The sequence below is a fragment of the Triticum urartu genome, chromosome 2 (assembly GCF_003073215.2).
Source record: "Triticum urartu cultivar G1812 chromosome 2, Tu2.1, whole genome shotgun sequence".
NCBI lineage: Eukaryota > Viridiplantae > Streptophyta > Magnoliopsida > Poales > Poaceae > Triticum > Triticum urartu.
In genome coordinates, this window is record NC_053023.1 from 587,273,587 (window position 1) to 587,345,675 (window position 72,089).

Below are 72,089 nucleotides of genomic sequence, written 5' to 3' on the forward strand. Positions count from 1 at the left end.
TTTTTTTTGTCCTAGTTTTTTTGTTTCTTATTGCTTCATTATATATTTGTGAGAGGTTAGATGTGACATCCTTAAAAAACATCTAGATGTGAATTAGACAAACTGAATTTGGATAGACTTTGAATCGTGTGCACTTAATTGCCATCCCACTTAATCTGTATGTTGTGCTGGTTAATATGCAGGAACCAGTTGGAACATGGTTGATACTTGGCTTTATATGCTAGTACTCCCTCCGTTTTGAATTACTTGTCTTGGATTTGTCTAGATGCGGATGTATCTAGACTCATTTTAGTGCTAGATACCTCCGTATCTAGACAAATCTAAGACAAGTAATTCGGAACGGAGGAAGTACTTCCTATAAATACCATTGCAATAGTACAGATAATCATACATTGAATCTTGCAACTGTGTATTTACTATTTTGCATGTCATAAACATTTTGAAGGAGCGAACGTACCTTGCAACTTCTGAGAGCCAGCCGCTCAAGGGCAGGAGTGTTGTGTAGAAAACGCCAGAGAGTTTGCAGTCCGTCGCCAAGGTTACAATCGTCCAGAACCAAGCTTTTGAGGTTGGGGAACACGCAACAAGGTTCATCCAGCACTGCCTGCAGCAGCACGGCGTGCGTACGTGCCATTTCCTGGAAACCAGAGAGGTGCAAGCTGGTGACATTGCACAGAAAGCCGAGGAGGGTGCACAGATTGCTTATCACCGGACGTGTAGTGTCTGGTTCGTCGTCGTCGTCATCATCGTCATCGTCCCAGCTCCACGGCTGAGGAGTCTCGTGGAGTAGGCGGATGGATGCTTGTGCAAGGCAAGGTAGCTCCTCTACGGTGAAGTCCAAGTTGGCGAGACGGGCGAGCGGCAACTCGAACCGCAGCGACGCCAAGCGAGGAGCGGCGATGTGGCCAAACATCTCGTATGTTTGTGTACTCGCCGGGGAGTCGTAGACGACTGTGAGGTTCGTCAGCGTGTCGGACACAATGTACCCGAGGGCACTGTTCCTGACCTCCAGGTCTTGCAGGACGGGGAGGAGTATGTCGGTGCCGAAGAGATCACCGATGCCCCCGATGAGGAGAACGCCGTCGAGGCGGATCTTGGTGAGGCGCCCAAGGTTGGCGCCGGTGTTGGAGAAATAGGAGGGTTGGTCCATCGGGATACCGTCGACTATGTTGTCGATTCCCGCCGGTGACAGCCTCAGGCCGCGGCGAATCCACCTGCTGATCATATCCGTGCTACCGTATGGACGTCTGTCTCGACGATAGATGCGCAGCCGCAGGGTGTCCAGCGCCTCGCCGGAGAGACCATGGTGGAACTAAGAGATTGTCGGCGAAATCCTCCAGCTTGGCTATCGCATCCCTCTCTGCCTCAACCAAGCGACGATCTCGGTCACACGAATCAATCTTTGAGTTCCGATCATCATCTTGGTCCGAGGATAAGTCGGAATCCTCGTCGATCTGGATGGGGAAGTCGATCGGCGCTGTCGATGTGGATGCATGGGACGGAGCGCCAGAGGTGGCGCCACCGCCGCGACAGGGCGCTCGTGTGCACCACCTGTCGGGAGCGGAGCTGCGAGAGGATGGCGTGGAGGAGGCAGTCCGGCAGGTTGCTCAGACGGTCCCTGGCGGCGGCGGCGCGCTTTCTTCTGCCACGGGTCTCCATTCGCATACCTAAGCAACTTAGATTCGTTTGTATCCCTATATAATACCTCACGCGCGTACATCTTCCATCTATATATCCCTTTTTATGGTGTCCTAGTATTATATTTAGGGACGTGTTTCCAATTTTAAGCTGATATATCCATCCAATTCGGTATTGCCTACCAAAGGAAATGATCCCTATCCCTCAAAAAAAAAGAGGAAATGATCCCTAAAGATATTAATCTGAAATTATATATCTAGATATTCCTTCCATCCTACTAAAATTGAGATACTTATTTTGGGACGTAGGGAGTATTAAATTAATCAACACAATGCCGAAACAAACAAAAAACTTAAGTGACTTTGGATTTGCAAAACCATATAATAAGTTCTGTCCTAGGTCAATCATTGAAATCTTGACCGGGTTTAAAAAATAATAGTATCGATAGGTACTAAGGCAAATAAACATATTGTAGTTCACATTTCACAATAGACACTTTATGATGGATACATGGATATTTACTTGTTATTATAGATACTGATTATCGATAGGTACTAAGGCAAAGAAAGCTTGGTTTAGAAACAATTTATATGCCCTTGCAATTATAAAGGGCCCCACGGGCCGTCCGGGAGGCGAACCAACGAAACTCTCGCCCCTTACTTAATATTCGCCAAGGGATGGCCCATCAGAATCATTTCGTTCGCCAGGGTAAACCCCCAATGGCCCAGAGGCCCAGTAATTCTTAACAAAAATGTCATGAACAAAAAATGCATTTCTTGTAAAAACATGAAAATGCAATGTTGCTCTGTAAAATGTGCCATGGACCAAAATACAAAATGCCATGATGTAATTTTTTTGCTTGAGTTGGTCCACTATGCAAAAACTCATATAAAAACTATGATCCTCCTAATAATAAAGATGGCATGTCAACAATAATGAAACTGCCACACTCCATATAATAAAATTGTCATCCTATTTATAATTATATAGACATCCTCCTAATAATAAAAATGTAATGTCAATAAAAATGAAAATTTCATGCTCTATATAATAAAATTGCCATCATCCTAATAATAAAAATGTCATGTCAACAAATAATGTAAATGCCATGGCCCAATAATAAAACAACCAACCCGTTAATAATAAATCTGCCATCTTTCTAATAATAAAGATTCCATGTTATTAATAATAAAATGTCATGCTCTTAATAATGCCAATCTCTTAATAAAACACTTCCATCCTCATAATGATAGAAAAAATCATGTATTACTTATTAAAATGTCAGTCTCTTAATAAAAATACTTCCATGTAACCTAAAATAAAATTTGCCTTGTACATGTGCCAATATCCATGTAACACTAGAGCGAGCATTAGCCAGGGTTGGCCCCTGGTGAACTTCGTCAGATAGCTTTTCTGATAATAAAAATTAATTTATTAATTTTGGATTGGCTAAATACCTGTCAAGTTTTTGGATTGCTTGATTTGTTAAATACCGGTGACTTGATTCACTTCCTCACTCCAACATTAGGCAATCATCGGACTGATTTCCGAGACCTCCTTCTATGTTCCTACTTTCGTTTAAAGTCTTCACTTAAGTCTCAAAATTGTTCTAAATTTCGTTTATTTTTAGTTTTTTCATATAGACCCAATACTACGAGCTCAAAATCAATTGGTACCACCGAGGCCTCGTTCATGGCTAGCTTCCGAAGTGCACAAGTCATTTGTGGAACTACTGAAGAACATTCGACAGGAACTACCCGATGAGAACTTCAGCCACTAGAGCCAGCGCAAATTACATTTGCTAAGTAATACCAGATGGAAAAAAAAAGTAATACCAGATGGAAATTTCTAGAATTACCTGATTCTGTTTACAACCTATGAATGCAACTGGCAGTGGCGCGAGGAAGTTCCACGGCCCGACCATCAATTGTGTATGCTCAACGCCGCTTTTTTGGCAAAATAACTATTTATTACTGAAAATTAGGGATTACAAGCTCATAGAGCAATATTAAGGACTTTCTCTGGGCTGGACCCCAGGCAAACTATAGTTCGACCATTAACCCTATCAAAATTTGCCATAAAATGACTAGCAATATTGCCGCTATGGTGTATATGAGTAATAAAAAAGTCACGTTCCTCTATAGTTACATTGCTTGATCTCTCTGATAATAATAGAATACTTTGATAAATTGCTTTCACTACTCTTCACCATGGCCACAGCCTTTAAATAGTCTGATTCAACATTAATGGATAAACTCCTCCACTGCAAATCCATTGAAATCCCTTCCCGAAGCGCAATAATTTCCGTTTCCAAAGTATCTTCACATTCTCCCAGAAATCTGCATGAGCTGAAAATAATAGCGCCAATGTGATCCCGAAAAACCATACCAGTCCCTGTAATTCCATTCAGGACCGAACCATCCGTGTTAAGTTTAACACTCTCAAGGATTGGAGGGAACCAGGATGTGTTAGCCACAGGTACATTATTATTGCATGTGTTAGCCACCATCTTTCCTTTCATCAAATCTGCATTAGGATTCATCTTGAATGAAGTAAATGATGTTGGTGCCGGTGCCGTCCTCTTCCTGTCTCTCGCTACACCTCCCTCGTGCTCACTGTCTAACACAACAAAAAAAAAGGAAAGAGAAGACAGTGGACACGGGAGGATTTTTTTTCCGGCGCTCGAACACCACTTCCACGAGCACGAACTCGTAAACCTTCCAGCCACACAACGATCAGTACATGGGGCTATTTATACCCAGGCTAAGCACATGCGCACGCACACACCACTGCCCACCTGGCTCACGATCCGTCCGCCCAGGCCGCTGCGCACGACGCGCTCATGCACGCACGACGCAGCTGGCGTCCAACGGCCACGACTACTACTCCCACTACCTACGCGTCTACACCAACGACTTGACACACACTACTCGGACGTGGCCACACACCGGCGTCCGATCAACAACTGAAACACACGCGCAAACACCCACTATGGACTCGACCGTGCACTGACACCGGTCGCCACCATCACGGGGCATGGCTTGCTGCTAACATTCACGCCCCAAGCCATTGACCTTGCACATGTCAGGCTCGTCGTCGACATCACGCCATGGCCGTCGCACCGCGCCGCTGTGGCCTCCGCCGCGCAGCACCCCACGTCCCTCGCTCCCAGGCTCGTGTACATGACGCGCACGCACGCAGTCGCCACGGCCTGAGTCCAGCGCACCGACGCGGTCAGTCCTCCGCTGCCTTCGCCACGCCGTCGTCGTCGTAGCCGCACTCCGCACGTCCCCGCGCTTCTGGCCCGCGCTCCCGCCGCGCACGTACGCGATCTGCGCAACCAGGTCCAGCACCTCGACGCGGTCCACGCCCGCGGTCCCGACGCGCCCGACGCGTCCGGTGCACACCCATAACACGCACCGGTCGCGCCCGGCTCACCGCCGCGCTTATTGCCCTGCACCGCTGCGCCGTCAACCGCAGCGCCGCACTTCTAGGGTCGCCGCGCCGAGCCGCCGCGGCCTCTGCGCCACCATGCAGGTCCTCCGCGACCTCCTAGTCTCCGCGACGGCCGCTGCTCGTTGCGCGCACGGCATCACCGTGCATTGTCGCGCACCGCAGCCGACGCGTCCATGTCCGTCGCGCTCGCCGCGCGCGCCGCGGACGCCGCCACACGCCACGGCCGCCCCTCGAATCTTGAGGCTCTGATACCAATTGTTGGTGCCGGTGCCGTCCTCTTCCTGTCTCTCGCTACACCTCCCTCGCGCTCGCTGTCTAACACAACAAAGAAGAAGGAAGGAGAAGACAGTGGACATGGGAGGATTTTTTTTCCGGCGCTCGAACGCCACTTCCATGAGCACGAACTCGTAAACCTCCCAGCCACACAACGATCAGTACATGGGGCTATTTATACCCAGGCTAAGCACATGCGCACGCACACACCATTGCCCACCTGGCTCACGATCCGTCCGCCCAGGCCGCTGCGCACGACGCGCTCATGCACGCACGACGCGGCAGGCGTCCAACGACCACGACTACTGCTCCCACTACCTACGCGTCTATGCCAACGACTTGACACACACTACTCGGACACGGCCACACACCAGCGTCCGATCAACAACTGAAACACACGCGCAAACACCTACCATGGACTCGACCGTGCACTGACACCGGTCGCCACCATCACGGGGCATGGCTTGCTGCTAACAAATGAATCAAGATAACTTGATAAAATCTGACCGAAACATCAATAGGTGGTGCCGGTTTGTCATGCACTAACTCGTTTCTGATATGCCATAATCTCCAGAAAAGCAATAGTACGCGAAATCGCATAGCCTCATCTACATCACAAATAACCTGAAGCAACCACTCATCATGGCGCATAATTGTGGTAACATTAAGCGCCCAAAGCTGAGACATAGCTCACCACAGCCGACGCGCATTATCACAAGCACATAAGACATAAAAAATGTCTTCATCCTCTCTCCCACAGACTAGGAACTACTCCGAATCTCCAAAGTCCTCTGCTGTTTATGTTTCCATGTTGGCAAAGAAATTGTAGCAGCACGCCAAGCAAAAGGGAGAACTTTAGGCGGGGCTGGGCACGCCCAAAATAGGTTCCAAACCTCCCAGTGTCCATCACGGACGCTGCTTGTGGAAGCTAAAGAAGGAGCATAGAGCTCTCCCGCAGCTAGCCAATAAGCACTTTGAACCATGAATTGGCCATTCTTTTCTGGTTCCCAAGCAATGAAATCATCCACAAAACATGGACATAGCCATATACGACAAATAGTTTGGACATCCGCAAGCAAGAAGAACAGATTCAAACGGGGCAAGTCCACAGGTTGCCTTGGACCGGTTTGCGATGGAAGTCTCAAAAGGACCCGTTGGCAAATCTCAGCTTCTTGGATGAGATGTAGAGCTCCAAAATTAGAAAACGAGAGTCGGCTCACACGAACACTATGAAAACCGGCGTTTGTGCTCACGAGGGAAAGCACTGAACACACGGGCAGAGAGACCGTGTAAAATGATTGAGCCTTTTCTCCTTGTACTGCTCATTCAAGGTACAAGTAGTGGTAAAAAAAAACGCAATGACAGGCTTCATGTCATGATTCTAATAAGTAACAGCTTGAACATGACCCGAATAGAGTCAGCGTCGGACAGTCTACGGACATGGCACACACGGCAAGGCACAAACGTTGCTCCGTGTTGTTTATTCGCATATGGTTGTAGCAACATCTTAGATAAGTCGGATGGACTAACATACAAATACAATCGTGCATTTTGGTATCTTTATATCGGCCGCAAACGCTCACTGCTCAGTAACAAATAACTAAATTACTCTTGACCGGCATATTTGTATTCCCATTCATGGCATAGATCGCCTCGAGCCTACTTTGGAGGATAGCGCGGGAGCGGCCCCGGCCGCACCTGGTAGGAAGGGGACGCCCAGGTTCCCCTCACACCGTCTCGCTTCACGCTGCTTAAATCGCCTGCAGCATTAGACATGCGGGACATCAGCTCAGACATGCGAAAAAATGTCGATATTCCAACAAAAAAGAGAGGGAATCGGGAGTTGATACATACCTCTGGCGGCGAGCACGGCCTGTGCGACGAACACGAGGGAGGCCAGCATCACGCACAAGAACGCAGCCAGGCTTCTGAGGAGAGCCATGGTTGAAACCTGAAGGAAGCAAGGAAGGATGCGTGTGTTACTTCTGTGTGCTTGGAGGAGCTACAGCCTGCACAGCTGCGCTGCACCGATGCCGTATTTATACCCGCCGTCCTGGTAGTGGTAGCTGTGCCGAGTGCGACGTGTGTGCATAAATCTCAATCGGCATGCGTAGACGAGTCAAAAAAAGATCGATCGGACTTTGCAGACTCCGGCCGCTACATTTGACCGGCAGTTTTTCTTTGAAAAATCATAAGTCAGCGTTTGCGTCGACGACCATGTCTATCCTTTTGTTGACCGGCTATCGATTCCTGTTAGGTGTGTGCAGGTTGCATGCATCGAGAGCCTTTGGCCATCTTTGACTTTTCTTTCCCTTTTATGACTGAATGAGTATTTTGTCTGACTGAGCATTTCGTTGCATGACTGAATGAGTAAGTGGTGGTCACGGATATTCAATTTCTACCAGGTACGTGGACAGTAAAAAGGTCAAATAGAAAAAGACTGAGTCTTTTACTCATGTCTTCTATACCTATTTATAAGCATCTCCAACGCCGACCCCTCAAACCATCCGCATCCGTCCGGACTCAGCAGCCCAGACCCGGAAGCCATCCAACACGGTTCTGTATCGGTCCACAGCGCAAAGAACTAATTTATCAAATCTTCAACCTTTTTCAGCAAAGGTTGACCGGAGTTAGTCCGAATGGAGGTGGAAACCCATCTCCAGGTACCAAATGAATCTTTGTCCAAAGAATATTTGGGGATGTTGGTGATTCAAAGAATGATGCATTTAAGTATTTGAAGGATAGCGTGTGGAACCAGTTCAGGGGATGGAAGGAAAAACTTCTCTCCATTGGAGGAAAGGACATTATGATAAAGTCTTTTTTTTTTGCAAACTAAAGTCTGTGGCTCATGCAATTCATGTTTACTCAGTGTCCTGCTTTAAACTTCCAAGGGGCCTAAGTTAACATGTTAATTTGTTAATTCAGAAGTTCTGTTGTGGGAGCAAGAATGGAGAGTGCAAAACTAGCTAGGTACTAGTAGAGTGCCCGTGCGTTGCCACGGGCCTAAAAAAATTAAGAACATTCTTTTGTTGATATTGGGTTATTAATAGCATTAGTATGTCTTCCTATTCATTGTGGGTTGGTTGTTACTGATTGCATATCAAATTTCGCACGTATAAAAAAGTTAGCCAATAACATACAAAAAACAATTGAAATCCTCTTCACTTGTAATCTATTTCAATAAAAATGTAATTCACTAACATATACTGTCAGATCTAATGTAGAAAATAAAGAAAGTGGTACAAAAACATAGAACTCGATATTGTGCATTACAAACGATAGGTGGCACATGGATGGCTTTTTATGCTTAAGACCAATCATCCCATGAAAAAAAACAGGTTGCGACACATACCTAACCATTTAGAACCATGGCATCATAAAATATTTTAACATTCCCCCATCTACTATTCAAAGCTTGGACAGGCCCCATCTACTTTTCTTGGCTCAGAAGGACTAAGGCCCCTCCAACTGCACTCAACTTCTAGTATATCTCTTCTTTGAAGGCCATGAGAACAGTCATTCAGTAAGATCATTCGTGATCATAAATGGCAATTATAATAACTTTGCATATAATTTTTCACAGTAGGCTTTTAACCTAGTGTTTTCCTAAAAAAGATACTTAAGTGAATAAAGCATTGCTCGAGATAACATTGTGAGTTGGTTCGTGCTAAGATCATGCGAACTTTCACAAGGATGTCGACAACGACCACCTCATCTAGTAGATTCTCAAGGAAAAATATCCTATTCTACACATATACCAAACCTATATTATTTTTTAGTATTAATTAAGGCTTGAGATTCAACTTTGGCTTATATTTTGTTCAATCTGTAATTCCGTATACATGGAAGAATATTGCATTTACAAATCAGAACTTTCTCATTATTAGCAGCAAATATTTTCCGTACAAAATTAAACAGGTCAAACTCTCGGCATGAAATTATGTGTTGGGTCTTGCTTTATTCAGCAAGCTACCATCGACCATATTGAAGTCAATAACAAAAAGACACAAACTATCATGTTCAGCTGAAAAACAACAAAGTGAAGTTTATGGATATACGATATTTCTCATTGCAATTAATGCCACTAAATTTATTGATCCATCAAAATCATGCATAATTACAAAATAAAATTAATCTGAGTTGAGAGGAATAAGGAAGGATCAAACGAAAGAATGAATGGATCACGCATATACCGTTCATAAGCTCTCTCTGGTTGGAAATGGAACCCAGTACGTGTCGGTGTCGCTGCAGCATCCTTCTCTTCGGTGCCGAGGAACCCCATTTGTCCATTACCTCCGGTGCCACCCTCAACATCTTCTATAACATGTCCGCTTCCACCACTGACATCTTCTTCGCCAGCTCAGTCACGAAGCCCTGTCCACCATGTTTCATTTTGTATTACATTACTCTCACATATGACACATAGTACTATTCAACCATGCATATCAGTGAAAATATCGGAATGGATCTCTAGTACAACAATAACTACACACTTTTTCCAGAGTGACTTATATGCTTGCTACAACTATCTTCTACACACCACCCTTGCAGCAGAATCGGTTGCGGTCTCAGGTTCCTTCTCCCACTAACCACCTGTGTCAGAATTTTGTTGTGGTTATTCTGAATAGTTGTCGATGTCTGCCTCTCTTGAGACTTGTGCGTGAGAAGAGGCTACCCCATTGAACACGCATTGTTATACGCCAGGCAAGAAATCTCTGCACTGCACCATGCACCGCCGACCACAATGTCAAGTCCATGATCAAAATTAAGAAGTGTTCTTGGCTTCCAGCCTTGGCCAAAAACTGCCACCAGAACTCCATGTGGTCTCTCAAGAGGCGGGAAAGATTCTGGGGAAGCACCAGGACATACCTTGTACAACTCGGTGGTCGTGGTGGGTGGCGTTGATCTCGTCGCCCCCTAGCAATGGCTCCATGGAGGGTTAGGGATTTTTTGGAGCGTGCTTTTCTATTGGATGAGATGTGTGCCTCCCTCCGGTGAGCTTGCGACAATGCGCTCGTGACCGTCATCCTCCACGCGTTATTGCCACATGAAACTGAATGAAGAAACAGTAAGCATATTGCTTCATGAAAAATCAAATACTATTGCAACTAAATATATAACGCATTAATGAGAGTTTCAAGGTTCTTGTGTGTATAGTCAGCCGGCAATAAGGTACAAATATGTTCTTCTTTCATCAGTTTTATGTTTGTAGCACCGACAATACTTTTAAGCCACTGACTATTATAATCTATGAGAGAAACCTCCTGAGCAAACAAACTCGAGCCATGTGAGTCTTTTTTTTGCAAGAAACCATGTAAAGTCCATTGATATTTGATAGATGAAAAATTGGAAACTAAACATTAACATATTCGAGGGGACCAACACAAGTGAGATATGTGGCCAGTGGTAAAGAATATTTACCACACTCACAACATAAACAAAATTGTTCAACCTGATGTAACAGGAAATTATCGGCGTGGACGAGGTCTGTTCAAATTTTCCTAAAGCACAAATTCAAAGTCCTAGTATACTGCTTACTGGAGAAATCATAATATTAGATTATTCTATAGTTAAGGCATGTAAAGGTTGGAACACGCTGAATAAATGTCACTTTAAACAAATAGCCTTGGAGCTCAACACCTATTTTTTATAGACTTACAGTGCAAGTATGCATTGGTAGATAGAAACGTATTACTGTTGTATGTTATTTGTGGACAGTATAATTATGCAGTGCACAAGCAAGACGTGAAGACAAAATATTATTTTTCTAGAGCATTTTTAAGTGCCACATACACCATCCCGACCAAAACCCTTAAAACAAATAACTATGAACTAATCAGCCTGTGTGTTGCACCTGGGGTATAAGTATGCTAACGCTTGAATGTTAATTGTCTGAAACATACATCTTTGTTAGCTAGATCAGGAAGGCTAAGGTTTTCAACAATTCCAATCTGCAAGCACAATCAGACCTCATAGCCTACAAAAAGAAATAAAAGTCAATCTAACCATTGGCAAGAACTCGTGATTGCAGAGATCTAGTCCATTTGTAATTTGGCTAGAAATAAAATCAATCAAACAGGAAAACATCACTTCAGGCTGGGAATGCACTACATCTTGGTATAAACATGCTTTTTGTTTGTATTCCAGGCTCTAAGTTTGTATTGAGAAAATAAATTTAGAAATATGAACCTCAATATTTACATGAGGATTATGCTCTTTTGCTGGACATGTCTCTTTTTCAGGAAAAAAACATGTGTGCATTATTTCAGTAATATACATGAAAGGCAAAATTGCAAAATGATACAAGTAATCCCAACGAACTGGTGTAGTCTGGACCAAGCATCCATTTCTAATGTTTTTGTAGACCTTGAACTGATCATTCTTTCAGAAGTACTCAAGACCTCTTCCCAAAGCTGCACTCTCTCCTCCATGAAACATATTTCCTTCTTTAACTACGCACATAAGCAAACAATACCAACTATAACATATAATTGCAAAAACATATCTACCAATGTAACATATCTACTAACGTAAAATGTAACACTGATTATTGGTAAAATACAATTACCTGGACCTAACTTTGCCACACTTAGACCTAGTGACTCCAGAGTAGGTATTGTCCCCCACCCTCCAATCTCATCCACCATGAAAAATAGGGGGCGACCTGACCGAAGGCGACAACTTGCTTCAGCTCCGAACGGAGGACTTGGACTCGACTGCGTGGCGGAAACACTTTATGAACAATAGCCACCAATATTACAATTTACCGACCAATCAAAATGAATGGAGCTCCTAACTTTCTAAACAGTGTGTATACCTCTATCAAGTTGCTCACAGGGAATGGAGATCATCAAAATGGTACATTGTTGGTCCCCATATGAGATGGAGCTTTGGGCTAGAATGTTTATTCTGGTTAGAAGATCCTCCTCGAGGAAAACCTAACTTCTCAAAGCCTCTCCGCATGAGGTGCTCGACGAGAAAGTTCTTGAAGTTCGGGTCTCTGGGATGAGTCGGCATATGCACTTCTCATGGTGCAGGTGTGCACCTCGTCCTGCAACCTATGTGGCAACAAAGAAAGAAAGAACAAAACACATCAGCCTATCCACCCATACAAGAGGGACCAAAAGGCACCCTAAACCCTAACACTGACGGCGAGCACCATGCATGGAGGGAGATGAAGACAAGAGGGTGGTGGTACTAACCATATGTTTGGATGTTGCGCATCCTTGAAGAGGGAGATCTCACAGATGGCGATGGAATTGATGCATAGTCCTCCTGCTCGGAGCAAATCGAGCATGATCATAGTGGTCCTTTCCATGCACACACCCATACGTGCCCTCCTGGTCGCCTCTACTTCTGTAGAAACCAGGAGCACACTGACCGGCGTCGACATATGGGAAGAGGGGCGGACCAACCCTGGAGGCAATAACAGGGACGGTGGCTGCCACCCATACAGCCAGGCATCCCAAATAATTTACTGGTTGCATATATAAGACCTAAGATATGACAGGTCAGTGGATATGAGATACACATATGTGGATTGGATATGAGAAACACGGATGTGGACGGCGATTTTTGACGACTGGCCGGACAGTGCTCGTAGACACATCCGCAGGGCGTTTGAGTCACCCGGATTTGCCACTCCAGCTGTAGGTGCTTTAAGGCACGTCAAATTTCCAGCTTGGCATACAAAGTGATCATAGTCTAAAATTTTCAAGCCTTGCAGTATCATTATCCTTGTTGAATCAAATTAGGCATTGTATAATAACATGAAGAAAAAATTGCTTAGTTATTATGATAATCTTGCTTGTACAGATATGATAGCCAGGATAATCACCTAGGTGTTTTCATTTTTGAAAGCAAAATTATATCAAGTACTTGTCATATGATCTTTAGGATGAGGATATGAATAAGTTAACATCCAATATCTCTGCAAAATCACTGTTATACAGAACACTGAATTAGCTAAAACGAGGAAGATCTCAAGATTTCACAAAGCTTATACAGTTGGAAAATATGGCCAGATAACCAATCATCTGGAGATGTCTCGTAATCAGTAAAACCAGGCACAAGCATAGTTGCAAAAGTCCAAATATATCCGCACCTTGGAGAAGAATGACCAAACCATCACCTACTGGATGAACACATTTTGTGGTACATACCAAATAAAAATATTCCTTATTCAATTTTTAAGGCAATACTAATGTGTATAGTCACAAAAACATATAATGCTTTCAACTTTTAGCTTCCTTTCTCTGTTTCTTACATTGCATGTGTATCTCATTCCTACATTTGTGTCATTGGCAGAAGATCACTATGAACGAGCTCTGCTCAATTAAGCATACAAAAACAATGAATTTCTAAAAACATAGAAGGTGGAATCAACTAAAATAAAAGTTTGGTTGAAGTTGCCAAGGACAATACTGGTAAGCAGATGCATAGGTTGCAGCATATTTTCAATAAATGATGGTCACACCAGCTTAATTACTCATAGTGCATTGCTATCAGTAAAAATATGCTACATTTGTGTCTGCTGAAGCACTTAATAACACCAGAATGAAGTGTTGAGTGATATCTCCGAAGCTCGCATTAAACCAAACACCAAACATGTTTGCTCTAGTTGAATGAACATGGCAGGAAACATAATAACTGGGATCATGCGTTGTATTCTTACTGACCATTGACTGTAGCACTTGATGCACATGTCATGGCTGCAGTTGGGCAAGCATTCTTCATCTATTTCAGCATTGATCTTGGAGGCCGGCCTCTTGCTCTCTTCTTGTACTTCTTCGAGCAAATAACCCTCTACCTCCGGTCGTCGGAGTTGCTGGTGCCCTGTTCCAGTTACACGAGGGAAGGAAATATCACAGTTGTAGTAGATAAACAGTGGGAATTTTTCAGTATCGCATATCCAAACCACAAATGCTTTTTTGTCATGTTTTTCTACATTCTGCAGGACGTTTGTTTAGTTACCATAGAACTCCCTAATGTTGTCTTCCCTTTTTTGGGTGGACATGGTAGTGGTTCCTTCCAGCTAAACATGCCGAAACAATGTAATCAGAGGATGGATTTCACGAGAACACAAGTAGTCACCAGAATATGCCTGTCAGGGAGTCTCGCCAGTGCCCCAGCGCACACACCGGCCGTCTCGCCGCACTGAACTGTTGCCGCCACCGACAGCGCGTTGTTACAAAAAAAATGTATGGCCAGATAACTAAACCAAATAAAATATTTTAGATGTGTCATTATCAGTACAAACGCATATGCCCTGCTCCCTTTTATCTTCCACGCACAACAACAGCAACAAGTACATATGCACACATTAGACAATGCTGAAAATTCTGAAGATAAGTACTTAGTATATAATTATGTGTGTTCTAGCATCAATCATAACATGGCTACCCGTACATACATTTTATAATTTATCTATTGCTGAGAATGGCAGGAGAAGAATGAAATACAGCTTACTTATAAAAACAAACCTCCATTTCCAGACCTTATCCTTAACCAAATATGCCAGCAATTTCTCAGTGCTAGCGTCTCCACAAAAGATGTAATTTCACACCGCTAATACTACTTCTATAACTGACTAAGATAGTTACCAATTTACACAAAGTCCCCAAGAGAGAGGGCATCCTGAAGGGAGAGGTCGAAGCCTTCCTTGGGGCTTTGGCAACGTGGGCAGCACGAGATTTAGAGCTTAGATAATGTGGGCAGTAGGGATTGTATCTCTTTACCCCCATCCCCTCCTTTAATATTGTACGCACACTCGTGTGTATTCAAGAAAAAAAATTAACAACCATGTGTGCATTTGTAGTATCACTCAGAGTTAGTGCATGCCTGAATCAGTATGTACATTTGCTAAAGCTCTATAGGTGCAGAGACAAACAACATAAGAAACAGAGCACCATTTGTTAAAGCTCTATAGATGAAGAGACAAACAACATAAGGAACAGAGCACCATCAGTGATCTAGCAGTACTCACGGCTGGCAAATCCAATATATTAATTTCACACATCCACCCATCCTACATTACTTTTCAATTCAGCAATTTCAAGCATGCCAGACACAAGACAAAAAGTTTTTGTGAACACACCTCTTTGTCCACCATGGCGCTTGTGGGTTCATCTTGCCGGTGGACAGCTCAGGCAGCTAGAGCTAGGTCTCCCATCTTCCATCCATGTCTACATGTTGCTTCCCCACAGATCTGCGCGTCTGTGCTCACGGATCACACCCACGGTTCTTCCGCTGCCCCTAGAGACGCCACGACTGAGTGAATTGTAATAGCTTGAGTTAACTGAACTGCAACAAAAGAATGGTTGGTTTCAGACTGACAGTTAAGCCAACTGATTGTTCCTAAATCTTGAACTGAAGATATTTTCTAACAACTGAACTGAAGTTGGTGCTGTTAGAAGAAACTTCAATTATTTTTTTAATAACTTCAACTTGTTACAACAGAAATTATAACAACAGTTTAGCTTATTGTATTGTCAAGTCACTACTGCCTGTTATGTTCTTGGCACTTTCTGGTTCTAGGTGTGCTACCGAATCTGTATGTTCTCATGTAGATAAAAAATCTGCCGTTGTGTCATTTAGTCGTGAGAAAAATCATAACAATCCTTTTACTCTCTTATTAAGATTGATTACCCATCAAAATTCTTAGCACATAAGTACCTACTGTGTATGCTCTCAAAAACTGAAGCCGGTCATCGAAAAATCATCAGAGATACACACTAAAAGGGACAACAAAAACAAGCACCAATTGGCATAGATATTTGACGCACCTCTGCCTTTGAACTGCATGTCTGTGGCGCCCACGACGCCCATCGGAAGTTTGGCGAAGTTCCTATAGGCAGAGGGGAAGCAAATAGTAAGCCCAATTTGAGCGATTTCAAGAGGAAATTCATCGTCTCTTTCTTTTTCTGATGGAGCGAGACTCAAAAGAACAAAATTTTGCACTCACTGTGTCACGAGGTCGTGCGTGGATGCCATCTGCGGCGACCAACGCATCCACCTCCCGAAGCGCCGCGCCCGGAGCGTGCCCATGTAGGCGGCCGCGTCGAAGCCCGCGTCCCCGCTAGCGTCGAGCGCGAGGGAGACGGCGAGCTCGCCCCCGCCCTCCCCCGCCCTCCATCCAGATCCGCCAGAGAGATCGGGCCCTGACCACAACACCACGACTTCAGCAAGAGGTAGACCAGAAGATGGGGCGCGGATCTGGATCGGGGAGAGGGCGGCGGCGCTCGACGGGGATGGAGGAACGAGAGGTAGGGAGGGTTCGACATAGGGTCTCCCTCCGCCAGATCTGATAAGGGGAATTCCTTGTGAGGTCCGCGGCGGCGAGATCGCCCCTCCGCTGTCAGGTCCGCGGCGGCGAGAGGAGCGTGCGTCGAGGGGATCGAGAGGAGCGTACGTTTTTTTAGTGCGTGGGTAAGGGAAGGACGGCGGAAAAAAACCAGCAAAAAAAAAACCGGACGAAAATGGTGGGACGAAAATTAAATCCGGAACGCGACCTACCAACTGAGACATTAGGACTAGAGATCTTGTGATGTTATGACAGAAAAAAAAGAGGCCTAGGGTTAAAAGATATTGAGATCTTTAACCTTGCATTATTGGCTTAGCAGGTTTGGCGTATTCTTCAGGATCCCAACTCCCTCAGTGCACATTTGCTTAAAGCTACGTGTTTTTCTAGTACTGGTCTGTTTCAAGCGGAATTGCGTAATGCACCATCATACTGATCAATTTCGAGCGGAAATGGATAAACATATTCATGCCTTCTATATGCATCTGGATAAACCTCTTATTATGGGCTTCTGTTCTATACAAAAACCCAATTTTTTCATTTCTTTTGTATGTACATCTCATTTTAAATATATTTTCATATGCCATAGAGCAATTACAGTTCTTGGCCAAACAATCTCTTCTAGATGCACGTAAATCTTCATGAAATAAAATACATGGGCCATATGCAGGCGAAAAAATAAACTACACATCAGCCATAATAGCTTTTAGAAGTACCGGGTACATTATATAATCGGATATACAAGCATCCATACCACTGTAAGTGACCAATCTAGAGGGTGGACAGTAGCCCACCCCGGGATTTTAAAATACCTTCATATCATTAAAAAAACATTAATCCTATTCGCCACTCAATGTGTCGTAATGTTGAAGCTCGCAGCGAGCGAGCGATCTAGCTGAGCCGACCTGTTAAAGCGTTCAACTGATCCCAGTTGGGGAACCTTCTAGGAGGTCCTTGACCTGTTTTTGGGAACCATCTAGAATGTTCCTGGACAGTATTTATTTTTGGGTTGTTTATTTACATGTTTTTCTGGTATTAAGACGCATTGAGTTGCGATTAGGATTAAAAAATACAAAATATCAAAAAATGTTCAGTACATTCGAAAATTGTTCATTTTTCCAAAAAAATACGAATTTTCCAATTATTCTTGTTTTCATAACAACATTCACAATTTCAAAATGTGTTCAAAATTTTCAAAAAATGTCCGTGTTTCAAAAACATTTCTGATTTCTAAAATTTGCCCACAATTATCAAAACAAGTTCAAAAAACTTGAAATTATGAAAGTTGTTCGCTTTTTTAAAAAAGGATCAAAGTTTCAAATATTTTTTGCTTTTTAAAAAAGTTTACGTTTTCATAGAATGTTGGCCTTTCAAAATATCTTTCCTTAATAATAAATCACGGACTGCTTCTGGTCGTCCGTCATTTAAATTGCCCCCAAAACTGACGTAAATTATCCACCATGCCACCCATCAGTGAAGAAAACGATTCGGTTTTTTTTTCCTGTCAAAGTCGCAGCTTGGTTCGGTTCTTAAAGGGCGAGACCCTAAAGGAATCACGAGGACGTGCGAGATGTAGTGGCTGGAGCGCCCAACCCAGGTTCAATCCTTGGTTGCTGCACTTTATATTCCCTCTTTTCTCTCTTTATGCAGAAAAGCTCTCCTCCTCCCCAGCACGGGTTCTTGGGCCGGCCCATATTTTATTATTTTAATTTGCTTTTTTCTTTCTTTAAATTAATTCGGGATTTTTCAAAATTCAAAATTTAAAAATTTCTGAGTTTTGAAAAAAATGTTCATCAAATCATAAAATCATTGGAAATTCACAAAAGGTTCAGAAAATCATAAAATGTTCACGGATTTCAAAAACTGTTTGAGTATTATAAAAAATTCACGTTTTTAAAAAATATATTCAGAAAATATAAAACGTTCATGATTTCTAAAATGATAATTTATTCAAAACATGTTCGTGAATTGGAAGAAAATGTCTATGAAATTTTAAAAAATGTTTGCAAAAACTCAAAAAAATCACGAATTTCAAAATTTCTTCCCCAACTTAAGAAAAGTTCATCGACTCAAAAAATGTCGCTGAGTAAAAAGCTGTCCATGCATTTCACAAAAAAGATAAGTGGACATCAATCAATAAAATTTGATCACATGGACACCACAGCCATCATTAACGAGGATGGGAAAAAAAGATAAATGGCAACATGATGAGCCACCGTGTTAAAAAAAATAGAGGACACTCATACGTCGGGGTATTAAGTCATACTTGTTTGGCTAGGGTGTAATACTTTTGTTTCCCGTTGCAACGCACAGGCATATTTGCTATTTTTGAAAAATAAAGAAAAATGCAGTAAAAAAACGAACCCTGCAGTTCAGAGTCAGTAGAGTAAAAAAAACACTACAGCACCATGCTGCTACAGTAAGATGATCGGGGCTATATACTTTTTTTAGAACGAAGACGCATGATGCGTCCGGCTTTAAATTAATAAAGCCCACCACAGGCAGCATCCAACAAAGTTAACATAGAGCTACAACGGAATAGAAGTGGCCGAAGCCCATAGTACGGAACATGCAACCGGCCTCAGCCTGATAGGAAAAGAAAGCAACAGAAGAACCCAAGCAGCCAGTCCAAAAGCGCCACGAGCAAAATCTTAGTGTCGAGCTTCGAACTGAATCGTGCGGATCCGCTCCATGGCCTCCATCATCCGATCTGCATCACGCCGTTTCCCCAACGGTGTCCAAGTCTGGAGAAACAAGTGGCATTTGAAAATAATGTCAGCAGGATGAGCAGGGAACTTGTGTTCGATAGTCATCTTATTACGGGTGGTCCATAGTGACCAGCACAGCGCCCCTACGCATCGCCACAGCACGCGCCCGAAGCTACCTCTATGAGCGAGAAGGATCCCACGTAGGTCCGAAACCATATGGGGATTCCAGTTCTGCGCAAACGCCTCTCGGACGGCACTCCAAGCAAAACGAGCTAGGTGACATTGGAAGAAGATGTGGTTCGCATCTTCATGCGCTCCACATAACGCGCAAGACCCATCCGAAGGGCCGTATCTAATGGCAATGTTGTTAGAAGAGGGGAGGCGGTCACGGAATAATTGCGAAAGAAAAACTTTGATCTTCGGAGGAATAGACGCTTTCCATAGCCCCCTAGCTATGTCAAGAGTCGGTCCCTCAGTCAGCTTATTGTAAAGCGATTGAACCGTGAACTTTCCGGAACTCGAGAGGGACCACGATATCGTGTCGGCCTCAGGACAGAGAGAGACACCCTGCAAGGCAGTTAGGAGCCCATCCCAACTAGCCCGTTCATGAGCGAGGAGTGGTCTTTTGAGAGATATGGCTGGAGGGTTAGTTCTGAGCGCGTCGGCTACCAAAATGTCGACGTGAGTGGCTAGTTGGTAAATGACAAAGTGGCTACACCAAAGAGGTTCCGACCCAAGCCAATGGTCGAGCCAGAACCTCGTGGAGTTCCCGTTCTTAACGCAGAATTTGGCCCCTAATGTGTAGGCAGGCTTAACAGCCTGAATTCCGTTCCAGAAAGGCGATCCCTTCGCCTTTGAGGTGAGAAAATTCCCATCGGGGAAATATTTGGCGCGAAGAATATCGGCCCAAAGCCCCTGTTCATTCTGGGAAAGTTTCCATATCCACTTGACAAGGAGCGCTACGTTCATGAGTTTGGAGTTGAGGATCCCAAGGCCATCGGATTTCTTGGGGCGGCAAAGCGCCGCCCACTTAATCAGGTTGTATTTCTTTTTTGTCCCAGTCCCTTCCCAAAAGAACTTAGACCTAGGGGTGTCAAGCTTGGCGTGAACTCCATCAGCCAGCAGGAACATGCCCATAGTAAACAAGGGCAGGGAGGACAAACTAGAGTTTGTCAGGATCAGCCTTGCCGCGGACGATAGAAACCTGCCGCGCCAGGGGCTGACCCGGTTCGCCACCTTACCGTAGAAGGGTTCCCATTCGAGAATCGAGATGTGTTTGTCCGAAATGGGAAGGCCTAGGTACTTAATTGGAAAACTCCCTAGTTTGCAATTAAGTAGGTTGGCAATGCGGGAGGCACGGGGATTGTCCATCCCAATGGCAATCACCTCACTCTTTAAAAAGTTTATCTTCAAGCCGGAAATGATCTCAAAAGCGAGGAGGATGAGCTTAATCGAGGCTATACTATGTTCATCGTGCTCGAAGAGCAGCAAAGTGTCGTCCGCATATTGTAAGTGGGTGATCCCTCCTGGGCAAAGGTGAGGCACCACACCTCGAATATGGCCGGCGTTCTTCGCCTTGTTCACCATGGCCGAGAGGGCATCAGCAACAAAGTTGAAAATCAAAGGCGAGGAGGGATCTCCTTGTCTGAGACCTCGTTTGTTGCGGAAGAAGTTCCCCACTTCTCCGTTGATCACAACCACAGTCTGTCCCCCCGAGACAAGTTGCATGATGCGATGAATGAAACCCGACTCGAATCCCTTCAGAGTCAGCACCTCGCGAATGAACTCCCAGTTCACTCGGTCGTAGGCTTTCTCGAAGTCGAGCTTGAAGAGCACGGCCGACTGACGCATGCGCTTAAGCTCGTGAACGATCTCTTGCAAAACTACCGGACCTTCTAGGATGTTACGGCCTTTGAGAAAACCCGACTGGCTACGATCGATCACACGCTGTGCAGCCGGGGCAAGTCTTGTAGTGTAAGCCTTGGAGCATAATTCGAAAGGCACGTTAATAAGGGTGATGGGGCGCTATTGCTTAATCGAGTCCGCCCCCTTAACTTTAGGGATGAGGCTGATGACGCCGAAGTTGAGGCGCGAGATGTCTACTGTGCCTAGCGCAAACCCGTTGATAATATCGTACAAAATGTCCTTGAGCGCCGGCCAAAACCGCCGAAAGAAAGACACCGGCCAGCCATCCGCCCTAGAGCGGTATCGATCTTCATCGAGCCAAGCGCATCATCGATCTCCCCCGTGGAGAAGGATAAGGCCAGGCCATCATTCTCGACTTGCGACACATGTGATTCTTCCCCCCAAAAGTCCGCACGGAGGCGAAGGGGCTTTTCTTCCGCTGTTCCCAACAGGTTAAGGAAGAAATCGTAGATGTGCCGCGAGATTTCGGCTTGACTGATCAGTAACCCATGATCCGATTGCAATCTTAGGATCGAACATTTCCTTTTGCGGCAGTTGGCGAAGGCATGGAAATAGCCCGTATTAGCGTCCCCCTTGGTAATCCACTTGACGCCACCCCTCCAGCGCCAATATTCCTCCTCTTCCCTGAGGATGGCCAGCACTTGATTTTCGAGGGCATAACGGTTAGCCCACTCCGCTTCCGAAAAGGATCTAGAGTCGGCTTGGACGTCAAGGGCCTTGATTTCCTCGATAAGAGCTTCCCTAGCTCGTTTAGTGTCACTACCGTGATTTGCACCCCACCCTCGGAGGAAACCACGCAGGGTCCCGGCCGCCGACACCCAAGTGTCAAGAGGGCCTCTGGAGTGCCCAGCCGCAGCCCTAGCTTGTTCCCAACGCGCGAGCAGCAGAGGAATGAACCCCTCTACCTCGAACCACCCTGTTTCGAAGTAGAAACGTGGGCTACGCTTGATCCTATCCTCCCCAGAGGCCAGGATCAATGGGACATGGTCAGAACCAATGCGTGTTTCAGCAACCAGCGTGCACATGGGGAAGATCATCTCCCAGTCAGCCGTAACGAAAACACGGTCCAGGACGCTCCGAACCGGGTTGAGTTGTTTTTTAGTCCACGTGTATCTAGCCCCTGTCCTAGCAATTTCCCGTAATGCACAAGCCGCAATGGCATTGTTAAAAAGGGAGACCCTAGGCCAGTCAATGTTGCGATTATTTTTTTTCGCGCCCGATCGGATAAGGTTAAAATCGCCCCCAAGAACAATGGGAATGTTCGCGGCTTGCTTGGCCCCGACCAAGACTTGGATTTCACCTAGGAAATCAGCCGCGCGCGAGTGATCGGCCGGGCCGTAAACGCAAACAATCGCCCAGGAAGCGAGAGAGACTCTATGCTTAATCGTGACAGAAATGTAAAACGAACCCCAGCAGCTCCTATGACTCGAATACACATCAATTTTCGAGCTCCACTATTATCTGCTACATTTAAAAGGGTCTGAGGTTGAATCATATTATTTTGATTTCAATTTGTTATTTCAATGCAAAAGGATGAAAGAAATATTGTCTTTCCAGAAAGAAAAACCGAGCATTTTTGAGGGCGTCCTTGGGGTGATCTCGTAGTTCCTACGGGGTGGAGACAATGGGGTCGGTCCATGGATTTTCCTTCCTTTTGCTACATTTCGCTCAAAGGGTTGAAGGGAGATAGTGCATCAAGTTATTCGCAAGGGCCAACTTGATCCTCTTCCCCAGGGATCCCAGATGAGGGAAGCCTAGGAGAGCCGCCGACTCCAACTATCGTCCATGTACGATCCATACTAGATCTGACCAACTGCCCATCCTACCTCCTCTACCTTTTTGACAGCCCATCTTTTTGTCTCAGTAGATTGAGACCAGGATTCCTTGTGTAATTTCATCCATCTCTTAGTTTTTTTTTTTGAATCATTGAGTTCATCACTCAACGTAGTCTAGCAGTTCAGTTCGACTCTATTTGAGAGACCTCGCTTGCTTATTGCAATTCAGAATTGAATTGATTCTATCCTTGATGTATTTGCAATTCAATCCGAATCAATATATCCAAAAGTTTTTATCTCCCCCACCTCCCGTCTTACTTTTTTATAGTATTCAAATCACGTCCCAAGTTACAACATCACATACATCAGAATTACATCCCAGAAGAAGACCGCCCGAATGGCCAATGGAAGGGACCCAGCCCCACACGAAGCGGTGGAGAGGATCATAGGCCGTAAGATCACGATACGAAAAGTCCGCTTTGATCGTTTCTTGGAGAGCCACAACGTCGATCCTTTCGCGCACGATATACTCCCTAAGTTGCGTGCGACGACCCAAGTGCCCGCAACCCCGAATATTCCAAAAGATGTAACGCATCAGATGACACGGTTGTGAAGGCGAACCCCTCTTGAGGTCACCGGTTTTGCCACTCGCTTCTTAGCCTGGGTGCGGCTCGTCGACGGCGCTGCGTCAACCTCCTTGGTTGTGGCAGCCCCCTCTGACAGGACTAGCGTGGTGGGAATACCCGAAGCCTCTGGGTTAGCAGAGACCGCCAACGCTGTGGAATCGGCCTCCCTGGCCTTGGCCGCAGCAGCGGCCTCTGCCAAATCCGCTTGGGCCTCCTCGCGAGCATGGATAAGGGACACAAGCTCCCCACGGTCCGTACCTAAATCGAAACCACTGTCGTCTAGGATAGAAACTAGTTGCGGGTCTGTAAACGCGTTCAGAATCTTAAAGGAGGGGGTGGGTTACCTGAGATCTCCAAGTTCTTGTCCGCCAGACGAAGCCGAGCACTCTCCAAGGAAGACAGATCACCTAGCGCCGCCTTGGCCCGAGCACTTGGAGCCCGTTGAGGGCCCGGAGATGCCTGAGAGCGCCGCGCCTTGGTTGCCGTGCCCGCGGAGCCCAACGCAGCCTGAAGATCCACACACGCCGGCGCCACAGGCGAAGGGAGCGCCAGCGTAGCTTGCTTGACATGAGGCTTCCATCCGGCCGTCTTCTTGGGGGCACGCCCAGAACCCCCCGAGCTGCGACGGCCCGACACCGGGGTGCGCATGGAAGGCTCATTGAGCACCACGCCCGAGTCCGAGCCGAGCAAACTGGGGGAGGCTGGGGCGACAGCCGCAGCGACGCGACCGACAGCATCAGAGCGGCCTGCCACAGGCAGCGACGCCAAGCCCACCAGATTGAAAGCCCCCACCAGAGCGCGGGACGGAGGCGGACTGCTCCCAGCCGTGTCCGAGATCGCCAGCGCCCCAGGCTCCGCGTTCTCCTTCCCTTCGTCGAGCGCCAGTTCTTTGATACCCAATTAGTACCAGGTCTCCGTGTAAATTGACGTGTCTGGCATGCTATCCTCAGGTTCATCCTCACGGCCGGCCATGTCCACATCCATAAAGCAGCCCTCGTTACCAGTGTGTTGCCCGCCCTGGGTCCCTGGATCTTTCTGCTACTGCCCAGCTGACCCTCCGGTCCCCGGACCAGGCGGTCCATCACTCTTGTCACCCGGGCGAGAGGGTGGATTGTTAGGACCAGGCGCCGCCGGCCCGTCTCCAGGACACTTTGGGAGCCGCTCCACCTCGACTCGAATGTCGTAACCCTCTTGATTAAACCAAACTTGCACAAAACCATTCATCTTGTCAGGGGCTCTGCAACCAAACTTCATCCTCACCGGTCCCACCCGGATGAGGGATAGCTCATCCACCACAATAGGTCTACCCAGCATCTTGAGCCCCTCCATCAGGCGGTCGACACGACAATGTTTCTTGGGTATGCCATGAAGGCGGAGCCACACCTCCGGCATGGAGAGGGGCACAATCGTCTCGTGGATCGAGTCTCGAACCAGCACCGTAATGTCATTGATGGAGAGGAAAAGCTTGCCGCTTGTCTTGGCTATATGCAATAGATCTGCAGAGGGGAAGACCACTGCAAAGTCGTTGTCGCCAACCTGCGCAATCTGCCAGTCCCAGTCTCCAACCACCATGTGCATCAGCTCCTGCTTGAGCGTACGCAGCGAAAGCCTCCCCAGCTCCGCTGACAAAATGGCACCATTGGCAGCTTTAAGGTCGTCGCCCTCTGCCATCTCTTCTTCTTCGAACTCCATGCAGAAAAATCCTTCGCCTAGAATGGCGCTGCCCATGATCTGGAGGTGCGGCTGCTTGCCCCGTGAAGGGCAATAGGCCGAGGCGTGTCCCTCCTGCTTGCAGATCACACAAAGGGGGGGAAAGGTGCATTTGGCCTGGTAATGCCCGGTCCGGCCGCACTTGAAATATTCCCCGCCCTCCTCTTCGACTGGAATGGGAGCATCCGTCGAGCCCCGCGGCGCATCGGGCGCGACCACCGCAAGCGGTGTAGCTGAAGCCCGTGGCTTTTTTGCCAGCGGGTCCCCATGACCTCCGCCGCAAAGGGGGTGCTCTTGCTTGCGCTCCAGCTCGCGGTGCCACAATCCATGCTTGCGCTTTTGCTTCTTCTCTTGCTGGCCCCACCAAGGTGGAGGGGGACCCCAATCCCCCTCGCGCCCGTGGTAACCAGATCCGGAGTCATGGCCCTAGTAGCCACCGTAGCCACGACCAGCACCGCCGTCTTGACCATGCTCAAAGCCACCTCCGCCGTTCGTACGCCCTGCCGCCTTGGCCCGCTGGCCACGCTTTGCCTGCGCCCGTAGAGCCTTCTCACGCCGCCATTCCTCCTCGAAGAGCGGAGGCTCCATCGGGCGCTTGTCTGCACGCCGGTCGCCCATGGCCATCGCCTCGACAAAGGACAGAGTGAGAGGGGGAGGAGGGGGGAGGGGAACGAGAGATCTAATGGGGAGACGGTGGCGCCGCACCTCACTGGAACGAGCCGGAAACCCTAGCGAGGGGTCGCGGAGGCCCCTGCGCAGCCATATATAGCGCTAGCAGGCGGGCCGACGGGCCCCTCCCAGGGCAGGTCGACCGTGTGGGCTGACAGGGCCAGGTCCAGCACCAGGACCCGAATAGCCCCCCCCCCCCCCCGCAGACGTCGAGGGCCCCACACCAGGAGGCCCGACGACCAGAGGATAGAGCTGGGCCGGCCCAGGCCCAGCGGCCCCCAGCAGGCCCAAGGAAGGGGCGGTCGGCGCCAACCCTAGCGCGTCAGCCACCTCAGCCACCCGTTCCGCCGCCGCCGCCATCGACGCCGTCAAGGGAGGACAGGGAGGGCAGGCCACTCCTCGGGCGTCACCGGAGCCACCGCGGGCCCAGAACACCGGGGAGACACCGGGGGAGGGGCCAGACGAGTCCCCCACGCGCCCAAATCCGCTTGCGCCTCTGGCCTCCAGCAGCGCACCGCCGTCGCCCGCGAACCGCCTCCGCCCGGCGCAAAACGATGTCGCCGGTCACCCCGACCAGCCCCGCCAAGAGTCGCCGCCAGCACAAAATCACCCAACATCGCCCCCGTCGGAGGAGGAGCCAGCCGCGGTGAGGTAAGCTCATCCTCCTCGTCGGACGCATCCTTCGCCAAAGCCTAGAACCGGCCACCGCAGCCTGCACGACCTGCCCCAGGGGAGCGCGCCGGGGCAGGGGACGCCGGGGCGCCACAGGGACCCCGCCGCACCAGCACCCACTCCGTCGCCGTGACAGCACCGCCGGGGGGAGCGGGATCGCCACCCGCGTCGCCCCGAGTCGCCTCCAACGGCTCGCGCGTTTCAAAACCCATCCATCCTTGGTGGTTGAAATTCACAGGTCGGGCTATATACTCGGGGCATACGGCTAGATGGGTCGGCCCAGTTGGGAGCTGCCTGTGGGTTCTGAGCAAGTGGCAAATAGGAGCTCCCGTAAAAATAATTAAAAATATATGAACGATCCTCCATTGAGGTCTATTGGCACGAAAAATAGCATCTCATTATTTCTTTACCTCTAAAAGATCCAGCTGGATATGTGTGTGTGTGTCACTCATCATATCAATCCATCCAATCTGTATTTAACGAGTGCGAGGAAAATTGTGTTATAGCAAAAACACCTTGCTACTCTGCTCCATATCTTTATCTCTACTAATACGTAGTACTAATCTCTTCTCTATCTCTAGTTAATATTTAAATAAAATAAGCAGCGTTCTTTTTCCTGTCAAGCAAAACTTTTCGTCAACCGGCCTCCCCTCCCATCACATCCCTTCATAGTTTTTTTATTCGGTCATTTTTTTCATTACATCATATCTGACCGCACCTTCCCAATATGCCGCTCAATCACATTAATTTACTTATCTTATGCAGCACTACATCAACTCCACCTTAATTAACTTACTTTTCGCAAAATGTGAAATTAGGCCACTCAATTCCACACCATATTTGACCGCACATTCCTGTACGCAATTCATTTAATTTACTTATCATGCATGATCCAAGCTACCAAATTACAATGGTGCCAAAATCAAAATACTAATCCATGGTGATTCCCGTCTGCCGCATGCCGCATACCATATAAGGTGGAATTACATCCACTTCTACCTTAATCAATGAAAAATAGCTGCTATTAGCGAGACATTGCACACACAATTATTTAGCAAGACATTGCTCAGAACGCTATAGCTTGCTATTAACGACATTATAACGAGTAGGGCGTTTTGGAGCTCGGCCTTCATGGAGGCCGAATTTTTTGAAAAATTCAAAATTCACACTTTTCAGTTTCAAAAAAATCTAAAAAAATCATACAAGTAAACAAGGATGTTATGAGTATGTATGTAAAATTTGAGGATGAAATACCCTAAAATGCGATCTATGCAAAAAAGACAAATTCATGGACTTTGAGAATGAATAGTGCATCTACTAAAAAGGCTCAGATTTGTTCTTTTTGTGTAGCACTCATTTTAAAGTGTTTCGTCCTGAAAAATTACACACATATGCTTTATGTCTCTAAGTATGTGTGTATTTTTTTTCAAAATATTTTGAAACGTGAAAATTTGAATTTTGATCAAGTCAAACTCGGGCTCCATGGAGCCCGAGCTCTAAAGAGCATTTTCACATTATAACACGCTATTTTTTTCACTGACCTTAGCACATACCTAGCATTTATACATTAAAAAAATACAGCTCCCGTGACAACACATGGGCACATACCTAGTTTCCATAAAACTCCTCAGCCTAATGACCAGGCCAATCCCTCCCCACGTCATCAAAACAAATAGGAGGGATAAACATTGCGTGACCCTAACATATTTTTGGTGATATTTTTGCAAAAAAAAAACATATTTTGGGTGATATATACCAAAACTAGGATGATTTTTTTTTTATAAACTTCAACTAGGATGATTTTCTAGTTTGTGTACATGTATCAGCCTACTTTTTATCCGTTGGAACAAACAGTCACTTTGCTATTAGAAGAAGAAAATTAAAATAAATCTGTTTTGACAACAGAAAAAGGATGTTTGATCCATCTTAATAGGCTGAAGAGACAATCAGTCAATTGGCCATAACAACTAACAATTGTTCTTCTATATAGAGAGTGAAGTACTGATTAGTGTTCCAGCGCAAAAAGAAACACTAATTAATGTTATTGTTAGTTCATCAGGATGAACCAAAAACAGAGAAAAAACAGCTGAACATATACCCCTGTTGTCAGAAGAAGAATAAGAAACTCTCTCTGAAGACATTTCAGAATGAATGCAAACGCTGGAAAAAAAAATCAGTGTAGAGGCTTGGCAAGAGCCTTATTGCGGCCGTGATTTGTGTGATCTTCCTCCTGCATAGTACATCTACACAGTGTTGAAGTATTCTCTTTGTGTCTGAGGTTTGTATATTGAAGTCATTGCCGAGAGCATCTCAAGTAGACGATTACCCCGACGCCGGCAACAGCAGCTGCACTGGCCACTCTACCTAGTCGGAGGGACGGCCAGCATCTCCTCGACATCGAAGTATCTACAGACGACATCTGTGTGGACTCTGCGCCGGTCCCTGCAGCGTCGTCCATGTGCAGCCTAAGAACCTGAAACAGCAAAACGAAACACCAAAAAAGACTGAACCTCGAAGTAAATTACTGAACCTAAGTTGCAATAACAAGAAGAAGAACGAAGAAACTAAAAATGATCGGTTGCGCTTTGGTTGCGGCATAACTAGCGAGGATGCAGACGACACGCGAATCAATCAAGTTGCTGACCTAGAAAAAGAAGAGAAAAACTGACCTTCCATCCAGCTGATCTGGCATGCTCAATCGCTGCAACGAGATCACCATCGGTAGCCAGAAGAACTCTGTCACCTTCATCATCATCATACTGTTCAAAACAAATATATTTTTTTAAAAATGGAGGAGGACCCCCGGCCTCTGCATCTGGACGATGCATGCAGCCACTACTGTTCAAAACAATTGTAAGTGAGATGTGAATACAGAGGGCCACAAGTCCTACTTTTAAAAAATCCCATCTACAAGCTTTTGCTTGCCCTAATTGCTCACTTGGAGGAAAAGGAACACAGTACTGCATAAGCAAAGCTCAATGTTAAAGCCCAACCTCTTACCAGAAGATTTACATTTGCCTTCTTGTTTTCTGTTCCTAATATGTATGCAATAGCAGACACAAGCTCATCTAAGCTTTTTGAAACTGCAGAAAGAAGAAGTGTTATCAGATATTAAGGCAGACAAACACAAATTCATACTACACTACTACTTTAGTAAACCACAATGAGGAAAGTAAGATGAGAAATGCACACACCGCAACTGAATCTGTGCATCCGCCCTTTTTATCTTCAATTTTGAAAGAGAATGCATTGCCAACATGAGGGGGTGTTTGCTTCCCTTCAGCACTATCTGAGGCTGCCGTACGAAATTCGTCACTGCACTATATAACAAAAGACTGATCAAGCCATCTTCAGGAATGTAAGAGTATATGCAAGTCGAAGAAGAACAAACCTATGCCAGTCATTCTCCTCTGAAGGATGCAAGGCAAGTGCTGAATCCCAAAACTTCTGAACCATAGTATTTGCCACATCGTTTGGTCCAGAGGCTCCCTCGACCTAACGAGTACACAAAACTTGTTATGATTATATGGTGATGAGAAATAAAGATAACGTATTTGTATGGTGTCCGCCAAAAAAACGTATTGTATGGTATAGTTTTATGAAAATAATCATAGCTAACAGAATATTTAATTCATTTAATGTATAATATTTGTGACTGAATCATTTTAATGCAACAAAAATAGAATTCATGTGTCAGGGGACTTCCCTTCAGAATGAAACCTTCACCTCCCAAGAGAGTTCTGTTCTTTTTCTTTAACATGAGGAAATAATGAAATGTGCAGTAACATCATAATAATCCATTCTTACCATGGAGATGGCTGTTTGGGTTAACTGTAGAGCGTCCAAACAGGAGACAATCTGTCCTCCTATTCAAAGATTTAGCTTAGATATGTGCATAGAAATGAACATCTCTCTGATGTTAGAATTCAGTACTTGCTTTTGTCCGCAACAAGAATATGACGAGATTTTCTATCTTGCATTGATTGTAGAGCCTCGAGGATTGATGTGTCCAATGTAGCACAATCAGGACTTGCAGTCATGACCTTCGGAAAGTTAACATCGCTTTAGGAATAAAATCTTGATTGCTTAAAATGTGGATGCTTCAGTTTTTTTCCATACCTTTTCTACTAGAGTCACCTCTGGGGACAGATTTTGTGCCACTACTCGCAAAACCAAATCCTTGGAACTGCAGTGTGCTCAGCATCTTGGTGATAGTACTTAACAAATAAATGAGATGGGAAACTTTAAAACAACGCGAATTTTGCTAAGAACATACGTGAGAATGCCTTGCAGCATGTTCCCTGTCATGACAACCACTGAGTTAACTCGGTACTCTCTCATCTTTTTGGCAGCTACAATTACCAGATCTGAAGGAGATACCGATGCAACACTACAAAGGATAATCGATAGCAGTATTCAGTCGTAACAAACGAAATCACGTCATACATTTTTGTGGCAGTAGAAATTTGACCTGCTATTTTCAGTTATGATAGTTGATAAGGAAGGCTTGAACATGTGGTCTCGAAGATTTTCTATTAACGTGTGCGGACCTGAAGTAAGGACCCAAAATATGACATCAGCTAGTTAATCAAAGAGACCTGAATGAAATGCATCATTGGTGATCATGAAAATTGAAATAAGTATTCTTGTAAAAAAAGTAGTCAATTTAATCATATTAAAAGAAACTGAAAAAGCAACCTGCAAATTCATTTCCCCACTGCCGTTCGACCCTTTCCATAGCAGCGGCAATAGCACTACCTTGTTCTGCTGCCTTTTCCATTCTAGAAATCGCATCATAGAGGAACTTGGTAATATCCAACATGGCAATGACCTCACCATGCTCCACTACAGGAAGATGCCGAAATTTGCCTGTATATGAATTCATATGACATGAAAGAAACCATGAAGATAAGATAGAAGAGGTCAATAAGAATGACAACAAAATCCCAGCATAAAACACGACAGAAATTTCTTAAGAGAACATTCTTGTACTTTCAGGCACACTATTCCTCTTGCAGTTCTTGCCTCTGGCTATTAGCTAGGATGTAATAAAATTGCTCCGAGTTACACTATTCCTCAATTCAAGATGACTCTCAGTTCCAGATTATTTGTTTTCTCACATATATTTTTAGAAAGGAGGCCTATGTAGGTTTTATATTCGGCCACGACTTCAGTTACTGACAAAATACATGGCTATGATTATGACTGAAGGCGAAACTGGCAACAAATACTGCTAATTCTGGTACTGAAGAAAAACAACAAGCAGACCTTGGACCATCTTCTGCAGTGCCTCGGTGGCCGACGAGTTGGACATGACAAAAACTGGGTTCCGCGTCATCACCTTGGACACACTCGTCGTGTTGGGAATTAGACCCTCGGCTATCACTCGACCCAATATGTCCTACAGAAAAACACAGCAAATCCCCCATGAAAACTTTGTCTCAACCACTACTGATTCCATACAAAACCTGATGCTCATCATTAACCCATGAAATTCCTTCATAACCCCCCACCCCAAAAAAAATTTAACTGTTTTCTGTTTTCTATATACTTATATCTATTTTTTCAAACAAATCCTCCTTTTCAGTTTGTTGTAAATACTACTAACTTTTAATTGCAGACTACTTACATATTCAATCTTTGCAGCCCCAAGAAGTTTAAAGTTGATATTCTCTGTTTCCACTTTTCAGCGATTCAGATTCCTTGTGATGAGTCTCTCACCTCGGCCGTGACGATGCCGGAGAGCACCCCTTTGGCGTCGGTGAGCAGCGCGGCGTCGGCGCGCCTGGCGGCCATCCTCCTGCACGCCTCGGACACCGCGGTGGCCTCCGGGAGAGTCAGCGCCTTGGTCAGCCTGAGCTGCTTCACCGTCCTCTCCTCCAGCGACCTACGCATCAATCGCAGCCATATAAATCCTCAGAATCAAGCGGCAGGGAACGAAAAGACGATCGGCGGAGAGCGTACGGTGGCGGGCGACTTGGGCTTGCAGGAGGCGGCGGCGGCTGGATTCCCATTGGCGGGGGCAGGGGGCTTGCTGCGGAGGAAGGCGGCCTGGTGGCGGCGAGGCTGCGGCGCGGCCATCGGCATCCGGCGGTGGTGGCGGCGGCGGCGATCGCGGGTGTGGTTTGAAATGGCGTTGAAGGCAAGGATGACAGAGTCAGAGAAGAGAGCAGAACGGAAAAACAGAGTCGTCGCGAGCAGCACGTCAGTGAGTCATACCGCCGAGTTCCCATGGGCTGCGCGCAAGGGTCGTTGGGTTCGTCCGTCCGGATACTCTGCGGGTGGAGTGGAGGACACCTGCCTCTGCCTGCCCACCATATCTGCTGGTGTGCCCGTGCATCTGGTGTGGAGTACACGGGTACATAAGTATGTACACGGACACATGTTTTAGCACGCGAATGCCCTCCTTGCTGCTTCCTCGGTTTCAAAATATTTCAAGTTTTGGGTTTATCCTAAATGAGAATTATTTAAGTTTGAAAAAGTCTATAGAAAGATGTCTGCACCATCATTCACAACGTCAAATTAGTGTCATTAGATTCATCATTATAGCTATATATATATATATATATATATATATATTTGATGCCGTGGATATTAGTCATTTTTTCTATAAACTTGATCAAATTTTAAAAAGTTCGACAAACTTAGAACTTCAGATGTTTTGAAACGGAGCAAGTGTTTTTTTTTCATGGAAAGGAGAGGCAAGGGCGACAAACAAACATGAAGAGTGAATGCGGAAGGAGCTAAGGAGTTGATCGCCGGGACATGACCAACCCAATTAAGGGCATTTCTAACTGATCTCTTATTCGGTGTTAGAGACGTAAAAAGTCAGTTTTACTCCTTTAACGCAGACCTAACCCATCCCCAATCCGCCGCAAGGGACTAAAAATTATACTCTGCCCCAACCATTTCCTGCTGCTCCGTCACCCACACCTGCATCTGCCCCTCGGCAACCACCACCACCACCACCACCACCCCCGCCCGTCGCGGGGCCCCTCCCCGAACCCCCGCCCGCCGGCAGCGACCTGCCATCCCAACTCAAGGCGCTCGAGCTCTCCGGCCACTAGGAGTGGGCGCTCCGCTGGTACCTGAACGGCGGCGGCAGCGCCATGAGCTCCATGTCCTTGGCGTCGCTTCCTCTTTCATCTCTCCCTCGAGTGCACGACCCACAGCAGCACTGAGAGCTGCCCGACGTCCGCGACTGCCAGGAAGCCCCGGTACACCTCCTCATTTTACCTCCATGGCCCAGGACAGTGGTCCTTGACACCGGCCTGGAACATGCGGCGCACAAACGCGCAGTCAGCCAGGTGCACGAGCATCGGGCCGTAGTAGGACAGCCCGTAGCTCTCGTCGGTCGCGCCGATCATCTGCGCGTACATGGACGACATCACTAGGGGCTGAGCTCATGCTCATGCTTTCCGAGGACTGCTCTGTCTGGGTGCTAAGTACCAGAGCATGCACGGCTAGTCAATCACTCTGTGTGCATATGTGCACGACAAGTGTTCGGAGAAATGCATAAACCAAAAGTAAGTTTTACTCCCTTGTACTTAGGCGGCTAGGTCCGACCAAAAAAACTTAGTGGAGTAAATATACTCCACTAAGGGTTTACTCCACCGGATACTTCACTATTTTTAGGAGATTCCCCCACGTCACCTTCCTCTGGCGACACGGGGGTAGCCACACCTGCCTCCGCCTGCCAGCTGCGCCGCCGCCAGAGGGCCGGCCGGCGAAGCCGTGCCGTGCCCCGGGATGGTGGCGGCGGGGCGGTTCCATCCTTCCCATGCGCATCCCCACCCCACCCTGCGCCCCAGATCCACCATCCGCCGGGTCGCTCCTCCCCTCCGCCCGCTCCAGCTGCGCCGCCACCGGAGGGTTGCGTGAGACCGTGTCGTGCCCCGGGATGGTGGAGGCAGGGCGGAACCGTCCCGCACGCACCCCCCCTCCCGCCTCGCGTGCCCTTGCTCGTGCGCGGGCGGCCTCCTCCCAACCATTGCTCGCTCCTGCAGGTCCGGGGGCGGGCGTGGCATTCCTGCCACAGGCGCCCTGATCCCCTGAAGTACTCGCCTCCTCCCCTACGTGGCGCGGCCCAACCCTGCTGTTGTCGCTGGGCGTGGGATCTGCGGCCGATCATGGGGGTGTTCGCGGGCTGCCTTCCGTGCGCAAGCGGCCTCCCTCATCTTCGGCGGCCCTACCTCCCCACGAGCCATCGTGATGGCTCATGCGGAGGCAGCCAGACTACAAGGATAGTGGCAGTCACGAAGCTCCTCAAGGCGGCTACTTGTTGGCGCTACTCTGACCCCGGCGACCTTGGACCCGCGTCTCTCCGGTGTCCATGGCTGTCGGCATCCTCTGTCGGGCGGCTCCGGCCTCGGGGACCAGCAGATACGCCCCTTCAAGCTTGCCTGGCTCCTTGACGTCCTGACGGCTATGGCCACGACATCTAGGGTCTACATTGCTCCAGTCCTAGCTTGTCGGCATTGTCGTTCGCCGTCTCCCACCCCATCGTGGTTTGCTTCACTACCTGTCCTATATTGGACATCTAAAGCCGTCTCTTTTTGCCAAATCTTATGCTCCTGTGTTCAGAGGTGGTGCCACCCTTCGATGGTAGGTGCAGCCCTACCAACCCCCTTCCAACATGGTGGCTCTCACCAGCATTTGGCTCCTCACCTTCATTTCTAATTATGGCAACTATGGGATTGCTCAGCCTCAGGCCAGGGAGAAATCCCTACTCGGGTTGCCGGTGCTGACAGTGGCGGCGTCTGTGGATGTCAGTTCCTTCTTGGAGGCGCTATCAAGGCCCTTGGCTTGTGCCCCTCTTCGAGCTTAGGGGAAATCCTAGGTCTGGTTCCTCTGGACCTGATGGCAACAGCGTCTTGGCGTCGCCTTCCTTCTTGAAGACGCTATCTTTCTCGCTCGTGGTATCCCCGGTTTTGGCTCTGTCGGTGTTGGTGTTCTTGTTGGTTCGGCTTTGCCACTCTTGGTTCGGATTTGGTAGGTTTAGCTGTGTTGTATCCTCTGTACGGGCCGAGCATCCCTTGTCTCTCTGCTCCGGACATCATGTTCACGCGAGTAAATAGCATAAAACTACTACTTTACAGGCTAGGGTTTCAAAAAACTACCGGTTTTTAATTTTTCTCAGATAACTACCAAGTCAGGGGACGGCTGTTTCAAAAAACTCTAATTGTCAAGTGCTTTATTATTAATCATGATTATGACAGTTGGGGCCCGCATGTAAGAAAACTGATTGTTTGACCGTTAAATGACATCTAGGGCCCATATGTCAGTGTCCCTGCAAACTTAAAAAAGCAATCAGGTCCTCCAAAGAAATTGAAAAAAGCCATCGGGTCCCTCCCGTGCTCAAGATCCACAGGAGCGCACCCGCCGCTGTGCTCGACGGGGAGCTCTCTCCCGTCGCGACGGAGCTCCCTTCCAGCGCCGCCGCAGCCGTCGTGCGTCCTCCTCCCTCTCGTGAGCTCCCCTCCGTGCGTCCTCTCCCTCTCGCTCTTTCTAAGGCACGGCGGCCATGGAGTCCGAAGGCGGCGGGCGGAGTCCCAGCCCCTGGGGGCGGCGGGCGGAGTCCCAGCCCCCTGGGCGCGGCGGCCGGAGTCCCAGCCCCCTGGGCGCGGCGGCCGGAGTCCCAGCCCCCTGGGCGCGGCGCGTGGTTGGCGGCGGCCGTGCTCCTGGGTGCCGGCTGCTCCTCGCGCGGCGCTCCTTCCCTGGCTTGGCGTGTGGCGTGGCCGGCCTCCGCGCAGAGACGGTCGCCATGGCCGCGCAGAAGGGGGCAGCGTGGGCAGCAGCGAGGGCCGGCAGCCATGGCCGCGCGAAGGAGGTGGCCATGGCCGCGCGAAGGAGGTGGAGCTGGCCTTTATTTTTTTCACTGGTGGATGAGATGAGCTGCACCAGGAGCCGGTCTTTGTTTTTTCTGGTCGCCGTGGAGGTCAAGGAGCGGCGGCGTGGGCAGCAGGGTGGCCGGCGGCCATGACTTGAGTTGGCGCAGGCGGGGCTGCGGGGAGGGAGGAGAAGAAGGAAGGAGAAGAGCAGGAGGAAGAGACACTGACGTGTGGGGCCCACACGTCAGGTAACAGTCAAACTAAATGGTCAAACTGACGGTGAGTTTAGGTGCGGGTCCGACTTGTCATAATCATGATCAATAGCTAAGCACTCCACGATTTGGGTTTTCTGAAACAGCCAACCACCCATTTGGTAGTTATCTGAGAAAAATTGAAAACCGGTAGTTTTTTGAAACCCTATCCTGTAAAGTAGTAGTTTTATGCTATTTACTCTGTTCACGCCTGCGTGCGTTCGTGTCATGTGTATTGTACCCCTATATGTACTCTTTCTACTCCTTCTATCAATGCAATGATACACAACCTTCGTGTATTCGCGAAAAAAAAATTAGAGGACCGATTTGAAATGCCCTAAGCCTTTTGGCATAGGCAACAACTGTCAGATTCAGAAGTTGAAGTTTACTAGGATGAGCGTTTAATGTCTAGAAATTTTAGGATTGAGATGCAAGTATACTCAACTAAAATTCATGAAATTCGCAAAAAAAACTAAAATTCATGAAAATCAGCTACTAACAAGAGTTTTATTTGAGAAAATAAACTAACACAAGTATTGTTAAGACTTTTTTCTTCTTCTCGGGAGCTTGCTAAGGATTAACTGGAGAAATTCAAAACAGCACATTGGCCCTAGTATGTACTTGGACAACAGTTGCATGTGTCTCATGATTCCGCAGCATCTGACCAAAGCATGCATGGGACCATCCTACAGTAACCAAAGACACGCATGTTGCGGCCCAGCAAATTTCCAACTTACGTCGCAATCATGGCTGACAAAATGCATGAGCGGGCCGTTGCGTGCTACAAATCCTCTTCCGCGTAGGACAATGAGGATTCTAACTTGCATGTGGCTTTTTTAGTAGAGACTTGTGTATGGCAACGTGCAACGATTACATATGTAGCCTCCTCTCGGTGGGAAAATTAGTTCAAACATGAACCAATCCAGCCTAGCCCTTCTAATTCTCGTTCTTTCTTGTTGCCTCTTGTATCCCTTCGTCCAACATCTATGGGCAAAAATTCAACGATCGTGGTGACCTAGAGCTCATGACACTACATGTTCATGTGCGGGGAATAGGAGTACCCTGCTTTGCCGTTGGTGGACCCGTGACAACTACTTCTGCTCGTCCCTATGGAAGATCCGCCATTAGTCATGTAAAGAATGTTGGAGTACCTGTCTCCCAAGGCTTTCTCAGCTATGAGCACTGTCAAAACTGAGCTGCAAAATGAGTGAATGATGAATGGACGAATCATCATTTGGTGTGCTATATTGTGCATGATATATTTGCAAGCATTGGTAATATTAAGATTATACAGTGCTATAAAAAATTGAGGAAACACAAGGGGCTACCACCTCGTGCACTTTGTGATAATTGTATATTATGTATTTTGTAAAATTTCATACGAAACAATTGATTTAGTATATGTCCGGTATCTTAATTTTAAATACTCGATTTTATGTTTGCATCTCCAGGTCCTTCTTCGATTGCAGAAACGATGGCCTCAGATTAAGCAAGTCTTCATTAATTTCCTACCAAACAATGTTTGCAATGATGCACATTGTTAAGCTGTGTGTTTTATCGAATTTCCTCTCCTGGTAATAATGAATTTATATTTCGTCTTCAATGTGAATTTGTGGCATTGAACATATAAATGATGAAAGGGTGGTAGGCATTCTCAGGCCATCCACGCGTCCACCCTTTGCAAATCTTGTTCATTTTCACGTCACTCCCTCCCTAGTTGTGTGGCCCTTTGCCCGGTCGTGTGGCCCTTAGCGTTCTGCCCTAAACACAATTTTAGAGTTGTTAAACATGCAAAGCAATGCCACCATGTTAAACTAGGCATTCTCCTACCCCATTTATATATAAAGATTATTAAATTTGGAGCTACGGTTATTTAGCTATGAATTAAATCATTTTAACATGGCATAGGAGCAAATTTAACCAAACAGTATTTTAAATATTTTAAACATGGGTGAAAGTGACATATTATGAAACTAGACACAATTTTAAGCATTTTTCATATATAAAGTTTTTACATGTGATGCTTAGTTATTAAGTCATTATATGCGTGAACTATGAGGGGTTTTCTGCAAAACAGCATTCCCTGGAAAAATTAGACAAATCGCAGAGCCTAAAAAAATAGACTCTGGGCCGAAACTGCTGGCCCAACAACAGGAAGAAAAAAAAGGTGGGGCGCTGGGGAGCTGCTCACATCGGGCTTGACTGGGCCGGCTTGGATCTGGAAGGGAGCAGGCCGGGCCTTAGGCGTTGCGGCTGGAGAGGCATTGGGCCTACGCGCGGCGCTGGATGGGAGGTTGGGCTTCCGACGGGGTGAGGAGGTCCACACGCTGACCCACGGTCAACACGACCACGAGAGCGAGCGAGCGGGAGGCTTGGCGCTGCGTGCGTCTCCAGGAAGAACAGGGTCGCGGCGCCGGTGTTGCAGGGATGCAGGCGAGATGGAGGGAGGCAGACGATGCGGATCCGACGGGGACATGCTGGAACTGGCCGGATCCAGCAGCGGGGTGATGAACGGGCGGTGGCCATGGCGGTTGAGGTCAATGGGAGGCACGGCCATGGCTTCCTGCAGGGGACTCGGGAACGGCGACAGACTTGTCGCGGCGCAGAAACTTGGCGGAGGACGACGAGCGGCGCTGGGCGTTCGGATCCACGGGATCGAGGCGAGGCAAGGGATCTGTCCTCATCCTCAAGTTCTCGCAGGAACAGGGGAGGCGGATGCGGGATGCAGGGGAGCGGCGGCGGCGAACTTGGCGCTCAGGGGATGAGGAGGTCAGGGCGCCGGCGGGCGGCGTGGTCTCATGTGTGCTGCTCGTCGGTGAGGTCGTGGCGGCGCACTCCGACGCAAGCGAAGGAGGACTCGGCCGCGGATCCAGCGGGAGCCAGCTGGTGAGCTTGGGCTCCTGACGCCTTGGTCGTCAGGGTCCTGAGAGAGAGAGAGAGAGATGTGAGAGAGAGCGGGAGAAAGAGAAGCAGCGAGGGGTGCGGGGTCCAGCCTGATGGAGATGGTCGCCGACGGTGACGCGGGTGCGGCTCCGGCGAGGAGGCAGGAGGGGCAAGCCGCGGAGGCCTCGGGCGGCTGCAGGGGCTCGGGCTCTCGGTCCAGATCGAGGCAGGAAGGAGGATTTGGAGGTGACTGGCTGGTGGATCGGGAGGAGGCTACGGGATTGGAGGAGGTGGACGAGGGGATCAGGGAGGATCCCGATGTGGATTCGATGGAGTGTGGCGGCGGCTGAGGGGGGACAAAAGACCTAGATTTTAGGGTTTGTCCAAAATAGGCTAGTGGTGATCTATATATAGCAAAACAGATCATTTTTTTAGGACGGTTAGGTCCCTCCGATCATAATCGGACGGTCAGGAAAAATAGGTTAGGAGGCCCAAATAAGAAAATGGAGACGATTTGTAAATGTTTGGGGATGATCCGGACACAACGGTGGCGACAGTCCGAGTCGGGTCCGGGGAAGTTTCGGACACGCGCGAGGGGTCGATGCACTGTGCAAAGAGGGGGGTAGGCTGGGCGTAGGCTGTGTAGGAGCGATCTCAGGCTGAGAAGAGAGAGACGGAAACGCAACCCGGCAAGGTTTCCAGAGACCGAAAATGTCCGACGTTAGACCAGCTATATTGCCGCTATAGTTTAACGGTTGGGCTATCAAACGAACTACGAATGCGATGAAACTTGACAGGCGGTCTATCTACACTATAATAAGACCACATGCCAACTTTCAACCCAATCCGAGAACATTTTTCGGCCACTTATAAAATAATATTTCGGACATGCCGCGGGCGTGTGCAAGTGTGGTCGGGCTCAGAACGGACAACGGAAAGAACGAGAAGAACCCGGACGGATGCAAGTTTTGAAAACATGATGATGCAATGCACATGATGACATGGCAAGATGCAACACGCAAGCGAATGACATGGCAACGACAATGAATAACTGAAAGACACCTGGCACATCAGTCTCGGGGTGTCACACAAGAATTCTTTGTTGGGGAACGTAGCAGAATTTTAAAATTTTCTACGCATCACCAAGATCAATCTATGGAGTCATCTAGCAACGATGGAGAGAGGAGTGCATCTACATACCCTTGTAGATCACGAGCGGAAGTGTTCAAGAGAACGGGGTTGATGGAGTCGTACTCGTCGTGATCCAAATCACCGAAGATCCTAGCGCCGAACGGACGGCACCTCCGTGTTCAACACACGTACGGAGCGAGGACGTCTCCCGCGCCTTGATCCAGCAAGGATGAGGGAGAGGTTGAGGAAGAGGGCTCCAACAGCAGCACGACGGCGTGGTGGTGGTGAAGCTGCAGTACTCCGGCAGGGCTTCGCCAAGCTCTTATGGAGGAGAGGTATTGGGGAGGGAAGGGGCTGCACCTTGGATGTTCTATGCAGCCCTCCCCTTGCCCCTCTATTTATAGGGGAAGGAGGAAGGGGGCCGGCCCCCTCTAGATGAGATCTAGATGGGGGGGGCGGCCAAGGGGAGGGGGCTTGCCCCCCAAGCAAGGGGGGCGCCCCCTTTAGGGTTCCCTCCCCCAACCCTAGGCGCATGGGCCCAAGGGGGGGATGCGGCCAGCCCATGTAGGGTTGGTTCCCCTTTCCTCTACAGCCCATTAGGCCCTTCCAGAGAGGTGGCCCCTCCCGGTGGACCCTCGGAACCCCTACGGTGGCCCCGGTACAATACCGATATGCCCCCGAACCTTTCCGGTGACCGTATGACAACTTCCTACATATAAATCTTCACCTCCGGACCATTCCGGAACTCCTCGTGATGTCCGAGATCTCATCCGGGACTCCGAACAACATTCGGTAATCACATACAAGTCTTCCTAACAATCCTAGCGTCATCGAACCTTAAGTGTGTAGACCCTACGGGTTCGGGAGACATGTAGACATGACCGAGACGACTCTCCGGTCAATAACCAACAGCGGGATCTGGATACGCATGTTGGCTCCCACATGCTCCACGATGATCTCATCGGATGAACCACGATGTCGAGGATTCAATCAATCCGTATACAATTCCCTTTGTCAATCGGTACGTTACTTGCCCGAGACTTGATCGTCGGTATCCCAATACCTTGTTCAGTCTCGTTACCGGCAAGTCACTTTACTCTTACCGTAATGCATGATCCCGTGATCAACCACTTGATCACATTGAGCTCATTATGATGATGCATTACCGAGTGGGCCCAGAGATACCTCTCCATCATACGGAGTGACAAATCCCAGTCTCGATTCGTGCCAACCCAACAGACACTTTTGGAGATACCTGTAATGTACCTTTATAGTCACCCAGTTACGTTGTGACGTTTGGCACACCCATGGCACTCCTACGGTGTCCGGGAGTTACACAATCTCATGGTCTAAGGAAATGATACTTGACATTCAGAAAAGCTACAGCAAACGAACTACACGATCTTTGAGCTATGCTTAGGATTGGGTCTTGTCCATCACATCATTCTCCTAATGATGTGATCCCGTTATCAATGACATCTAATGTCCATAGTCAGGAAACCATGACTATCCTTTGATCAACGAGCTAGTCAACTAGAGGCTCACTAGGGACGTGTTGTGGTCTATGTATTCACACATGTATTACAATTTCCGGATAACACAATTATAGCATGAACAATACAAAATTATCATGAACAAAGTAATATAATAATAACATTTTTATTATTGCCTCTAGGGCATATTTCCAACAGTCTCCCACTTGCACTAGAGTCAATATTCTAGTTACATTGTGATGAATCGAACACCATGCAGTTCTGGTGTTGATCATGTTTTGCTCTAGGGAGAGGTTTAGTCAATGGATCTGCTACATTCAGGTCCGTATGTACTTTACAAATCTCTATGTCTCCATTTTGAACACTTTCACGAATGGAGTTGAAGCGACGCTTGATATGCCTGGTCTTCCTGTGAAACCTGGGCTCCTTGGCAAGGGCAATAGCTCCAGTGTTGTCACAGAAGAGAGTCATCGGGCCTGACGCATTGGGTATGACTCCTAGGTCGGTAATGAACTCCTTCACCCAGACTGCTTCTTGTGCTGCCTTCGAGGCTGCCATGTACTCCACTTCACATGTAGATCCCGCCACAACGCTTTGCTTGCAACTGCACCAGCTTACTACCCCACCATTCAAAATATACATGTATCCGGTTTGTGACTTAGAGTCATCCAGATCTGTGTCGAAGCTAGCATCGACGTAACCCTTTACGACGAGCTCTTCGTCACCTCCATAAACGAGAAACATTTCCTTGGTCCTTTCAGGTACTTCGGGATATTCTTGACCGTTGTCCAGTGTTCCATGCCGGGATTACTTTGGTACCTTCCTACCAAACTTATGGCAAGGTTTACATCAGGTCTGGTACACAGCATAGCATACATGATAGACCCTATGGCCGAGGCATAGGGGACGACACTCATCTTTTCTCTATCTTCTGCCGTGGTAGGGCATTGAGCCGTGCTCAATCTCGTACCTTGCAATACAGGCAAGAACCCCTTCTTTGACTAATCCATTTTGAACTTCTTCAATATCTTGTCAAGGTACGTACTCTGTGAAAGACCAATGAGGCGTCTCGATCTATCTCTATAGATCTTGATGCCTAATATATAAGCAGCTTCTCCAAGGTCCTTCATTGAAAAACACTTGTTCAAGTAGGCCTTTATGCTTTCCAAGAATTCTATATCATTTCCCATCAACAGTATGTCATCCACATACAATATGAGAAATGCTACAGAGCTTCCACTCACTTTCTTGTAAATGCAGGCTTCTCCATAAGTCTGCATGAACCCAAACGCTTTGATCATCTCATCAAAACGAATGTTCCAACTCTGAGATGCTTGCACCAGCCCATAAATCGAGCGTTGGAGCTTGCACACCTTGTCAGCATTCTTAGGATCGACAAAACCTTCTGGCTGCACCATATACAATTCTTCCTTAAGGAAACCATTAAGGAATGCCGTTTTGACGTCCATTTGCCATATCATAGAATGCGGCAATTGCTAACATGATTCGAACGGACTTCAGCTTCGCTACGGGTGAGAAAGTCTCATCGTAGTCAACCCCTTGAACTTGTCGATAACCCTTAGCGACAAGCCGAGCTTTATAGATGGTCACATTACCATCCGCGTCTGTCTTCTTCTTAAAGATCCATTTATTTTCTATGGCTCGCCGATCAATGGGCAAGTCAGTCAAAGTCCATACTTCGTTTTCATACATGGATCCTATCTCGGATTTCATGGCTTCCAGCCATTTGTCGGAATCTGGGCCCACCATCGCTTCTTCATAGTTCGAAGGTTCACCGTTGTCTAACAACATGATTTCCAAGACAGGGTTGCCGTACCACTCTGGCGCGGAACGTGTCCTTGTGGACCTACGAAGTTCAGTAGCAACTTGATCTGAAGTTTCATGATCATCATCATCAACTTCCTCTCTAGTCGGTGCAGGCACCTCAGGAACATTTTCTTGAGCTGCGCCACTTACCGGTTCAAGAGGTAATACTTCATCAAGTTCTACCTTCCTCCCACTTATTTCTTCCGAGAGAAACTCTTTCTCTAGAAAGGACCCATTCTTGGCAACAAAGATCTTGCCTTCGGATCTGAGGTAGAAGGTATACCCAACAGTTTCTTTAGGGTATCCTATGAAGACGCATTTTTCCGACTTGGGTTCGAGCTTTTTAGGTTGAAATTTCTTGACATAAGCATCACATCCCCAAACTTTTAGAAACGACGGCTTAGGTTTCTTCCCAAACCATAATTCATACGGTGTCATCTCAACGGATTTCGACGGAGCCCTATTTAAAGTGAATGCGGCAGTCTCTAAAGCATAGCCCCAAAATGACAGCGGTAAATCGGTAAGAGACATCATAGATCGCACCATATCTAATAGAGTGCGATTACGACGTTCGGACACACCATTACGCTGAGGTGTTCCAGGCGGCGTGAGTTGTGAAACTATTCCACATTTTCTTAAGTGTGTGCCAAATTCGTGACTCAAGTATTCTCTCCCACAATCTGATCGCAAGAACTTGATTTTCCTGTCACGTTGATTCTCAACCTCACTCTGAAATTCCTTAAACTTTTCAAAGGTCTCAGACTTGTGTTTCATTAAGTAGACATACCCATATCTACTCAAGTCATCAGTGAGGGTGAGAACATAACGATAGCCACCGCGAGCCTCAACACTCATTGGACTGCACATATCAGTATGTACAATTTCCAATAAGTTGGTTGCTCGCTCCATTGTTCCTGAGAACGGAGTCTTGGTCATTTTACCCATGAGGCATGGTTCGCACGTGTCAAATGATTCGTAATCGAGAGACTCTAAAAGTCCATCTGCATGGAGCTTCTTCATGCGTTTGACACCTATGTGACCAAGGCGGCAGTGCCACAAGTATGTAGGACTATCATTATCAACCTTACATCTTTTGGTATTTACACTATGAATATGTGTAGCATTACGCTCGAGATTAATTAAGAATAAACCATTCACCATCGGAGCTTATCTCTCATATAAATAGAACAACCATTATTCTCGGATTTAAATAAGTAGCCATCTCGAATTAAACGAGATCCTGATACAATGTTCATGCTCAAAGCTGGCACTAAATAACAATTATTGAGGTTTAAAACTAATCCCGTAGGTAAATGTAGAGGTAGCGTGCCGACGGCGATCACATCGACCTTGGAACCATTCCCGACGCGCATCGTCACCTCGTCCTTCGCCAGTCTCCGCTTATTCCGCAGCTCCTGCTTTGAGTTACAAATGTGAGCAACCGCGCTGGTATCAAATACCCAGGAGCTACTACGAGTACTGGTAAGGTACACATCAATTACATGTATATCACATATACCTTTCGTGTTGCCGGCCTTCTTGTCCGCTAAGTATTTGGGGGCAGTTCCGCTTCCAGTGACCACTTCCCTTACAATAAAAACACTCAGTCTCGGGCTTGGGTCCATTCTTTGGCTTCTTTCCGGCAGCTTGCTTACCGGGCACGACAACTCCCTTGCCGTCCTTCTTGAAGTTCTTCTTACCCTTGCCTTTCTTGAACTTAGTGGTTTTATTCACCATCAACACTTGATGTTCCTTTTTGACTTCTACCTCTGCTGATTTCAGCATTGAATATACCTCAGGAATGGTCTTTTCCATCCCCTGCATATTGAAGTTCATCACAAAGCTCTTGTAGCTCGGTGGAAGCGACTGAAGGATTCTGTCAATGACCACGTCATCCGGGAGATTAACTCAAGCGGTTATGCAATCCAGACATTTTGAGTATGTGCTCACTGACAGAACTATTTTCCTCCATCTTATAGCTGAAGAACTTGTCGGAGACTTCATATCTCTCGACCCGGGCATGAGCTTGAAAAACCATTTTCAGCTCTTCGAACATCTCATATGCTCCGTGTCTCTCAAAACGCTTTTGGAGCCCCGGTTCTAAGCTGTAAAGCATGCCGCACTGAACAAGGGAGTAATCATCAGTACGTGACTGCCAAGCGTTCATAACGTCTTGGTTCTGTGGGACGGGTGCGTCACCTAGCGGTGCTTCTAGGACATAATCTTTCTTGGCAGTTATGAGGATGATCCTCAGGTTCCGGACCCAGTCCGTATAGTTGCTGCCATTGTCTTTCAGCTTGGTTTTCTCTAGGAACGCGTTGAAGTTGAGGACAACGTGGGCCATTTGATCTACAAGACATATTGTAAAGATTTTAGACTAAGTTCATGATAATTAAGTTCATCTAATCAAATTATTCAATGAACTCCCACTCAGATAGACATCCCTCCAGTCATCTAAGTATAACATGATCTGAGTTAACTAGGCCGTGTCCGATCATCATGTGAGACGGACTAGTCAACATCGGTGAACATCTTCATGTTGATCGTATCTTCTATACGACTCATGCTCGACCTTTCGGTCTTCTGTGTTCCGAGGCCATGTCTGTACATGCTAGGCTCGTCAAGTTAACCTAAGTGTATTGCGTGTGTAAATCTGGCTTACACCTGTTGTATTCGAACGTTAGAATCTATCACACCCGATCATCACGTGGTGCTTCGAAACAACGAACCTTCGCAATGGTGCACAGTTAGGGGGAACACTTTCTTGAAATTATTACGAGGGATCATCTTATTTAAGCTACCGTCGTTCTAAGCAAATAAGATGTAAAACATGATAAACATCACATGCAATCAAACAATGACATGATATGGCCAATATCATTTGCTCCTTTTGATCTCCATCTTTGGGGATCCATGGTCATCGTTGTCACCGGCATGACACCATGATCTCCATCATCATGATCTCCATCATCGTGTCTTCTTGAAGTTGTCTCATCATTTATTACTTCTACTACTATGGCTAACGCTTTAGCAATAAAGTAAAGTAATTACATGACGTTTATGTTGACACGCAGGTCATAAATAAATAAAGACAACTCCTATGGCTCCTGCCGGTTGTCATACTCATCGACATGCAAGTCGTGATTCCTATTACAAGAACATGATCATCTCATACATCACATATATCATTCATCACATCCTTTGGCCATATCACATCACAAAACACTTGCTGCAAAAACAAGTTAGACGTCCTCTAATTGTTGTTGCAAGTTTTTACGTGGCTGCCATAGGATTCTAGCAAGAACGTTTCTTACCTACGCCAAAACCACAACGTGAATTGCCAATTTCTATTTACCCTTCATAAGGACCCTATTCATCGAATCCGATCCAACTGAAGTGGGAGAGACAGACACCCGCCAGCCACCTTATGCAACTAGTGCATGTCAGTCAGTGGAACCAGTCTCACGTAAGCGTACGTGTAAGGTCGGTCCGGGCCGCTTCATCCCACGATGCCGCCGAATCAAGATAAGACTAGTAACGGCAAGCCAATTGAGAATTTCGACGCCCACAACTGCTTTGTGTTCTACTCGTGCATAGTAACTACGCATAGACCTAGCTCATTATGCCACTGTTGAGGAACGTAGCAGAATTTTAAAATTTTCTACGCATCACCAAGATCAATCTATGGAGTCATCTAGCAACGAGGGAGAGAGGAGTGCATCTACATACCCTTGTAGATCACGAGCGGAAGCGTTCAAGAGAACGGGGTTGATGGAGTCATACTCGTCGTGATCCAAATCACCGAAGATCCTAGCGCCGAATGGACGGCACCTTCGCGTTCAACACACGTACGGAGCGAGGACGTCTCCCGCGCCTTGATCCAGCAAGGAGGAGGGAGAGGTTGAGGAAGAGGGCTCCAACAGCAGCACGACGGCGTGGTGGTGGTGAAGCTGCAGTACTCCGGCAGGGCTTCGTCAACCTCTTATGGAGGAGGAGAGGTGTTGGGGAGGGGCTGTGCCTTGGATGCTTTATGCAGCCCCCCCTTGCCCCTCTATTTATAGGGGAAGGAGGAAGGGGGCCGGCCCCCTCAGATGAGATCTAGAGGGGGGGCGGCGGCCAAGGGGAGGGGGCTTGCCCCCCAAGCAAGGGGGGCGCCCCCTTTAGGGTTCCCCCCCCCCAACCCTAGGCGCATGGGCCCAAGGGGGGGATGCGGCCAGCCCATGTAGGGCTGGTTCCTCTTTCCTCTACAGCCCATTAGGCCCTCCGAGAGAGGTGGCCCCTCCCGGTGGACCCCCGGAACCCCTCCGGTGGCCCCGGTACAATACCGATATGCCCCCGAACCTTTCCGGTGACCGTATGACAACTTCCTACATATAAATCTTCACCTCCGGACCATTCCGGAACTCCTCGTGACGTCCGGGATCTCATCCGGGACTCTGAAAACAACATTCGGTAATCACATACAAGTCTTCCTAACAACCCTAGCGTCACCGAACCTTAAGTGTGTAGACCCTATGGGTTCGGGAGACATGTAGACATGACCGAGACGACTCTCCGATCAATAACCAACAGCGGGATCTGGATACCCATGTTGGCTCCCACATGCTCCACGATGATCTCATCGGATGAACCACGATGTCGAGGATTCAATCAATCCGTATACAATTCCCTTAGTCAATCGGTATGTTACTTGCCCGAGACTCGATCGTCGGTATCCCAATACCTTGTTCAGTCTCGTTACCAGCAAGTCACTTTACTCGTACCGTAATGCATGATCCCGTGATCAACCACTTGATCACATTGAACTCATTATGATGATGCATTACCGTGTGGGCCCAGAGATACCTCTCCGTCATACGGAGTGACAAATCCCAGTCTCGATTCGTGCCAACCCAACAGACACTTTTGAGATACCTGTAATGTACCTTTATAGTCACCCAGTTACGTTGTGACGTTTGGCACACCCAAGGCACTCCTACGGTGTCCGGGAGTTACACAATCTCATGGTCTAAGGAAATGATACTTGACATTCAGAAAAGCTACAGCAAACGAACTACACGATCTTTGAGCTATGCTTAGGATTGGGTCTTGTCCATCACATCATTCTCCTAATGATGTGATCCCGTTATCAATGACATCTAATGTCCATAGTCAGGAAACCATGACTATCCTTTGATCAACGAGCTAGACAACTAGAGGCTCACTAGGGACGTGTTGTGGTCTATGTATTCACACATGTATTACGATTTCCGGATAACACAATTATAGCATGAACAATAGACAATTATCATGAACAAAGAAATATAATAATAACCTTTTTATTATTGCCTCTAGGGCATATTTCCAACATTCTTCACGGGAAAGATTGATATACTCCTTTTGCGCATCATTGAGGATAGATGTGTCTAAGAAGAACAAGTGCTTCTCTCATTCCAACAATCTAGTTCGCTCCTCATTGCTCACCTTCCTCTCCTCGGCCGCCACCCTCCTCTCCTCGGCCACCAACCTCCTCTCCTCGGCCGCGGCATCTTGGTTCCTTGCCATTTTCCTCATCTTGTTGGCTTCTTTTCTTGCCTTCACAATAGCTTCCATAGCATTTTTGAGCTCATCATCTCCTTTCCTCTTCTTCTTTTATTTTGCGTCTTTCTTGCACCCATCCGGTCGTTTTGGCTTCGAGTATGAAACCGAGTTGGGTGTGGGGCTTCTCTTCCCGTCATCACTTGATGCATCCTCCTCGTCATCATCATCATCCAACTCAATTGTTCGTTTGCGTTTGTTGCTCAAATCCAAATCATCCAAATCATCACGCTTCTTCCATTTCTCATCATCCTTCAACACGTCATAGCAATGAGGCAAGGTAAATGGCCTTCCTTTCTTGATCTTCCCCTTCTTGGTCCTCTTCTCCTCTCCTTTGAACAAGTTTTGTGCAATGTTGTACTACATGAAAACAAAACAAGTTAGCACTTCAAACACCAACAAGTATGATGAACATGGATGAAATGCCACTTACTCTATCGTCCTCATTGGTGCCACTTGGGTTCAACTTGTCAACCGCCTTTTGTGCGGCCGCCCACTTTTGACAATCCTTGTTGATTGTCAACCACCGCCGAAGAGATCGCTCGGAGCGGTCAATTCCACTCACGTTGCGAACATCAAAGTGTTCGTTCATCCGATTCCAATAAGCATCTCTACTTTGATCACCTTCAACGGATGGATCCCTCGACACTTGCAACCAAGTATTGCATAGTAAGATGTCTTCGGCGCTGGTGTAATTGCCCGCTCTTCATTTCGGTGCGTCGAAAATGCCCTCACCATCCTCATCCACCTCGAACTCATGGTCATCAAAGTGCATGTCATTGGTTTGAGACCAATGCGAATTGTTAGAACCAACACCCATAGTTGACATGTATGCATCATTGTTGAGACTACGAAATATATAGAACAATGCAAATAAGCTATCTATATGAACGCATTCAAAAAATAACAAGAAAAGAAAAGTTGGGAATTTTTTCTACATTTGGGGCATATCGTCGAACACGTTGTGCGCGTCGGCCGCCGACTCAACGAGTGAGCTCGCCGGCGCTTCGGTAGCCACCGCGCCCGTCACACGCCCTGCAAGCTTCTTCCTCCTCGTTTTCGAGGTGCCGGAGCCATCCGCCGCCTTGTTCTTCTTTGCGGATGTCTTGCCCTTTTTCGGCCGCGCCGCATTTGGGAGCTTCGGGGGGGGGGGGGGGGCACGGGGCCGCGCCGGCGCGACGCCACCCGCCGCCGAGGTCATCCGCGGCGGGATGAACAGACCGCGCGCGAGGCCGATGCTAGGAGGAGCTCCGGCGGAGGCGAGGCCAACGCTCCCCGCGCTAGGGTTTGTGGCGGCGGCGGCGGCGGTGGAGGGGTCGCGGCTGTAGGATGGGATGAGCGGGGTGTCGGCGCGTGCGTCCATCGGGTCCAGTTCGCCGGCGCCGGCGCGCGTAGGGTGAAGGTGGTGGGGAGGAGAGAGTGCGGCGCGAGCGCTCGTGTATTGGCGATTCGGACCGCGCGCCCAACTTCATATGCTGCGTGCGGTTATTGCGCGCCTGCTGGAGCCACTCTACCGGTTGCGCACGCGCTAAAATGGCTAAATTTGCGGTGCGGCGCTTGTTTAGCGCGGTTGTTAGAGATGCTCTTAGGCGTGGGCTTTGCCGGTTGTGTCCGTAGCTCCACTAGCTATAGGAACAGTTTTTATTTTTTCGTTCACTCATTTCCCTCCTTTTTTACTCTATTATTCTTTTTGATACCCAGTTAAAAACTTAGAATATTGTTTCGAATACCAAAAAATGTTTTGTATTCAAATATGGTTTACAATTTTATACCCGTGCGCTGGTAGCTGTGCCGAGTGCGACCAGTGTGCATACAGCTCGATCGGCATGCGTGGACGAGTGAAAAAAAAAAGCTACTAGTACGTACTAGAAATGTAGTAGCAGTAGCTGAGACAAAGCTCACCATAGCCGGCGCGCATTATCACAAGCACAGAAGACATGAAAAATGTCTTCACCCTCTCTCCCACATACTAGGAGGTACCTTGAATCTCCAAAGTCCTCTACTATTTATTTTTTTATGTTGCCAAAGAAATTGTTGCAGCACGTCAAGCAAAAGGGAGAACTTCAGGCGGGGCTTGGCACGCGGAAATTAGGTTCCAAACCTCCCTGTGTCCATCACGGGCGCTTCTTGTGGAAGTTAAAAAAGGAGCATAGAGCTCTCGGGCAGCTATAAAAAAAAGCTACTAGTACGTACTAGAAACGTAGTAGCAGTAGCTGAGACAAAGCTCACCATAGCCGGCGCATTATCACATAGCCAGTAAGCACTTTGTACTGTGAATTGGTCATTCTTCTTTGGTTCCCAAGCAATGAAATCATCTCCAAAACGCGGACATAGCCATATACGACAAATCGCTTGGACATCCACAAGCAAGAAGAACAGATTCAAACGGGACAAGTTCACAGGTTGCCTCGGACCGGTTTGCGATGGAAGTCTCAGAAGGACCCGTTGACAAATCTCAGCTACTTGGATGAGATGTAGAGCTCCAAAATTAGAAAACGAGAGTCGGCTCACACAAACACTATGAAACCGGCGTTTGTGCTCACGAGGGAAAGCACTGAACACACGGGCAGACACAATGACATGTTTCATGTCATGGTTCTAATAGTAATAGCTTGAACATGACCCGAATAGACTCAGTGTCGGACAGTCTCCAGACATGGCACACACATTGCTCCGTGTTGTTTATTCGCATATGATTGTAGCAACATCTTAGATAAGACGGATGGAGTAACATACAAATACAATCGTGCATTTTGGTATTTTTATATCGGCAGCGAACGCTCACTGCTCAGTAACAAATAACTAAATTACTCTTGACCGGCATATTTGTATTCCCATTCTTGGTATAAGTTGGCCTCCAGACTACTTTGGAGGATAGCGCGGGAGCGGCCCCGGCCGCACCTGGTAGGAAGGGCAGGGCCGGCCCTGGGTAGGGGCAAGAAGTGCGACGCCCTAGGGCCCCACCTGATGAGGGGTCCCAACCTGTGTGGTACGTACGCTATACATCCCATCATTTTATTGTTCAGCCAATCGTTTCTTCAAGTAGAGTTCGGATTCCATCGATCTAACCAAGGGGCTAACGCCACAGCCGCTGTTTCTTCTCCCCGCATCTGTTTTCTCGTTCTCCGTTCCGCTCCTCTTCCGAAGCACCTAGCAATGATTATGATTGGTTTCGTTGATCACTCTTAAATTTTTCATCACTACTACTCGTACCTTATGAATTTCTCTTTTCTTTTTCTGCAGCACGCTACCTATAAGTACGTCACATCCTATGAGCAGCCGCAGGGGGTAGGCCAGCCGAACCACATCAGTTATGTTTGCTTTGCAACTAGGATGGACACCGCCTCAAAAAGTTCTAGTAACTTTTCAGTCTGTTTTCCATTTGATCTTTGTACTCAATTATATAATTTTAGCTCACTAGTTGGTCTTCTCTTTCTATACAGGTTTCTCAAACACGAAATTGAGGATGGAGCGAGGTCGAAGATGTTTGGAATTGGCTAGTTTAATTTCTACTTTTCTCCTCCAATGATTCAGCTGTCCCCCCTCCTTTCCTGCAGTATACGTATAACCTAAAAAGATTTGTTGGTTGTTTGCTAAAATTTACCATGTCCCTGATGTATTATGAGATCGTATTTGCTAATGAATTCTTGGTACTGTTGTTTAGTTAGATGTTTGAAGTTCGATAAACTTTTATGATATATATCAATATGAATGAAATTATTGACTATGTCCTTCAAAAAGAAATGTCTTTCTTCATGAGGCTCATTTTTGAAACTCGCCCCGGGCCTCAGAAAAGTCAGGACAGGCCCTGAGGAAGGGGACGCCCAGGTTCCCCTCACACCGTCTCGCTTCACGTTGCTTAAATCACCTGCAGCATTAGACATGCGGGACATCACGTCAGACATGCAAAAAAAATGTTTATATTCGAACAAAAAGGAGTGGTAAAATCTAGAGTTGATACATACCTCTGGCGGCGAGCACGGCCTGCGCGACGAACGCGAGCGAGGCGAGCACCACGCACAGGAGCGCAGCCAAGTTCCTGACGAGAGCCATAGTTGAAGCCTCAAGGAAGGAAGGAAGGAAGGAAGGAAGGATGCGTGTGTTACTTCTGTGCTTGGAGAAGCTAATGCCTGCACAGCTGCACTGCACCGATGCCGTATTTATACCCGTGCGCTGGTCGCTGCGCCCAGTGCGACCAGTACCTGTGTGCATAAAGCTCGATCGGCATGCGTAGACGAGTCAAAAGCCAGTCCGTAGAAATGTAGCGGTGACTAATTTGTCCGCAGACTTTGCGGACTCTGGAGGCTACGTTTCAGCTGAGCGGCTGTCGTTGAACGAACAAAAGTCAGCGTTTGTTTTCCTGACCATCCGGAGCAAGAGGGAAGCTCTGCCTTTTTATATATGGGTCCAGTTTTTTTGGCAATTTAAAAAATAAGCCGCCTCATCCTCAGTTTTTTCATAAGCCGCTTCTTTTATTCATTGGACTTCTAAACTAGTTATGAGATAATTAATTTAGAAGTCTTAACAAACTTAAATGATGGCTTATTTTTTAAGCTAGGGAGAGGCAACTTATTTTTTAAGCCGCCTAAAAGAACTGGTCCATGATAGCGATCGACTACCGAGTCCTGGTAGGTGGGTCCAGCTTGTATGCACAAAAGCCTCTCAGCATCTTTGACTTTTCTTTCTGTCGCATGACTGAATGAGGCACTCTTTTCGTAAAACTAATAAAAAAGCGATTAGATAACTACTTTCGTGATATAAATGTTTTTATATTAATTTACAGAGTGAGTATTTGGTTGATCTACTACCTCTATAAAAGAAAAAAAAGGATAGATCCAAACAATCAGGTCCATCCATCAATAAGATCTAATGGTCCTTAATCCTTCAGTGTTTAACACCGCCATCACGCATTAATAAGCCACTAACACTGCACCGCAGTTAAAAAAGAGATGCCAACAACGCACGACCTATCGCCCACTCCTCACGCCCGCACGACCTCACAGCACGGAAGGGCAGCCGCGGGAGCCATCGACCGATGGAGCCACCCTTCACCGTAGGTCGCCGCGGGAGCCGTCGCGCTCTTAGCCGCGGGAGCCGCCGCCAGGGACGCCGCCGCGATGCCGCGGGAGCCGCCGCCAGGGACGCCGCCGCGATGCCGCGGGAGCCGCTGACGGAGCCGCCCGCCGCGCCCTTCGAGCCGCAAGTCGCCGTTCCTCTTCTGCTTCCCAGCGGCCAAATGCGAGCGTACAACCAAGTAAGTTTCTTTTACATAGTTGTTTCTTGGTACACTGAAGCTCAACTATTCCTAATGACGATTTTAATCATCTGATAGCCGAGCAGCTAAGTCAACCGCTTGCCTCATGGCCTGAATCTCAATCGTGAATGCATCAGGGACATGAGCCATCCGGCCAGCTTTGCAGGCCACCACATCCCGAGCATGATCCCGAACCACCACACCCCAGGCTGCATGATATTGGCCTGGAACAAATGCGCCGTCAGTGTTAAATTTTAGCGTACCGGGTTGCGGCGCTCGCCATACTGCTGCCTCTTTCTGCACACTCTCCTTTTTCGGACACATAACCTCCATACCGCTGCCTCTTTTGTATTGAAGGATGTACAGTTGTACACTGAGAACTCATTTAGCAGCGCTAATAATCATTTGACTAAATGATTCAATACTCAATTCATCTTTGCTCCATTAGGCCCACGAAGCCATGCACTGAGGTGCTCAACGAAATCCTTTTCCATGAGCTAGCTTCTTTTCTTTCTTCATCTACAAAATTCAGCACATGGTTGTCTAAATATGTGCAGCTTTGTGTAATGGCAATTTGTAGATGACACAATGAAATTATTTAGATATAGCTGAGAAACGTTAATCTATTTGACAAAATAATGGCATCTACAATAGTTCTGCATAATGAAGTTAAGAACAATGTCTGTGAATTCTGAAGATTTTTAATAGTTCTGATGTATGTTAACTTTATAAAATACATGCCTTAGCCACCTTCTACTCTTAGTCCTAAAATAATCATTCTATTGGGTGAAACACTATATATTTCTGTGAGTGCTAATTGTGTATTGGTCAAATGGAATTAGTAAAGTAAAACATGATTGTGGAGTTAACCATGTCACCCTGTTAGTAATCCACACCAGCCCTGTAGGTAACTGGGTCATCACACACAAGCAGAATCTGAATATACGATGAGCAGTGCTTTCTGCAAAACTGCAATTATCTAACTTTTAGCATATAAAAGATCAAAGAGAACAACACTTGCTAATAGACAGTAGTGCATGAGTGCTACATGCTACAAGTTTTGTGTAAGTATATAGACAGTAGTGCTCCAGAGTGTCCCACTGTATATAAGAATTTTTACCCCTCCACTAAAAGATCTATTGGTAATAAATATTTCTTATTGAGACAAATCGTCTGCTGTTCTTTTGTTGAATGGATACAAGGCACCCTGCAGCCTCTCTACTTGCAAAATAAATGCTCTTCTTGGTACACTCATGACAGTAGACCTTTTAGCTCAAGTTATAGAAGTATATTTTTTAGGGTGCTTCCTATTTGGATATGACGTGCTTTAGTTGGATTGGCTAAAAAGATTGAACATTCCTGTAAATGTATTTGGTTCAAATTTTTTTCTTCAGTTGGAGTTGCAAAAAAAGATCGAACATTCCCATAAATATGTTAGATCTCCTTTGCATTCGCACAAAAAATGTACCTCATCAATGAAATCTCAACTATGTATGTTTCAACCATGTTATGTCAAGTTCTCATTGTTTTGATGGTTTCTAGGAGCATGTGGCAGAGGAGCGGAGGCGTGGGACGCAACATGGGGCAGAGGAGCAATGGCGTGGTGGTTACGCAGAGGGAATGTTCGTGAGGACGAAACGGTACATATTTTTAGGGGCTAATTGCTGGGATTAATTAAGCATGCACTTAACGTGGTTGATGGTTGATGGCTTGATGCTCAATATTGGGAGGATTTCAACTTTCTCATTGATGTGGTCTATGGCGAGAGCAAAGTACAAATGTGATTATTTAAATATATGGACTAGCTAGAAAGCATACCAAAAATATGCTTTTTGAAAGTACCCTTTCCTCTGAACATGTATGTGTCCCGGTGCTCCACATTCCATTGAATTCTGGACAAATATGCTACTTCCTATTACTACCTTTTCCTCTATTACTTTATTATATCTTGCTAATTTTGCCTTTTTTTAGAAACGCAGTATGCTAATTTACCCTTTATATCTATTACTGAATTTGTAGATGATTAGATTTTCAGAAGAAAAAAAATCTATTATGATATCCACATCTTGGCAAATTGGCACCGACAAGAAGAAATAGAGTACCGCAATTCAAGTTCATGAAGTTTATGCAGAAATATGTTTTACTTCTAGAGCCTACTAGACTTGGGGCTAATTGCATTTGATTGCTGAAGTACCAGTCAATCTCTTGAGACTGGATGATGTAATTATTGCAGATCTCTGGGTTGTATGGTACATGAGAAATAACGGTATGTTCAGAGGGGATTTTAACACCTTCCAAAACTATTAACATTTCTTAACACTCTGTCATGTTGAGTGGGCAGACTCACTTGCCTTTTAGACTTGGTTAGCACTCCAAATGCGGCATTTAACCTCTCGCTGATGTACCATTATCATCAAATTATATTCAAAAGTTTGACTCTCTTTGTTAGATCTTTCATACCAGAACACCTTTGCACTTTACATCTGCAAAACTAACATAGAATGGGTACAAAATGGTTTGATGGAGAATGATATGCCATAAGAATAAGAAATCAGCATCATTTTTTATCTAAAAGTGTTGCTTCTTGCAGGTATGAAGTAGTAACTCCACTAGAGAACATCATGGATATGGAGGTGGAGCACCCATGCTTTTCATAGATATAGATACTGATATTGCCATGTTCCGGTGAAGGGTAATCATTGTCATATGTGTATTCTGGAAGTTGAAACGATTAAATACATAGTAAGGGCTTCTAAGTCATGGTTACTATGACTTACCACATGGATGGACTTTCCTGTCTCATAGCTTCTGTCTGAATTGCTCTCACTCATCTTGAGTTCTTGACTAAGATATATGTCTGCAGCCCCTGAGGATTTGGATGAACAGTATGTCAATGTCAACCTAGATGATGGTGACTTCTTCTGCGTCGAGCATCATCATCAAGGTATTTCTTTCCACAAACAGAAATTAAAATGTGTAGTGATGGATGAAAATGGAACCTAAATTAAAATGTTATAGCTTGGAACACACTTGTATGCACCAGTAAATTCTACTGGCTACCTCCATAAGTGAAGCACAAACCTTGGTTGATATGATAGTAGACTGTTGGCTGACAGAAACCAATACCCGGATTTGTTGGAACTAGAAACTCCAACTTGTAATGTACTTTCACCATCAACTGCTAAGCCATTAACTTTTTAGTCTTTATGCGTGAGCATTAGGTTTGCGGAAATTATATCGTTAGGTATAATTTTTGCTTACAAACATGCTCTGAAGTCTGAACTGGGATGTGTCCATCTGCTTGGAGCTCCAAGATCCATAGAGCAGACAGGTCAGAAGAAATAAGATTGACCTTCTTCCGAAGAAAATAAAATGAACTGTGCTAAGTTGCGATGATGTTGATTGGAGAAATTATCTATCTACTACCACTATAAAAGCACGAAGTGCGGAGATCCAAAACAACATCTTACGCGTCTATTGATCTCTATATGGTCCAGATCGCCCACTAAAATGTGTTTGATTAAAACTCCTGTTTAGCAACCGCAATCGTGGAAGTGGTAATCAAAACAGGAACCACCGCACGCCGCACCCGCACACGTCCATTCCCATCCCCGCGGTAACCTTCACGACTAAATCCACCACTCACACCTCCCCCACCCGCGTCGTCTCCTCCTTCCCGCTCCCTCCCCTCCCCCTTCCCTCGCCCTCTTCGAATGGAGCCCAGTGTAGGGCCTCCACCAAACCCTAATCATTCGGGGGCGGTGGCTCGCCCGTCTGCCCGCCACCCGACCTCAATCTGATTGATTGCTCCCAGCGACCGCCCGGTGGTTGCGCCCCTCGCCCGCGCGGAGGCGCCGGTGGTCAGGACCGGCGGAGGCTGTGCGTGCCGTGAGGCGAAAGGAGCAGGAGCAGGAGGAGGACGAGGGGGCGTTGATTCCGTGCGGAACAGGGACGATGTGGAGGCTGGAGGAGACGGGGAGGCGACGGTGAATGGGAGCAGCGGGACGCTGCAGGGGCGAGCTTTCTACATGGATGCCAGCCGCTATACTGATGGGAGTGAGGGGCGCCGCCGCCGCACCAACAGGAGCGAGGGCCACCGCAGCCGCTCCTCCTCTGATGGACGTGCCGCACGGACGCGAGCGTGGGCTGCTGCAGCAGCCCGCCGGACCATCTCTGACGTGAGGTTCTTCTTTACCTTAACACTACTTTGATCAGATTTTTCTTTACCTTTACATCAAACCGTTGGCTGGGTGTAGGAAGCTGCTAATGGGACCTAAGCATTGGTTGCTCATTGCAATCTGGGTTAATTGAAACACCAATTTTTCCCACCTGTTCAATTAGAGGAACCTGCACTTGCGACAACAAAATTAATAATGACAAAAATGATGAACATCAAAGTTCATAGGCAGAATCCTCATGGTAGATTTGGGTAAAACCTCACAAATACAAAAGAGTAACAAAGAACAAGACTATACTTGCGCTCCTAATTTCGCTGTTGGGGGATTGGAGTAATTTGTAAATGCTACTACTAAGAAGGGAGAATAGTATCTTGATTATTAAGATTCTTTCTTCGTATTGTGCTTGGAGTAGGTTGATTATAAATTTTGCAATACTGCTCAATAGGTGTGATACGTCTCCAACGTATCTATAATTTTTTATTGCTCCATGCTATATTATCTATTGTTTTGGACTATATTGGGCTTTATTTTCCACTTTTATATTATTTTTGGGACTAACCTATTAACCGGAGGCCTAGCCCAGAATTGCTGTTTTTTTTCCTATTTCGGTGTTTCAAAGAAACGGAATATCAAACGGAGTCCAAACGGAATAAAATCTTCGGGAACGTGATTTTCTCATCAAACGTGATCCAGGAGACATGGACCCTGCTCCAAGGAACAAAAGAGGCGGTCACGAGGGTGGGGGGCGCCCCCCCCTAGGGCGCGCCCCCTGCCTCGTGGGCCCCTCGTTGCACCTCCGGCGTACTTCTTCCTCCTATATATACACACGTACCCCCAAACGTTCAGAACAGGAGCCAAAAACCTAATTCCACTGCCGCAACTTTCTGTATCCATGAGATCCCATCTTGGGGCCTGTTCCGGAGCTCCGCCGGAAGAGGGCCGTCATCACGGAGGGCTTCTACATCATCCTAGCCCCTCCAATGAAGTGTGGGTAGTTTACCTCAGACCTTCAGGTCCATAGTTAGTAGCTAGATGACTTCTTTTCTCTCTTTGAATCTCAATACAAAGTTCTCCCCCTCTTGTGGAGATCTATTCGATGTAATCTTCTTTTTGCGGTGTGTTTGTTGAGACCGATGAATTGTGGGTTTATGATCAAGTCTATCTATGAATAATATTTGAATCTTCTCTGAATTCTTTTATGTATGATTGATTATCTTTGCAAGTCTCTTCGAATTATCTGTTCGGTTTGGCCAACTAGATTGGTAGTTCTTGTCACGGGAGAAGTGCTTAGCTTTGGGTTTGATCTTGCGGTGTCCTTACCCAGTGACAGAAGGGGCAGCAAGGTACGTATTGTATCGTTGCCATTGAGGATAACAAGATGGGGTTTATTTCATATTGCATGAATTTATCTCTCTACATCATGTCATCTTGCTTAAGGCGTTACTCTGTTTTTAACTTAATACTCTAGATGCATGCTGGATAGCGGTCGATGAATGGAGTAATAGTAGTAGATGCAGAATCGTTTTGATCTACTTGTCACGGACGTGATGCCTATATACATGATCATGCCTAGATATTCTCATAACTATGCTCAATTCTGTCAATTGTTCAACAGTAATTTGTTCACCCACCGTTGAATACTTATGCTCTTGAGAGAAGCCACTAGTGAAACCTATGGCCCCGTGGTCTATTCTCATCATATCAATCTCCATCACTTTAATCTTGTTTTGCTTTTTACTTTGCTTTTACTTTTTTACTTTGCATCTTTATACCAAAAATACCAAAAATATTATATCTATCAGATCTCACTCTCGTAAGTGACCGTGAAGGGCTTGACAACCCCTAATCACATTGGTTGCGAGTAGCTATCGCTTTGTGCAGGTACGAGGGAGTTGAACGTGGGCTCCTACTGGATTGATACCTTGGTTCTCAAAAACTGAGGGAAATACTTACACTACTCTGCTGCATCATCCCTTCCTCTTCGGGGAAAACCAACGCAAGCTCAAGACGTAGCAAGAAGGATTTCTGGCGCCGTTGCCAGGGAGTCTACGCAAAAAGTCAACATACCAAGTACCCATCACAATCCCTATCTCTCGCATTACATTATTTGCCATTTGCCTCTCCCCTCAATTCACCCTTGCCGTTTTATTCGCCTCTCTCTCTATCCTCCCTCTCTATTTGCCTCTTTTTTCCCGTTTGCTCTTTGTTTGCTCGTGTGTTAGATTGCTTGTTTGTCGCGATGGCTCAAGATACTACCAAATTGTGTGACTTCACCAATACCAATAATAATGATTTCCTTAGCACTCCGATTGCTCCTCTTACCGATGCTGAATCTTGTGAAATTAATACTGCTTTGTTGAATTTTGTTATGAAAGATCAATTCGCTGGCCTTCCTAGTGAAGATGCTGCTACTCATCTGAATAGCTTCGTTGATTTATGTGATATGCAAAAGAAAAAAAGATGTCAATAATGATGTCGTTAAATTGAAGCTATTTCCTTTTTCGCTTAGAGATCGTGCTAAAACTTGGTTTTCGTCTTTGCCTAAGAATAGTATTGATTCATGGAACAAGTGCAAAGATGCTTTTATCTCTAAGTATTTTCCTCCCGCTAAGATCATCTCTCTTAGAAACGATATTATGAACTTTAAAACAACTTGATCATGAACATGTTGCACAAGCTTGGGAGAGAATGAAATTAATGATACGTAATTGCCCTACTCATGGTTTGAATTTGTGGATGATCATACAAATTTTTATGCCGGATTGAATTTTGCTTCTAGAAATCTTTTAGATTCGGCCGCGGGAGGCACTTTTATGGAAATCACTTTACGAGATGCTACTAAACTCCTAGATAATATTATGGTTAATTATTCTCAATGGCATACTGAAAGATCTTCTAATAAAAAGGTGCATGCGATAGAAGAAATTAATGTGTTGAGTGGAAAGATGGATGAACTTATGAAATTATTTGCTACTAAGAGTGTTTCTTCTAATCCTAATGATATGCCTTTGTCTACTTTGATTGAGAATAACAATGAATCTATGGATTTGAATTTTGTTGGTAGGAATAATTTTGGTAACAACGCTTATAGAGGGAATTTTAATCCTAGGCCATATCCTAGTAATCCTTCTAATAATTATGGTAATTCCTACAACAACTCTTATGGAAATTATAATAAGATGCCCTCTGAATTTGAGAATAGTGTTAAAGAGTTTATGAATTCACAAATTTTTTTTAATGCTTTGCTTGAGGAGAAATTGCTTAAAGTTGATGATTTGGCTAGAAACGTTGATAGAGTTTCTCTTGAGGTTGATTCTTTAAAGCTTAGATCTATTCCTCCTAAACATGATAGCAATGAGTCTCTCAAAGCCATGAGAATTTCCATTCATGAGTGCAAAGAAAGAACCGCTAGGATGCGTGCTTCCAAAGATGCCTTTATTAAAGCGTGTTCTTCCAATTCCTATGAAAATCAAGATGAAGATCTAAAAGTTATTGATGTGTCCCCTATTAAATATTTATTTTGCAATATTAATCTTGATGAAACTGAATATGATCTTCCTTTACCTAGAAGGCGTTCTAAAAATTCGAAGTGTTTAGATCTTAATGATGAAATTGACGAAAGTGGGATTGAAAGAAATAAAAATCTAGATGTTGCTAAATCCACTATATTGGATTTCAAGGAATTTAATTATGAAAGTTGCTCTTTAATTGATTGTATTTCCTTGTTGCAATCTGTGCTAAATTCCCCACATGCTTATAGTCAAAATAAAGCCTTCACCGAACATATTGTTGATGCCTTGATGCAATCTTATGAAGAAAAACTTGAGTTGAAAGTTTCTATCCCTAGAAAACTCTATGATGAGTGGGAACCAACTATTAAAATTAAAATTAAAGATCATGAGTTTTATGCTTTGTGTGATTTGGGTGCTAGTGTCTCTACTATTCCCAAGACTTTGTGTGATTTGCTAGATTTTCGTAATTTTGATGATTGCTCTCTAAACTTGCATCTTGCGGATTCCACTATTAAGAAACCTATGGGAAGGATTAATGATGTTCTTAGTGTTGCAAATAGGAATTATGTGCCCGTAGATTTCATTGTTCTTGATATAGATTGCAATCCTTCTTACCCTATTATTCTTGGTAGACCTTTCCTTAGAACGGTTGGTGCGATTATTGATATGAAGGAAGGGAATATTAGATTTCAATTTCCATTAAAAAGGGCATGGAACACTTTCCAAGAAATAAAATAAAATTACCATATGAAACTATCATGAGAGCCACTTATGGATTGCCTACCAAAGATGGCAATACCTAGATCTATTCTCGCTTTTATGCCTAGCTAGGGGCGTTAAACGATAGCGCTTGTTGGGAGGCAACCCAATTTTATTTTTATTCCTTACTTTTTGCTCCTGTTTAGTAATAAATAAATTATTTAGCCTTTTTTTTGGTTGTGTTTTTTGTGTTTAATTAGTGTTTGTGCCAAGTAGAACCGTTGGGAAGGCTTGGGGAAAGTCTTGTTGAACTTGCTGTAAAAAACAGAAACTTTAGCGCTCACGAGAACTGCTGTCATTTTATTTGAAGAGTGCTATTTAGTTAATTATTTTTGCAGACGATTAATAGATAAATTCCTCACGTCCAGAAATTTATTTTAGAATTTTTTGGGTTCCAGATCTTGCGCTAGCTACAGATTACTACAGACTGTTCTGTTTTTGACAGATTCTGTTTTTCGTGTGTTGTTTGCTTATTTTGATGAATCTATGGCTAGTAAAATAGTTTATAATACATAGATAAGTTGGAATACAGTAGGTTTAACACCAATATAAATAAAGAATGAGTTCATTACAGTACCTTGAAGTGGTCTTTTGTTTTCTTTCGCTAACGGAGCTCACGAGTTTTCTATTTTGAGTTTTGTGTTGTGAAGTTTTCAAGTTTTGGGTGAATTCTTTTGATGGATCATGAAACAAGGAGTGGCAAGAGCCTAAGCTTGGGGATGCCCATGGCACCCCCAAGATAATCCAAGGACACCAAAAAGTCAAAGCTTGGGGATGCCCCGGAAGGCATCCCCTCTTTCGTCCACTTCCATCGGTAATTTACTTGGAGCTATATTTTTATTCACCAACATGATATGTGTTTTTCTTGGAGCGTCTTGTATTATTTGTGTCTTTGTGTCTTAGTATGCCACAATCATCCTTACTGAACACACCTTTTAAGAGAGCCATACATGAATTAAAATTTGATAGAATACTCTATGTGCTTCACTTATATCTTTTGAGCTAAGTAGTTTTGCAATATGTGCTTCACTTATATCTTTTGAGCTAAGTAGTTTTGCTCTATGTGCTTCACTTATATCTTTTGAGCTAAGTAGTTTTTCTCTATGTGCTTCACTTATATCTTTTGAGCATTATAATTTTGCTCTATGTGCTTCACTTAGATCTTTTAGAGCACGGTGGTGGATTTGTTTTAAAGAAACTATTGATCTCTCATACTTCACTTAAATTATTTTGAGAGTCTCTTAATAGCATGGTAATTTGCTTAATAATAATATGCTTGGTATTCAAGATTTGTGAAACTTTCTTTTGAGTGTGTTGAATACTAAGAAAAGATTGAAGCATGATAATTGTTTTGAGATATGGAGGTGATAATATTAAAGTCATGCTAGTTGAGTAGTTGTGAATTTAAAGAATACTTGTGTTAGAGTTTGTGATTCCCGTAGCATGCACGTATGGTGAACCGTTATGTAACGAAGTCGGAGTATGATTTGTTTATTGATTGTCTTCCTTATGAGTGGCGGTCGAGGACGAGCGATGGTCTTTTCCTACCAATCTATCCCCCTAGGAGCATGCGCGTAATACTTTGCTTTGATAACTTCTAGATTTTTGCAATAAGTATATGAGTTCTTTATGACCAATGTTGAGTCCATGGATTATACGCACTCTCACCCTTCCACCTTTGCTAGCCTCTCTAATACCGCACACCTTTCACCGGTATCATACACCTATCATATACCTTCCTCAAAACAGCCACCATACCTACCTATTATGGCATTTCCATAGACATTCCGAGATATATTGACATGCAACTTTCCACCACCTAGTTCATCATGACACATTCATCATTGTCATATTGCTTAGCATGATCATGTAGTTGACATAGTATTTGTGGCAAAGCCATCGTTCATAATTTCTTCATACTTGTCACTCTTGATTCATTGCATATCTCGGTACACCGCCGGAGGCATCCATATAGAGTCATACTTTGTTTTAGAATCAAGTTGTAATCATTGAGTTGTAAATAAATAAAAGTGTGATGATCATCATTCTATAGAGCATTGTCCCAATAAAAAAAGAGAAAGGCCAAAGAAAAAAAGAAGGCCCAAAAAAAGGGGGCAATGCTACTATCCTTTTTTCCACACTTGTGCTTCAAAGTAGCACCACGATATAGCGAGTCTCATATATTGTGCTTCAAAGTAGCACCATGTTCTTCATATAGAGAGTCTCATATGTTGTCATTTTCATATACTAGTGGGAATTTTACATTATAGAACTTGGCTTGTATATTCCAATGACGGGCTTCCTCAAAATTGCCCTAGGTCTTCGTGAGCAAGCAAGTTGGATGCACACCCACTTAGTTTCTTTTGTTGAGCTTTCACACATTTATAGCTCTAGTGCCGTTGCATGGCAATCCCTACTCACTCATATTGATATCTATTGATGGGCATCTCCATAGCCCGTTGATACGCCTAGTTGATGTGAGACCATCTTCTCCTTTTTGTCTTCTCCACAACCACCATTCTATTCCACCTATAGTGCTATATCCATGGCTCACGCTCATGTATTGCGTGAAGATTGAAAAAGTTAGAGTATGAAACAATTGCTTGGCTTGTCATCGGGGTTGTGCATGATTTAAATACTTTGTGTGGTGAAGATGGAGCATAGCCAGACTATATAATTTTGTAGGGATAACTTTCTTTGGCCATGTTATTTTGAGAAGACATAATTGCTTTATTAGTATGCTTGAAGTATTATTATTTTTTATGTCAATATAAACTTTTGTCTTGAATCTTTCTAATCTGAATATTCATACCACAATTAAGAAGATTTACATTGAAATTATGCCAAGTAGCACTCCGCATCAAAAATTCTCTTTTTATCATTTACCTACTCGAGGACGAGCAGGAATTAAGCTTGGGGATGCCTGATACAGTCTCCAACGTATCTATAATTTTTGATTGCTCCATGCTATATTATCTAATGTTTTGGACTATATTGGGCTTTATTTTCCACTTTTATATTATTTTTGGGACTAACCTATTAACCGGAGGCCCAGCCCAGAATTGCTGTTTTTTTGCCTATTTCAGTGTTTCGAAGAAACGGAATATCAAACGGAGTCCAAACGGAATAAAACCTTCGGGAACATGATTTTCTCACCGAACGTGATCCAGGAGACTTGGACCCTACTCCAAGGAACAAAAGAGGCGGTCATGAGGGTGGGGGCACCCGTGCGCCCCCACCAAGGGCGCGTCCCCCTGCCTCGTGGGCCCCTTGGAGCTCCACCGACGTACTCCTTCCTCCTATATATACCTACGTACCCCCAAACAATCAGAGGAGGAGCCAAAAACCTAATTCCACCGCCTCAACTTTCTGTATCCACAAGATCCCATCTTGGGGCCTGTTCTGGAGCTCCGCCGGAAGAGGGCCGTCATCACGGAGGGCTTCTACATCATCATAGCCTCTTCGATGAAGTGTGAGTAGTTTACCTCAGACCTTCGGGTCCATAGTTAGTAGCTAGATGGCTTCTTCTCTCTTTTTGGATCTCAATACAAAGTTCTCCCCCTCTCTCGTGGAGATCTATTCGATGTAATCTTCTTTTTGCGGTGTGTTTGTTGAGACCGATGAATTGTGGGTTTATGATCAAGTCTATCTATGAATAATATTTGAATCTTCTCTGAATTCTTTTATGTATGATTGGTTATCTTTGCAAGTCTCTTCGAATTATATGTTTGCTTTGGCCAACTAGATTGGTAGTTCTTGCCATGGCAGAAGTGCTTAGCTTTGGGTTCGATCTTGCGGTATCCTTTCCCAGTGACAGAAGGGCAGCAAGGCACGTATTGCATTGTTGCCATCAAGGATAACAAGATGGGGTTTATTTCATATTGCATGAATTTATCTGTCTACATCATGTCATCTTGCTTAAGGTGTTACTCTATTTTTAACTTAATACTCTAGATGCATGCTGGATAGCGGTCGATGAGTGGAGTAATAGTAGTAGATGCAGAATTGTTTTGGTCTACTTGTCATGGACGTGATGCCTACATACATGATCATGCCTAGATAATCTCATAACTATGCTCAATTCTGTCAATTGCTCCAGTAATTTGTTCACCCACCGTAGAATACTTCTGCTCTTGAAAGAAGCCACTAGTGAAACCTATGGCCTCCGGGTCTATTCTCATCATATCAATCTCCATCACTTTAATCTTGCTTTGCTATTTACTTTTCTTTTACTTTTTACTTTGCATCTTTATACCAAAAATACCAAAAATATTATATCTATCAGATCTCACTCTCGTAAGTGACCGTGAAGGGATTGACAACTCCTAATCGCGTTGGTTGCGAGTAGCTATCGTTTTGTGCAGGTACGAGGGACTTGAGCGTGGCCTCCTACTTGATTGATACCTTGGTTCTCAAAAACTGAGGGAAGTACTTATGCTACTCTGCTGCATCATCCTTTCCTCTTCGGGGAAATCCAACATCTCTAACAATCCCAATTGGTGAAATAGTGTCTCTATTGGCAAGTTTAATTGTGACACCAATATCTCCTAACTCAGCAGGTGTAATATCATGCATAATTTCTTTGTATAAATCAATAGGTATAGCACTAGCACTGGCATCCATATCACATAAGCCATGATAACAATGATCTCCTATTTTAACAGAAATAACAAGCATGCCTACAACAGGTCTATGTTTATCTTTAGCACAAGGTTTGGCAATTCTAGTAGTCTCATCACAGAAATAAATAACATGCCCATCAATATTATCAGCCAAGAGATCCTTAACAATAGCAATATTAGCTCAAGAGGTGTATATGTTCTAATATTGCTTTTATGAACCACAGTTGAAGCTTTAGCATGATTTTTTATCCTAACAGGAAAATGTGGTTTCTCAACATAAGCAGTAGGAACAACAGAATCATTATAAGTAATAGTCTTTTCTTCAACTTTAATATGTGCAGCTACTTTTACTTCTATGGGAGGATGATATTTACACCACTTCTCCCTAGGGAGATCAACATGAGTAGCAAAAGATTCATAGAAAGAAGCTACTATCACAGAGTCAAGTCCATATTTAGTGCTAAATTTACGGAAAACATCGGTGTCCATAAAAGATTTAACATAATCAAACTTAGGTGTCATAATTGACTCCTTACCTTTGTCGAGGTCCCAATCTTTAGAGTTGCGTTTAATTCTTTCCAATAAATACCATTTGAATTCAATAGTCTTCATCATAAAAGAGCCATCACAAGAAGTATCAAGCATGATGCGATTGTTATTAGAAAGCCGAGCATAAAAATTTTGAATAATCATTTCTCTTGAGAGCTCATGATTGGGGCATGAATATAACATTGATTTAAGCCCCCCCAAGCTTTAGCGATGATTTCTTGTTCGCGAGGCCAAAAATTATATATATAATTACGATCACGATGAACAAGATGCATAGGATAAAACTTCTGATGAAATTCCAATTTCAATCGTTTGTAGTTCCATGATCCCATATCATCACATAGCCTATACCATGTCAATGCATCTCCCTTCAAAGATAAAGGGAACACCTTCTTCTTAATAACATAATCGGGCACACCTGCAAGCTTAAATAATCCACAAACTTCGTCCACATATATTAGGTGCTCATCAGGATGCATTGTTCCGTCTCCTTCAAAAGGATTAGCTAGCAGTTTTTCTATCATACCCGAAGGAATATCAAAGTAGACATTTTCATTTTCATTTTCATTTTCAGTAGGTTCAGTAGGTTGAGGAGCAACTCTTTGCTCTATTGGACGAGGTGAAGATACCCCGAACAAGCCCCTCAGAGGATTATTTTCCATAGTAACAAGTGACAGTAAATTTCAGCACACTATATACATTTTTCCTTACCAAATTCCACCTACCAAAGGCGCTTCACTCCCCGGCAACGGTGCCAGAAAAGAGTCTTGATGACCCACAAGCATAGGGGAACTATCGTAGTCCTTTCGATAAGAGTGTCGAACCCAACGAGGAGCAAAAGACAACGATAAGAAGTTTTCAGCAAGGTATTCTCTGCAGGCACTGAAATTATAGGTAACATATAGTTTTGTGATAAGATAATTTGTAACGAGCAACAAGTAACAAAAGTAAATAAAGTGCAGCAAGGTGGCCCAATCCTTTTTGTACCAAAGGACAAGCCTGGACAAAGTGTTATATAGAGAAAAGCACTCCCGGGGACACATGGGAATATCGTCAAGCTAGGTTTCATCACGATCATATGATTCGCATTCAGTACTTTGATAATTTGATATGTGGGTGGACCGGTGCTTGGGAGCTGTCCTTACTTGGACAAGCATCCCACTTATGATTAACCTCTCTTGCAAGCATCTGCAACTATAACAAAAGTATTAAGATAAACCTAACCATAGCATGAAACATATGGATCCAAATCAGCCCCTTACGAAGCAACACATAAACTAGGGTTTTTAGCTTCTGTCACTCTAGCAACCCATCATCTACATATTACTTCCCAATGCCTTCCTCTAGGCCCAAATAATGGTGAACTGTCATGTAGTCAACGTTCACATAACACCACTAGAGGAGAGACAACATACATCTCAACAAAATATCGAATGAATACCAAATTCACATGACTACTAATAGCAAGACTTCTCCCATGTCCTCAGGAACAAACGTAACTACTCACAACTCATATTCATGGTCATAATCAGGGGGTATTAATGTGCATATAGGATCTGAACATATTATCTTCCACCAAATAAACCAACTAACATCAACTACAAGGAGTAATTAACACTACTAGCCACCCACAGGTACCAATCCCAGACTTGGAGACAAGAATTGGATACAAGAGATGAACTAGGGTTTGAGAGGAGATGGTGCTGGTGAAGATGTTGATGGAGATCGCCCTCTCCCGATGAGAGGAGCGTTGGTGATGACGATGGCGATGATTTCCCCCTCTCGAAGGGAAGTTTCCCCGGCAGAACAGCTCCGCCGGAGCCCTAGATTGGTTCCACCAACGTTCCACCTCGTGGCAGCAGAGTCTCGTCCCGAAAGCTGTCTTATGATTTTTTTACTCATCGTAAGACTCCATATAGCAGAAGATGGGCATCGGAGGGGCACCAGGGGGGCCCATGAGGTAAGGGGCACGTATGGGGGTAGGGCGCGCCCCCCACCCTCGTGTGCAGGGTGTGGCCCCCTCCGGAACTTCTTGCGCTCAGTATTTTTTATATATTCTGAAAATGACTTCCGTGAAGTTTCAGGACTTTTGGAGCTGTGCAGAATAGGTCTCTAATATTTGCTCCTTTTCCAGCCCAGAATCCCAACTGCCGGCATTCTCCCTCTTTATGTAAACCTTGTAAAATAAGACAGAATAGGCATAAGTATTCTGACATAATGTGTAATATCAGCCCATAATGCAATAAATATCGATATAAAAGCATGATGCAAAATGGACGTATCAAACGCCTGCTTGTACGCTAATGATATAATAGGATAAGTACCACAAACAAATATGGAAATTGCAACATTTTGATCTTAGAAGCTTCCATTTACCAGAGATCTATAAGTTCTGTTGTCAATACAATGGGAGAATATTCACAAAAATCTCTTTCAGATTTTCATCTTCCGTCATTTGTTCCTAAATCATGTCATTGGAAATAGATTCTGATTACGGGTTGCACTCCGTAGGATGCGCCTCACTTGAAAAGAACAATTTGGACATTTGGTCTTTCTTAGCTTATATATCATATTTGCCCTTCTCTTGTATTCCTTATACGATTAGATTGTATGTATGGACAATCTTCTGCTGCTAATTCGATATGCACATCAAATCGCCCGCCTTTACTCAGAAGGGTTCCACACAACATTGAGGAGCACCACACGCGACACTCAAAAGAGGGTGATACCTTCTCCACACACCTTGGTAGCTGCAAGCATCACCTTGACCTCGCTCTCGATATCATTGAAGTCCACCATCAAGGCCTTGCGGGTTTTAACAGAGACGTTTCCACTCATATATAGGAGCTCGTTGTCTTTAGTCCAGTTGAACTCTTTCCTTAGATGTTCCGTGATCAAGTCCAATGGTTCAAGAAACTTGCTAAACACAAGCACTCGCTCCTTCAAAGCTTCACTACTGGAATTTTCGTCTTAGCCGAGTGCAATCAGGCAGCCGGCAATAGTATCTTTGCCGAGTTCCTACCAAAGAAGTACGCGGCAAAAATTAAAACTCGGCAAACAGGTATTTTGTCGAGTATTCTCAATGAAACACTCGGTAAAACAACAAAACTCAGCAATCAGGGCATTGCCGAGTGCTAAACTCGGAAAAGGAGGTCTTTACTGAGTGTCCCAATCGGGAAAAGGGTGTCTTAGCTACAATGCATTGTTTTGGCTGTAGCAGTTGCAGACGACCTTAGATGAAGATGCCTAAAAAATCAATGTTGTTCCTTTTGACGAGATGGATAATTTTATGTTCACAACTTTTACATTTGATGCCATATTATTTACACTTTTTTCCATGAAATATTTGGTCTCAAATGACCAATGCGATGACCATATTCATTCCATAGTTTATGATAATGTGGTGAACTTGGGCATGTAGGTGAATATTAGGAGAATAACGTATACTTGAACGATTTGATGAGCGTAATA

At 45.6% G+C, this 72,089-nt stretch overlaps 2 protein-coding genes, 1 long non-coding RNA gene and 1 pseudogene across 22 annotated transcripts; 1 reads left to right on the top strand and 3 right to left on the bottom strand.

Moving 5' to 3' along the window:
- Positions 1 to 8,719: 8,719 nt before the first annotated feature.
- On the bottom strand, positions 8,720 to 16,790 carry LOC125538955. 15 transcript variants are annotated; one of them, XR_007296575.1, is made up of 12 exons: positions 16,331 to 16,790; positions 16,152 to 16,213; positions 15,464 to 15,669; positions 14,461 to 14,528; positions 12,570 to 14,202; positions 12,185 to 12,425; positions 11,936 to 12,083; positions 11,734 to 11,819; positions 11,271 to 11,344; positions 10,237 to 10,420; positions 9,561 to 10,087; positions 8,720 to 8,862 (listed from the first exon to the last, which is right to left on the bottom strand). It is a non-coding gene; the product is annotated as an uncharacterized LOC125538955 (long non-coding RNA). The 15 variants fall into 15 exon arrangements; XR_007296576.1 differs by having other exon boundaries at positions 14,461 to 14,581; XR_007296578.1 differs by lacking the exon at positions 14,461 to 14,528 and having other exon boundaries at positions 9,561 to 9,741; positions 9,961 to 10,087; positions 16,331 to 16,789.
- An 11,916-nt stretch (positions 16,791 to 28,706) lies between these two features.
- On the bottom strand, positions 28,707 to 33,082 carry LOC125538957 (annotated as a pseudogene).
- A 19,577-nt stretch (positions 33,083 to 52,659) lies between these two features.
- On the bottom strand, positions 52,660 to 53,863 carry LOC125533704. The gene is made up of 2 exons (XM_048697070.1): positions 53,710 to 53,863; positions 52,660 to 53,612 (listed from the first exon to the last, which is right to left on the bottom strand). The coding sequence occupies exons 1-2, from the start codon at positions 53,795 to 53,797 to the stop codon at positions 53,338 to 53,340; spliced, it is 363 nt and encodes a 120-aa protein (XP_048553027.1). The 5' UTR covers positions 53,798 to 53,863; the 3' UTR covers positions 52,660 to 53,337.
- Positions 53,864 to 54,706: 843 nt separating this feature from the next.
- Positions 54,707 to 61,058, top strand: LOC125538958. Of its 6 annotated transcripts, none has more exons than XR_007296583.1 (5): positions 54,707 to 54,998; positions 56,541 to 56,638; positions 57,589 to 57,740; positions 57,862 to 57,942; positions 59,870 to 59,888. XR_007296583.1 is itself a non-coding variant. In XM_048702280.1 (5 exons), exons 1-4 carry the CDS (start codon positions 54,780 to 54,782, stop codon positions 57,901 to 57,903), a joined length of 402 nt encoding a protein of 133 aa, XP_048558237.1. In that variant the 5' UTR covers positions 54,707 to 54,779; the 3' UTR covers positions 57,904 to 57,942; positions 61,042 to 61,058. The 6 variants fall into 6 exon arrangements, 4 of the variants coding, with proteins under 4 accessions (XP_048558237.1, XP_048558236.1, XP_048558238.1 ...); XM_048702280.1 differs by lacking the exon at positions 59,870 to 59,888 and adding an exon at positions 61,042 to 61,058 and having other exon boundaries at positions 57,589 to 57,631; XM_048702279.1 differs by having other exon boundaries at positions 57,589 to 57,631; positions 59,870 to 59,890.
- Positions 61,059 to 72,089: the final 11,031 nt, after the last annotated feature.

What these genes read in the sequence shown, in the direction of transcription:
- LOC125533704 (XM_048697070.1), bottom strand. Translation starts at nt 53,797, where the DNA reads ATGGCTCTCGTCAGGAACTTGGCTGCGCTCCTGTGCGTGGTGCTCGCC. An exon ending in GGCCGTGCTCGCCGCCAGAG is followed by an intron (nt 53,613 to 53,709) that starts GTATGTATCAAC and finishes CTAATGCTGCAG; the next exon opens with GTGATTTAAGCAACGTGAAG.
- LOC125538958 (XM_048702280.1), top strand. Translation starts at nt 54,780, where the DNA reads ATGGAGCCACCCTTCACCGTAGGTCGCCGCGGGAGCCGTCGCGCTCTT. An exon ending in ATGTTCGTGAGGACGAAACG is followed by an intron (nt 56,639 to 57,588) that starts GTACATATTTTT and finishes TGCTTCTTGCAG; the next exon opens with GTATGAAGTAGTAACTCCAC. An exon ending in AGAACATCATGGATATGGAG is followed by an intron (nt 57,632 to 57,861) that starts GTGGAGCACCCA and finishes ATATGTCTGCAG; the next exon opens with CCCCTGAGGATTTGGATGAA.